A 65,296-nucleotide genomic window follows, 5' to 3' on the forward strand; every position below is an offset into this window, starting at 1 on the left:
CAAAACAAAAATTTCATGCGTTAATTACTAATTTTCATGTGCCTTGTGACTGTGGAGGTTCAATGCACATGCATGCGCGACTGTTACACCGGCCAGAGCGAAAATCCTTCGATTCAATACTTTTCTGGCCCATAGTTCTTTATAGTCTACTTGCCAAAAAGAGTACCTGGAAATGTCTGTTCCTGTGAACTTTTATGACGGAAATGTAATCTATAGGGTATGTAGAGTCAAATTAGCTTGGTTGCCTAAAGTTACACTTTGGGAAATTCTCAGAATCCAAGATGGCCGCCCAACGGTCATCTTGAAGATGGTCAATATATAACTTTTGATCCAGATGGGCTAAAGAGTCGTGTAATACCTCAATATAGGTTTTTTTGATGTCAGCGAGTTCATTTCTGAGGTTGGTTTGTCAATCCTGTCAACAGAATCCAAAATGGCCGCCAAGATGGCCGTCAAAATATATAAAAACACATTTCTCGCCATATCTGGGTTTCTAAAGCAGCTAGATTCATGATCTTAGTGCTGATCATGTTTCCAAAGGCTGGGAAGCCGTTCTGATATCACCCAGATGCAAGATGGCTGCCAAGATGGCAGGTAAACGTCATTCACGCTCAAATCAATGTCACACAAAAATAAGGAAAACGCCATATTGTTTGTCTTTTGTCTGAAAGAACATGTTAGCATCCAGTTAAAGAGGCAACTTTCAGGACCTCAATCAAGTCCATGTGGGAAAGTCCATGTCCAAAAGCAGCTTAGCTGGCACGCCACGACCGAAATAGAACTCTACTGCTCTTGCTTTACAGCAAACAAACGATTCAAACTTTGAAACCATATCTCCTTCTTCAATGTCAGCTTCTTTCTCGTCTTACTGGTCGTCTTCAACAAACTCCTCCTCTTCTTCTTCCTTCTCCTCCTCCTCCTCCTCTTCCTCCTCTTCTTCCTCCTCCTCTTCCTCCTCCTCCACCACAGGCTCATGCTTCGTGTAAGCGCTGCAGCAGCCATCTCCTCCCTCGCAATAACAGTATTCAGTGCACGTAAGTCTCCCACTGTGGCAACTGCACTTCTTCTCGCTGCACGCTTTCCCCTCGGCGCTGCAACTACAGCTCACGACATCTGAGAGCTGCTGCGGTGCTATCGGCGCATTAGACAGCGATTGTGTCACAGCACCAGATTCATCGATATCCCATCCGAAGCAGCGGATATCATGAGCCTCGGCTGGTGGATCTTTATGGTCTGCTGCTTTCCACAACATCATCTGCAGATGTGCTCGGAGAGCATGCAGCCTCAGGTTGCAATCGGTTGGTGGTAGCCTCTTCAAAGGTGGTGGTTTCTTCCTGCCCAGATACAGTCTGGATCTTGCACCATTGCGGGACTTGGCCTTCTTCTGACTGTACAGCGCGAGGAAGAATGAGTCGGCAGTGGCCTTAAGTTGGTCATGACTGACGTCTGGCTCCCCAAGGACATCTTGCAGGCCTAGGATGTCGCTGTTTCCAAGCACCTTGAGCGCCGACTTCTTGCCCTTGTAACAGGGGTACGACACGGTGTCGCAGCCCGATAAGGCGTGCATGCCGAGTAGCTGACCACACTTGTCCCCCAATTTGTCCACTGTTGCGCGAATGTCAAGCACCGTGCCGTCCCATTTCTCCATCTGGATGCTCTTCTGTATCCTCTTCCTCCATGCCAAGTACACGAGAAGGACGAACACATCAGTGTCATCACACAGCACCCTGATCGTCTCCGCCCCGCCTGCTGCAGCCTTCAGCATGTAGCTGCACAGCGTGATATCCGCCTCCTCATGGGTGACAAGACAATCGAAACTGCTGACAAGCTCCACGTTGTTCTGCAGAGGATGTCCACAGAGGATGTTGCTGAGGAGGCGTTTGTTGTTGGCATTCTTCATGATAGCTTCTCTGTGTGGGAGGGGGGTTGTGGGTGTCAGACGGAAGTCCTTTGATCCTTCCCCTGCCCTCCTCATCCTCTCGTGGTCCTTCGCAGTTGGCTGATTCTCATGGTACCTGTCAAACAACACCAGTTTCTGTGCTGCTGGAGGATAGCGGCTCAGTCGAGCGCCGAAACTCGCGACAAAATCTCCTGCTGTCCCCGCAACTGGCCACACAACATGGTACAGGAGTCGACCAGCACCACGTCTGGTGCAGGTGCGTTGTTGACCGGCACACCATGACACTTGACGAGCACAGCCTTGTCTCCTTTCCTCAAACTCCCGAACTCGTCGATGAGAGATGGAGGTACGGGACTGAGTTCGTACTTGAAGATGTCTGTCGCCTTCACACCACGTTGTTGCCTAATGATCTGAAGCCGTACGAATAATGTTTCAATGTCAAAGATGGCCTTGTCTTTCACAACCACTACCTTTTTCATCTCCTGCATGGTCTTCACTTTCCTCTCGATCGGGCCATGGAATGTGCTGTGAAGCGAAGCGGCGAACTGTTCACTTTGAGTGCTGCCGATCTTGAGTGCATCTTGGACATTTAGGCCTACTTTTGCTGGCGCGATCTGCCCGTTGACGATGTTGTACAGGTCAGTGGCAGACCTGTTTACCCTTACGATTTTGGCGTAATTTATTACGATTTTCTGCAAAAAATACGCCATTCCGCTATCCGTGTCAAGACTACAATTTTCATAAATAAAAAAAATATTAATTTTTTTTTATCTTTTTTTTTTTTTATCAATTCACATGTTTGGCATTGTTTTTTTCAATGGCAAAATGGGGTGAAAAAGCACAGGACTGACCAGAGATCATGTCTGTCTGATGAGACGCTGGAGAGCCTTATTCTAGTGGTGAAGTCTCGCCCTCACTCATTCGGCAAGCGCAAGTACAGTAGAGAAGCGCTTGACACACTGAAAAAGGCCTACTACGAGCAAAAGAAAAAGAATCAGTGATGCATGTGCTTTTGATGTGATCTTCTTTGAAATTATGATGACTACAAAAACTGACTGATGTGTTTTGTTTGTGAATGATGGATATATGTGCATGATTGCGTTTCGCAGACACAGTTGTCATGTGCGTTGTAATTAGCGACGAATGCTGGATGATTACTATTTTTGTGCCAGGATTACTATTTTTGGGGCTGAGCATTACTCCAAAACACTTATGGGGGTAAACAGGTCTGCAGTGGACTCAACAATGAGAGGGTGCGAGTACTTCTGCAGTTCCTCTGCAATCTTCGTCCGGTCTGCTGCGTCGATCGCTCGCCTTCTTTCACCTTCCTCTTTGTGCTTGCTCTCCTTCTGTCCATCCCCACCATCGAGACCCATCGGCTTTTCTGAAAGTTGCCTCTTTAACTGGATGCTAACATGTTCTTTCAGACAAAAGACAAACAATATGGCGTTTTCCTTATTTTTGTGTGACATTGATTTGAGCGTGAATGACGTTTACCTGCCATCTTGGCAGCCATCTTGCATCTGGGTGATATCAGAACGGCTTCCCAGCCTTTGGAAACATGGTCAGCACTAAGATCATGAATCTAGCTGCTTTAGAAACCCAGATATGGCGAGAAATGTGTTTTTATATATTTTGACGGCCATCTTGGCGGCCATCTTGGATTCTGTTGACAGGATTGACAAACCAACCTCAGAAATGAACTCGCCGACATCAAAAAACCCTATATTGAGGTATTACACGACTCTTTAGCCCATCTGGATCAAAAGTTACATATTGACCATCTTCAAGATGACCGTTGGGCGGCCATCTTGGATTCTGAGAATTTCCCAAAGTGCAACTTTAGGCAACCAAGCTAATTTGACTCTCCGTACCCTATAGATTACATTTCCGTCATAAAAATTTACAGGAACAGGGTCATTTCCAGGTTTCATACATGACATAGAAGGCTGGCTGGTAGACTATTAATCCGATGCAAATTAACAATAAGAGCTGAACGCATGTGTTACAGTGTAGATAACAGTGACATACAACTGTGTGTCCGACAACTTGTTGAATAACGAATTCTATCGAAAGACATTTGTGAAAGTGTGTTAGCCTAGACCGAACAGATCAGTCTGCTAGTGGTCGGACCTTTAGCACACGTCCGGCCACACGCCATTTTTCCTCTCTCGATTCGAACATTTTTGGATCAATTGTCTTTCACTAATAGTAATACACTACAAAGCAGATGTATGAGTGTTGTAGTGTAAATGAATATGAGGCACAGCTGTCTGCCTGACAACTTGTCGAATAAGGAATTATATTGAAAGATATATGTGAAAGTGTGTGAGCACAGCTGATCAAAAGTCCGTCTGCTAAAAGCAGCTTCGATTCAAAAGTTTTTGGGCTCGATTATTCTTTTTTAAGTTACCCAAAACAACGTTAAGGAAAGTGCTATTGCAGAAAACTGACATGCATCTTCCCGTCGGATAACTTGCTCGATAAAGCCTTCTATTAAAAGATATTTCAGAAATATTGTGAGAGTGATGTTTGACGGACGTTGTAGCCTCTCAGTGCGGACTCTTAAAGTCCGACTACTGTGACCAAAAACGAGGCAAAATTGAAAATAAGTAATTAACACTGTTATTTACTAATTTTCACGTGAAAATGGTAACCTTAGGTTCTGGCACTAGTAAGCCGTCATACAAAAGCGTTTTGGTGTTTATATCTTTTTGGTTTGTTTGTTTGTTTGCCGACCACGAAGGGCCATATCAGGGTGGTGCTGCTTTGACATATAACGTGCGCCACACACAAGACAGAAATCGCAGCACAGGCTTCATGTCTCACTCAGTCTCATTATTCTGACACCGGACCAACCAGTCCTAGCACTAACCCCATAATGCCAGACGCCAGGCGGAGCAGCCACTAGATTGCCAATTTTAAAGTCTTAGGTATGACCCGGCCGGGGTTCGAACCCACGACCTCCCAATCACGGGGCGGACACCTTACCACTAGGCCAACCGTGCCGGTATATATTTTTGGTACCTGGTTCATGATCTGTTCAATTTCAAACTAAGCATGCACAAGTTTTAATTTACTTTCATTCTGTATGCAGGTACCAAAAGCCCGACATCACCGGAGGAAAATACAAGCAAAGGTATGCACGCATGTCTTCAGTGACTGAGAATGTTTATGGGATGAATGAGAGTTGCCTAAACTTCTACTGCAATATGTTTAAGGCATTCATCCCCATTTCATTTCATTCAATCCTATTAGGCCAGTAAAGGCACCCCACTTGACTCTGTGGTACTTTTTTCCTGATCAAAAATTTCTTTCACAGTGGTCACATGACGATGCTCAAGCAAGGGTACCCCCCAAATCGACCTGACATAAAAAAAAGGAGTACCCCCCAAAAAAACCAATAGTTGGGAAAAAGAACCCATCTATCTTTCTCTCTCTCTCTCTCTCACTGTCCGTCTCTTTCTCTCTGTCTTTCTCTCTCTCTCTCTCTCTCTCTCTCTCTCTCTCTCTCTCTCTCTCTCTCTCTCTCTCTCTCTCTCTCTCTCTCTCTCTCTCTCTCTTTCTCTCTCTCTCTCTCTCACCCCCATTGGTTTGTATATGGGTCTGTGGCCTTAGTAATATAAACCATTATCTTTCTCTCTCTGTTCTATTTGTATGTCCGTGTGTATATATGATTAGAGTAGTATGAAAAAGAAAGAATTTCTGTAATGCTTATGCCACAAACCTTGTAAAATAAGATTTGATTCAATTTGGTCTTCCCCCTCTTCCATTTCAGGCAGTTTTCTTTGTTGTTGCTATAACTGCGAATAAAAGGTGTGTCATTATTTTTTATAAACAAGGAACATAGTTTTTGTTACTGTGAAAGAATTTTGGAATTGTTCTCTAATAGTTGGGGGGATGCTGTCCTGACCCTGTTGAAGGTCGGCACTTGTATATATATATAATATATTTTGTTATTATTATAAGGACCTTTAAACTAACCCCTCTTTTTCCTTTCTTTTGTGATGTAGTTTCCAACTTCATTATTCAAGTATCATGGGTTTCAGGAGTCAAAATCCAGACAGAGGGCAAGCGATACTTTTGTATCTTCTGCGAAAAGTACTTTGCTCAACACCTCAACCGGCACCTCATAAAAAGCCACAGCGAGGAGGCAGATGTTGCTGCGGCCCAGGCTCTTCCGGAGCCCCAACGCTCGCAGGCCCTCTTGATCATCCGAAACCATGGCAGAGACGGAATTAATTGGTATGTGTCCTGCAAGGAGCTAAACCAGATCACAAGTGGTCATGGAAAGCACTTGTGCACCATTGTGCCAGTACTGATTTTTAGACTACAATAGCTAGTTTTCTTATATACTGATTGCAAAAGATAGTACAGGGGTACCTGCAATGACTTGCCAGAAGTGTCCTTAAATTGAAGGTGGCCTGTCATGTTGACGGGTAATTTTGGTAGGGATAATAGACAAATGGACAACAGAAAGCGTCAGCACACTCTGGTTTACGTAAACTATCAGTTTCTGAACAGACATTGCCAGGTTTTTTACGCACAGTACAAACACCCTTTCATTTAAACACTCACCGCTTGCGAACATCCTAAGTACCCTCCGTAAAGAGCTAGCATTTTTTTAAGATTTTATTTTTGCATGGCCTGCAGGATTGTCTAGTACCAAAATCAGACGCTTTTTGGCGCTAGTACTAAAATCTAAATAATAAATTGACGACTTGTAACACAAGCATTCATTAATCCTAAAAGATTTGTTTTTCATCAAAAAAAGATCAGTACAACTCGAAGTTTTGAAAAATGGACAAAAAGGGAGTCCGGAAGCTTGTCACGCAAAGAAGTGTTTCCCGAAGCAGACACATTTTTTGCATTGAACTTGCTTCTTTGAAGCCAAACTCCACCGTTAAGTTTGTGTGACTCGCAGTCGTTGTTGCATTTTAGATTCAGAGTTACACGATAATGTTCTGATGCAGATAAGGCGAGTCGCATTGAAATCAGAAACTGACGACTAGATTGTGAAAAAAAAGGAAAGTTGATCACACCCCGGGGTCCACGATGGCTATGGCGTTAGATAAACCATGCAAAAATAAATTCATTGAAAATTGCTGGCTCTTTACGTAAGGCACCTCAGATATTCTCAAGCGGTGAGTGTTCAAACAAAAGGGTGTTTGTACTGTGTGTCTTTGATGGTTTGCGGGAGGCTTACTGTGCCTTAAAAGGGATATGTGGTCTCTCATCGGAGAGGCCACACATTGCAGGTACAACTCCACACACTTTTTAACTTTGTGACTTTCATTGCCGTGCACTGATACACTGAGCACAAAAAAGTAAAGGATATTTTTTTCAATGGTATACCCCAGATAACAGCAGTTATTTGGTCAGAAATATACGTGAATTTGAAAATCAGTCTTTCTTCTGCTCAAAAATGTGTTTCTGGAATCTGAGCAATATCTGGGTATGATGTCACTGGTCCGTGACCACATCTACTCTCAAAAATTGTGTTTTTTGATGGCTTGATTCACTTTCAACCGTTGAAACAGTGACTTAAACTGAATATTTTACATTTTTTACATTCGAAAGTTTATTTGGTGTCTTACCTAATGGTTCATACAAATTTCGTTCAAATCTGTCGCGCTGTCAGGCTGATCTAGTGTGTAAAACAGAGCGACCACAAAACTGAAAAACAGCAAAAAATCAATGGTTTTAATGGTGTTTTTGCTGGGTAGCTGCAGGCTCTCCAAATTTCACAGAACTTAACTTTTTGTGCTCAGTGTACATACAGCAGACTTGCGCTCTTCAGTCTCTTTGTTTGTATGTTTGCTTAATGCCCAGTCCACCACAAAGGGTTATGTATCGATTGGACATTGGATTTCCCTTCTTTGAGCCATGTGACGTCAGAGGCATACAAAACTTCATATTTTGGCGTTTCAGGTTGACCGAAACTTCAAAGGAACTACAAAACACACGTCATGTGTTTGATTGCATGTGTGTGTGCTGTTCAATGTCAAAACAACAACAAAGTCAGTACATGACGTGTGTTTTGTAGTTCCTTTGAAGTTTCGGCCAACCTGAAACGCCCAAATATGAAGCTTATGTGTTTGATTGCAAGTGTGTGTGTGCTCGTTCAATCGTTAAAACAACAAAGTCAGTACCTGAAAGGAATGCAATCGATAAATAAATGTTATTTGCGTTTTTGACCAAAATATGACATTTTACACAGATCAAGACAGTCATTGTTCTCCGAGACTGCGCTAGCAGTCGAGGTGAACAATGACTGTCGAGATGTGTGTAAAATGTCATATTTTGGTCAAAAACGCAAATAACGTATAATATCAGGGCGGTTGCTCTTCAGTGCTCTTCAGTGTAATGCACCATAAAAGAGGAGTCACACTACACAAATTCTAACCTGTCTTTGATGCAATTCATGGTCTCATTGATTTTTGGGTTGTTCTTGTTGATTATTTTATTTTATCATATTCGTTCCATTTCCTTGTATTAATACACACCCCACAAAATAATTTTTAAATCCAACCAACATGGTGGTTTTTTTTTTTACTCACATGCGAAGCAAAAGTGAGTCTATGTACTCACCCGAGTCGTCCGGACGTCCGTCCGTCCGGAAAACTTTAACGTTGGATATTTCTTGGACACTATTCAGTCTATCAGTACCAAATTTGGCAAGATGGTGTATGATGACAAGGCCCCAAAAAACATACATAGCATCTTGACCTTGCTTCAAGGTCAAGGTCGCAGGGGCCATAAATGTTGCCTAAAAAACAGCTATTTTTTACATTTTTCCCATTTTCTCTGAAGTTTTTGAGATTGAATACCTCACCTATATATGATATATAGGGCAAAGTAAGCCCCATCTTTTGATACCAGTTTGGTTTACCTTGCTTCAAGGTCAAGGTCACAGAGCTCTTCAAAGTTGGATTGTATACATATTTTGAAGTGACCTTGACCCTGAACTATGGAAGATAACTGTTTCAAACTTAAAAATTATGTGGGGCACATGTTATGCTTTCTTCATGAGACACATTTGGTCACATATGATCAAGGTCAAGGTCACTTTGACCCTTATGAAATGTGACCAAAATAAGGTAGTGAACCACTAAAAGTGACCATATCTCATGGTAGAAAGAGCCAATAAGCACCATTGTACTTCCTATGTCTTGAATTAACAGCTTTGTGTTGCATGACCTTGGATGACCTTGACCTTGGGTCAAGGTCACATGTATTTTGGTAGGAAAAATGTGTAAAGCATGTGAGTCGTATGGGCTTTGCCCTTCTTGTTTTACCTTTCTATGCCCTCCAGCAAGAAATAGTGGACAGCGAGCTTTGCTTGCTTCCAAATTTATATTAATGAGCTAATTATAACATTTAATCATCATCAAAAACCTTGTCAATGCTTTCAATGTGTGTGTGATTCAGAAGTCGTTAGGTAATCTGGCAGTCATTAAAACAAGGTAGGGGTCAAATTAAAAGTTTTAAAGTTGCCACAGCGCTCCAAAAACTCAATAATGTTTGTTGCGGTTTTACAAAATGTGATCCAGATTCACTGAAGGGGGCCGGGGACTCAAAATAACCATTTTTTCATGTTGGGAGTCGTTTAGCTATGTTTTAGATATGGTTAGCTCTGTTCAATCAATCAATGAGTCTTATATCGCGCATATTCCGTGGGTACAGTTCTAGGCGCTCTGCAGTGATGCCGTGTGAGATGAAATTTTATACGGCCAGTAGATTGCAGCCATTTCGGCGCATATTTACCTTTCACGGCCTATTATTCCAAGTCACACGGGTATAGGTAGACAATTATTAACTGTGCCTAAGCAATTTTGCCAGGAAAGACCCTTTTGTCAATCGTGGGATCTTTAACGTGCACACCCAATGTAGTGTACACGGGGGGAGGTTCGGACACCGAAGAGAGTCTGCACACAAAGTTGACTCTGTGAAATAAATTTCCGCCGAACCTGGGATCGAACTCACGCTGACAGCGGCCAACTGAATACAAATCCAGCGCGCTACCAACTGAGCTATATCCCCGCCCGTTAGCTGTATCATTCTGTTTTTTTTCTTTTCCTCTCACTTTGAAGGCCTGGGAATTATGTATTTTTGTCAGTATTGTTTTTTATTTTGTATTTTGTACGTTATTGTCTCCATGGAAGGTGTGATTTTTTGGGTGCTCATTTTTTGTAGTCTTTAGCATGTACAACAAAGGCATTTTGAGGAACAGCTGTCAATTTCTGTTTCAGGGAACTACAGCAAGTTCTCGAGAGAAGAAGAGAAGGCCGTGAGGAAGCTTTTTCAAGCTTCCATTTTGGGAGGAAAGCTTCCAGGAAAGAAACAAATTTTGTTGGGCATTGCAGGCAGCCAAACACTGGAAGGGAGATCCTGGACCCAAATTAAAGATAAAGTGGCAAATGAAAAGAACACATGAAGCACATGTACTAAATTTAACTGTTACTTCCTACTGTAATATTAATTCCATTTCCCGCAGTTTCCTGTCACTTTGAGGGAAAACTGCACTTTGGTTTGTGCAGTGCAGTTCTTTTGTCAGTTGTTCTCCTCTTTATTTGTTCTATCGTCTTTCTTCTTCTTTTTTGTGTGTGTACTTTTGTGTTTTTGTGCCTGAAGAAGACCCTTAGGTCGAAACGTCCCTGTTATTTGTTCCGTGTTCGTCATTTTAACGTGAGTACATTGCTTTTTGGTCTCTTTATTGTTCCCTCTCACGTGCAGTCGCCATTGTTTAATACTTTGAGGGAAGTTAAAAGAAATATTTTTGTCGACAAGCAAAGTGGTTACAAGCCCCCCGGTCATACACTTTTTTTTTTCGTAAAGCACAGATTTTTTGCTCCCACCCATGCAGTTGGAAAACCTTTTCAAATCTCTTGTGTTGTTTTAAACTTTTGCTCTAAACATTTGGTATGACACAAATTTTGAAGTGAAAATTGATTCGGATTACAGTATCACTTGATTATGTTTCATGATTTTTGAGTCACTTGAGAAAAAGTGACTCTATGTAATCGGTCAGTGTTAGTCTGTCCGGCCGGCCGTCTGGCCGGCCGTCCGTAGACACCACCTTAACGTTGGACTTTTCTTGGAAACTATCAAAGCGATCGGGCTCATATTTTGTTTAGTCGTGACCTCCAATGACCTCTACACTTTAACGATGGTTTCGTTGACCTTTGACCTTTTTCAAGGTCACAGGTCAGCGTCAAAGGAAAAATTAGACATTTTATATCTTTTCTCGGAAACTATCAAAGCGATCGGGCTCATATTTTGTTTAGTCGTGACCTCCAATGATCTCTACACTTTAACGATGGTTTCGTTGACCTTTGACCTTTTTCAAGGTCACAGGTCAGCGTCAAAGGAAAAATTAGACATTTTATATCTTTGACAAAGTTCATCGGATGTGATTGAAACTTTGTAGGATTATTCTTTACATCAAAGTATTTACATCTGTAGCCTTTTACGAACGTTATCAGAAAAACAAGGGAGATAACTAGCCTTTTCTGTTCGGCAACACACAACTTAACGTTGGGCTTTTCTCGGAAACTATAAAAGTGACCGGGCTCAAATTTTATGTGAACGTGACTCATTGTGTTGTGAATAGCAATTTCTTCCTGTCCATCTGATGCCTCATATAATATTCAGAACTGCGAAAGTGACTCGATCGAGCGTTTGCTCTTCTTGTTTTCTGGTTTACCTTGTTTCTTTTTGGTGTAAATATGTGGACGTCTGCACTGACAGATGTCATGACAGCTGTCCTTTGTATGAGATTGTCTGGGTTGTGGATAACTCCCATTGATCATGACTTTTGTATGGACCCGCAGCATTGTTACGTGTATTTGCTCTGTCCAGTAGGAAAACATTTTTAAGTCTTCTTGTGTTGTTTTAAACTTTTGCTCTAAAAATGTGGTTCCCATTGAACCTCAGTACAGATTATGGTTTGCAAAATATATGTTGCTTACTTGATTCTTGAGAATTGTGTTTGTTTTCGCTACCCCCGCGGGTTAGGGGGAGTCCCATATTGGTTGGGACGAGAAAGAATTTACCCGATGCTCCCCAGCATGTGGTAAGAGGCGACTAACGGATTCTGTTTCTCCTTTTACCCTTGTTAAGTGTTTCTTGTATAGAATATAGTCAATTTTTGTAAAGATTTTAGTCAAGCAGTATGTAAGAAATGTTAAGTCCTTTTTACTGGAAACTTGCATTCTCCCAGTAAGGTAATATATTGTACTACGTTGCAAGCCCCTGGAGCAAATTTTTGATTAGTGCTTTTGTGAACAAGAAACAATTGACAAGTGGCTCTATCCCATCTCCCCCCCTTTCCCCGTCGCGATATAACCTTCGTGGTTGAAAACGACGTTAAACACCAAATAAAGAAAGAAAGTCTGTTTTCGCCAAGTGAGGGTGTGTGACTGTGGCTGTGAGTGTGTTTGTGACAGTAAATTCAACACTATGAGTGACAAAGAACTGAAGACTGTGTGTGGCAGGGAACAGGACACGTTGTGTCATTCGCCTGTAAGTGTAATCATTATATTTTGTAACCATCAAAAACAATTTCCCTTGAAATCAAAACACAATTTCCCTTGAAATCAAAACATTAACAAGTAAGAACAAGTCGCGTAAGGCGAAAATACAATATTTAGTCAAGTAGCTGTCGAACTCACAGAATGAAACTGAACGCAGCAAGACCGTATACTCGTAGCATCGTCACTCCACCGCCCGTGGCAAAGGCAGTGCCCGTGGAATTGACAAGAAGAGCGGGGTATTCGTTGCGCTAAGAAGGATAGCACGCTTTTCTGTACCTCTCTTCGTTTTAACTTTCTGAGCGTGTTTTTAATCCAAACATATCATATCTATATATTTTTGGAATCAGGAACCGACAAGGAATACGATGAAAGTGTTTTTAAATTGATTTCGAAAAAAAAAATTTGATAATAATTTTTATATATTTAATTTTCAGAGCTTGTTTTTAATCCAAATATAACATATTGATATGTTTTTGGAATCAGCAAATGATGGAGAATAAGATAAACGTAAATTTGGATCGTTTTATAAATTTTTAATTTTTTTTACAATTTTCAGATTTTTAATGACCAAAGTCATTAATTAATTTTTAAGCCACCAAGCTGAAATGCAATACCGAACCCCGGGCTTCGTCGAAGAGTACTTGACCAAAATTTCAACCAATTTGGTTGAAAAATGAGGGCGTGACAGTGCCGCCTCAACTTTCACGAAAAGCCGGATATGACGTCATCAAAGACATTTATCAAAAAAATGAAAAAAACGTTCGGGGATTTCATACCCAGGAACTCTCATGTCAAATTTCATAAAGATCGGTCCAGTAGTTTAGTCTGAATCGCTCTACACACACACACACACAGACACACACACGCACACACGCACATACACCACGACCCTCGTTTCGATTCCCCCTCGATGTTAAAATATTTAGTCAAAACTTGACTAAATATAATGACACCTGAAAATGGCATTCAATGGTTACTCATGCTCTCTCTCTCTCTCTCTCTCTCTCTCTCTCTCTCTCTCTCTCTCTCTCTCTCTCTCTCTCTCTCTCTCTCGCTCTCTCTCTCTCTCTCTCTCTCTCTCTCTCTCTCCTGAAAACAAACAAACATCAAACAAACATTGAGGAACCAAAGCTAAATAGCGTTTTAAAGTATAAGCTCAAGAGGATACTTCCCACTGTGATATTAATTACTAGTGTGTTTTTGTGAGGGTGCTTTAACGTTTCAGTTATAGGGAGTAGCACACGTTTGTGATATGATCCGTGCATGTCTTAAACAAGTAATGGCAGTGCATATTAGCAGATCTGCATTTTCAACCATCAAGTTATTCACGAATGGTAGTCGTCCGATGTTGGAATATAGCGTGTTCGTGTTTTTAGTCTCTCGTGTTCTTAGTTATATGATTCAAGTCTTATATCGCGCGCGTATCTCCAGACTCTGACTCGAGGCGCAGGGATCTATTTATGCCGTGTGAGATAGAATTTTTTACACAATACATCACGCATTCACATCGACCAGCAGATCGCAGCCATTTCGGCGCATATCCTACTTTTTACGGCCTATTATTCCAAGTCACACGGGTATTTTGGTGGACAATTTTGTTATCTATGCCTATGCAATTTTGCCAGGAAAGACCCTTTTGACAATCGTGGGATCTTTAACGTGCACACCCCAATGTAGTGTACACGAAGGGACCTCGGTTTTTCGTCTCATCCGAAAGACTAGCACTTGAACCCACCACCTAGGTTAGGAAAGGGGGGAGAAAATTGCTAACGCCCTGACCCAGGGTCGAACTCGCAACCTCTTGCTTCCGAGCGCAAGTGCGTTACCACTCGGCCACCCAGTCCGTTTAGTGTGATCAAGCAAACGCAAACAATCCTTGAATCTTTTAAAGCACGATAAAAAGATCAAGTATCGATCCTCATATCAAACAGACAATGAAGTAAGGCGTCCGCCCCGTGATCGGGAGGTCGTGGGTTCGAACCCCGGCCGGGTCATACCTAAGACTTTAAAATTGGCAATCTAGTGGCTGCTCCGCCTGGCGTCTGGCATTATGGGGTTAGTGCTAGGACTGGTTGGTACGGTGTCAGAATAATGTGACTGGGTGAGACATGAAGCCTGTGCTGCGACTTCTGTCTTGTGTGTGGCGCACGTTATATGTCAAAGCAGCACCGCCCTGATATGGCCCTTCGTGGTCGGCTGGGCGTTAAGCAAACAAACAAACAAAAATTCAAAATCAAAGAATACAATCTCTAGCTGCGCACGCTAGCTTTGCGAAATAAAGTGTTGGTTTGGTTACCAACACCCCATCCCGCCATTTAATTTTAACACACACAAATTTAAAAGATTGAAAATTATTCCGAATATAATTTTCTAAATAAAATTTTTTGTCTTGGTTGAAAAATTGCGACACGACCTTAATTCATGCTAACAAACATTCTTATTAGGTTAAATTTTTTTAATTTTTTTTTATTTAAAAAAAAATTATTTTTTTTTATTTAAATTTTTTTTTTTTTTTTTTTTTAAACTAAGCTTTGGTTTTGTAACGAAAATCCGGCCTAAAGTCTTTTCATGCGCAAAAAAAAAAAAAAAAAAAGATTGAAAATTATTCCGAATATAATTTTCTAAATAAAAATTTTTGTCTTGGTTGAAAAATTGCGACACGACCTTAATTCATGCTAACAAACATTCTTATTAGGTTAAATTTTTATTTTTTTTTATTTAAAAATTTTTTTTTTATTATTTAAAATTTTTTTTTTTTTTTTTTTAAACTAAGCTTTGGTTTTGTAACGAAAATCCGGCCTAAAGTCTTTTCATGCGCAAAAAAAAAAAAAAAAAAAAAAAAAAAAATACCCCCCCTTCCCCCCCCCCCCCCCCCCCCCCGGTTTTGTAACGAGAATATGGCCTTAAGTCTTTTCATGCGCAAAAAAAAAAAAAAAAAAAAAAAATTACCACCCCCCCCCCCCCCCCCCCCCTCCTATTTTTTTTTTTAATAATTCTGGATTACTGGTAGCTTTTTTGTACTACCACGCATATGTAACGCTATTTTGATAAAGTTGATAGTATTTACAGCTTTCCGGTCATAATTATGTCCGGCTATCATTCACTTTTAGGTGGCGGATGTCCAGATATAACACGTGTTTCAGAATCTCTATTTTTGGGTGTGTAACTTTCAATAATGAGTGTTTTAAAAAAAAAAATTCTCAAAAAGTATTCTTAAAGTCCGACACATGTTTATACTCGCACTCCGTTTCTGTAGCTTTAGCAATAAACAAGTCCAGATATAACACATTTTTCTTTGCGGCTAATGTCCAGAGATCCCCCCCTCAGACACGTATGTGTGTGTGTGTGTGTGTGTGTGTGTGTGTGTGTGTGTGTGTGTGTGTGTGTGTGTGTGTGTGTGTGTGTGTGTGACCGTGCTGAGAGAGAAACTAGAGAGAGAGAGAGAGAGGGAGCCGATAATCGTCTGATTCTGCAGGTTCGGCACCAGGCTGATGAAAACGCAGAATAATCCATCAAAACAACACTCTAACATCAAGTTTTAGAAACCAGAAAAACTTATCGTAACTCCATAGGTTTCGTGGTGTTTTGCGCACAGCTGAAACGCGTTTAACACGACGTGAATCGCCGTGCGTTAATGTAGCGAAAACGTCCAAAACGCAGACACCAAAACTCGATGTTTTACTGTGTTTTGCACCCCTCTAAAATCCCAGGTATTTTATTGCGTTACGGCAGTTTTTCTAACTTGATGTGAATCGCACAGGTATAATGCCACAAAATTCAGTTGATTAACTTCATGTTTCATGTTATATGCCACGTTATAGTGCCAAAACGTGACTTTTCGCCCAGTGCAAACACTTGGAAAGGCCATTCAATTTCCTGTTCAGAATATTTTGTTTTGTGCACTCTACTTCTCTAGTCTTTATGTAGCCAATGGTAGTCAGAAGTGTTTGGTTTGTGCATATTTTTTTTGTGCAGATTTTAAAATACGGGGCTAAGGTTTTTGTCAGATCGATTTTTGGGTTGACCTTGTCACGGGATGCTTATACAAAGTTCCATCAACAAAAGAAACAAAACGTCACAAACATTTCATTGAAGGTCGTGGCCAAATTTGAAGAGTGTAACGGGGTATTGCATAATTCTATAGCATTTGCATCTACTACATTCTAATTTCTCATCAAAGGGGCTAATTTTCACATTCAGTAAAAATGTATCAAAGTAAAATATCACACGATAATCACAGGAGTCCCTAAAGCTAGTGCTGACTGGGTGTAAACTGCAAAGACTTGGCTTACCAGTTTACGGGTTGGTGGTTGTGGTCCACTTGCAGCATAGCCAGGTTTGCCTGCCAGAATCCTGTCATTATCACACAAACAGAATCAATGGTGTACCATACGTATGCAGCGAAGTAAACACAGACCAGTATCAACTTGAGGTTTGGCTACCTTGTCATCAGGCATGGACAGAATATAACGTAATGTTATTATGACACTTATTTCATGCTAACTGTGATCACACCCCTTTGATTGGATATCATCGAATGGAATATCCCCAATAAACCAAAGCCAGCGTTAACACTATACCCCGACCTACTTAGTTTCAATCCAATAAGTGAATTTGAGTAATGTACCCGCTACCTGTACTGATTTCAGACTTTAATCTCAACACTGCTAAACAAATGTAATGGGGAGCATACACATCCATGAAAGTGTACACAATTATCAGAAGAGGTTGCATGGTTTTGTCAGTCTGAATATGTTGTTAAATGGCAAATTGCCATGCCTGTCCCCCCTGTCCGTTTATTCTGTCATTGGTTCACGAGCAAACAGCGAGTAGTGCAGTCTGTGCACTGCTTACCAGTCTACTGCCTCCTGTGTGGACATTTTCCCATACCGCATTGCATCCTGGGCATCCTCAAGCTCAAAGCCCATGGACGTCACTGCCGCAATCATATCATCAACCGTCTGCAACAGACACGGAGTGGGTCGATCAATCACAACACTGACCTACTAGTCCATACTTTAACTTGATAAATACGTGATAGAAATGATGGGCACTGTCAAACTGTTATCTTCCCTGCCCATAGAAACGAACCACAATTTTACATTCACTTTGTGTTAAAGTATTTGATTTTGAATATTCTAACTTGAAAATAATGATGCGATTGAAATGAAGTGACACTGTCAAACTGCTATCTTCCCTGCCTGCAAATGTTTCTACTATCAAGTTGCCTGCAAGAGTTTCTACTATTAAGTTGCCTGCAACAGTTTCTACTATTAAGTTGCCTGCAACAGTTTCTACTATTAAGTTGCCTGCAACAGTTTCTACTATTAAGTTGCATGCAACAGTTTCTACTATTAAGTTGCCTGCAACAGTTTCTACTATTAAGTTGCCTGCAACAGTTTCTACTATTAAGTTGCCTGCAACAGTTACCGGCCCCCGTAGCGCAGTGGTTAGTGCATCGGGCTGTGGGCCGGGAGGTCGTGGGTTCGAATCCCATCAGGGTCATGTGGGTTTTTCGGGCTACGGTCGGCTCCTACCCAGAGTGGAAGTGCTATGGTTCCTATGGGAAGGCTGGAATCACACAGCCGAGTGTCATTCACTTAACGAATGCGACTTTGAGGGTGCTCAGGTTCTGTATACCTGACCAACCAGGATATATTATGACAGTCAGCGTAGAGTGCTGCCCTGTCACGTAGTCTCAAACCAAATTGGAAATCCATAGCATCATCATTATAATCATCCTCATCTCATTAATCATCCAAAATTATAAATTGTCCTTGCTCTTGTGGCCCTTCATGCCCGGAGCTCTCATGGTGACCTTGGTCTCAGTGTTCCTGTTCCATCCTTTCCTGAATAGTACTTCTGTTGTCAGTCTTCAACGTGTGACGTTCTGGGGGGTCGACGGAGGGACGTGGTGGCGGTCTGCTCTCTGGAGGGGACCCTCACTCAGTCTGGCTCCGCGACTTAGCAGTCAATGTCGTTAGTAGGGGGCATAGTAGGTAGTGGGCTGCGTCCGTTAGCTCGGGACAGACCCACTACTGAACACCGTCGAAGTGACTCAGCAGAAGTGCAGTGTCATCTTCCGAGGGTAGCCTACCGCAACGACCCGACATCCCTCCCTGGAGCGTCTGTAAAATCGACAAGTCTGGCAGCGGAACGAAATTCAGATGTGGATGGAGCAGTGAGTGCAGGGACGAGGCGGCGTGAGAGCACATCGGGACAAGGAACAAGTGTAAGGGGAAAAAAAAAAAAAAATGTTTCTACTATCAAGTTGCCTGCTTCTGATTACAATCTACAATCACTTGGTCTATATCCCGCTATCCAAAATGTTTATGCATTTTCGTGTTCAATAAAATTGTAAACACAATTGATTGTTTTAATTAGAGTTCATTTCAAAACAATCAAAGAAGAAGTGTAAACCAATAAGCCTGTATCTTTGTTTGGTGGTCAGGTTAAAAAAAACTACCCACTTGATCACACTGTGCCAAAAATGGGACCCTAACATTTCATGCTCAAAATCAAAATGTACTAAATAAATGCGATGTCAAAATAAATGCCAGATAGGTCCATAAGACACAATAATCAATAGTGTGGCACATCATTTGTGAAACAATAAAATGTGTCAGAATCTATACCTCGTGAGAAATAGCGATATTTTATCCCTTTGTATGAGAATGATAGTAGGATTTTTTTTTTACATGCAAAAGAAATGTTAAAAAAATGATGATAAAATCATGTACCTATGAACCATGTACCCGTTGCACCCGTTGTGTCAAACAACTTTGCCTTTGCTCACTCGGCGCCTCGTTTCCTTTTGCCACCAGCTATTTGTGCACGTTTTCGCACGAGGACTGTTCACGTATTTTCACGTGTCTTTTAAGCTGGTCTGCGTGTCTCATCAGGTGTGCCACGCCTGCCCTAGTTTGTGCACGTATTGAAAGACCACAGGCCAAACGACAAAATGTAATGCGGTCTGCATTTTACCCTTTGTCTTGCATGTGAACATTAAATGTTGTTCAAGAGAGCAAGTGGCAGTACTTTCTCTTCTATTATCTCTGGTTGTTTTAGTTATTTTTTAGTTATTTTTGAAATAGTTACCTTTGATTGATACCTTAGTTTACCCTATATTTTACATTAACACGCGAGACTGCGTGTCTAAATATTTTGTTTTCGATTGTTTTTGATCGTTGACTTTAACTGTCGACGTTGTTGATTGTGTGTTTGTTTGCTTGTTGTTGTTTGTTTGCTTGTTGTTGTTTGTTGTTGTCCACAATGACTTCATGCCTGATGCAAAAGGATGGGGCGCACGTGTCGGGGAGATTGTCTCACACCCTTGGCTCTGCCTTGTTTGATTTTTTGCAACGAGCTGTGACCTAGATGGGTGGGTGTAGTCTGTCTCAATACAGAGCCAGTGTGGGAAGTTATCTCCCTGTTGCGTCAGCGCTATCTGTGTATAAACTATCTTTTCTTAACAAGGGAAATATCCAGTCGCTTATGATTATTCTCGTTCGTGGTAGTGCTGGCTTGTCTCTTGCGTTGTTTTTGTTTTTATTTCCTGCCCAGAAGCTTACTCGTAACGACCCAATATGTTGTTACGACATTGCTGTGAACTTTGCTGGTTCGATGTGGAAATATGCCACCTCACTCATTTTTTGTGCTGATTCTGTGAATTTTACATCTCAAACCATATCTATTGCAATTTGCTTATTGTTGTTTATGTGTGGTGATATCCATCCTAATCCTGGACCAAGCACAACCCGAGGGGATGGGATCTCTATTGTTCATGTAAACACTCGCAGTCTTCAATATAAGACACCGTTCCTTGAGGCCGAATTGGGGAAGTTTGATATAATAACTGTATCTGAGACCTGGCTGTCGGACAAAGTTGACCAAGACTGCATCTGCTTAAAAGGTTACCACCCTCCAGTTAGACGTGATAGGCCCGGGGATTCCCACGGCGGCGTAGCCGTTTATGTAAATAGTAATCTGATTTGCAAACCGAGGATCGACTTGTGTATACCTGATTTGGAAGCGATCTGGATTGAGACTAAGTTGGGTCAAGATACTCTTCTCGTTGGTGTGTTTTATAGACCACCGAGTGCAACCGTCGACCATTGGCTTCTTATCAACGATTCCGTTCAACTTGCCATGAATACCCCACATAAGTTTATTATCTTTGGTGATCTCAACGCTGATTGTACTGTTAACCCCCCGTTTCATCTGCGGGAATTAATGAACACAAACAGTTTATCTCAGTTGATATCAGAACCCACTCGAATAACCGATACCTCGTCAACTATAATCGATCTGGTATTAACTCCGTGTCCTAACTTGGTAAAAAGAGTTGGTGTTCTACCACCTGTATGCAGTGACCACTCGTGTCCTTTTGTATATTTGAATTATGACTTACCGTCGGGTGGTTCATTCAAACGAACACTATATAATTATTCCAAAATCGATGTTGACAAGTTGTTGCAAGATATGGAAAGTGTAGATTGGAATAATATAGTCGATTTAGAATCCATTGATGACGCCGCTGAAATGTTTTCCGATAAGTTGATGATGATAGCTAAAGAATGTATGCCTGTAAAGGTAGTGACAATGAACGGACACGATGCTGTATGGATCACCGAGGAAATCAAAAAGTTGATTAGGAAAAAGCAATATATTCACGCATTAGCCAAACGTCTGGATACTGTATGGTGCTGGTCCCTTTTCCGACGGTTGAGAAATAATTTGACTGATGTTATAAGAAAAAGGAAAGAAGAGCACATTAGGGAACTAGAAAATAGAATATTGTCACCTCATAATTTTGGCAATAAAGACTGGTGGAAGGTAGTCAACTCTTTTTTGAAAAAGAAAGGAATGAGTACAAATGAGATTCCGCCCATTGAAAGCAATGGAATTGTGTATTACTCTGCAGAGGACAAAGCCGAGGTTTTTAATGAAGCATTTCTACGACAGTCGCATATACAAGGTCATGATGATGACGTTCCACCAGTTGAAGAAGAGCCCATTTCCATTAGTCCTCTCGTGATAACTACCGAAATGGTGTACGCTGTTCTAAACAACCTCGATGTTAGGAAAGCAGTAGGTCCTGATTTGGTTCACAATAAACTTCTTAAACTTGCTGCTTGTATTATTTCAAATCCGCTTGCAACCCTTTTCCAGAGATCGTTGGCTGAGGGAAAGTTTCCGAAAATTTGGAAAGTAGCTCATGTGAATCCCATTTATAAGAAAGGTGAAAAAGAACACTGCAGTAACTATCGTCCGATTTCATTACTCAGTTGCATTGGAAAAGTATTGGAAAAATGTGTTCAAGCCCATGTTTTTCGATATCTCACAGAGAATGATTTATTAACGGTTTCTCAGTCAGGGTTTATTCCTGGTGATTCAACTAGTTTCCAGTTGTTGAGTATGTATGACGATTTTTGTCAATCCTTAGATAAGCAGTTGACGACTCAGGCTGTTTTCTGTGATATATCAAAAGCATTCGACAGAGTGTGGCACAAGGGTTTGTTGCATAAATTATATGCTATAGGCATAAGAGGTGTTTTATTAAAATGGTTTGAAGATTATTTGACAGGCAGGTTACAAGCCGTTGTTATCCAAGGCAGGAAATCGACATACGGACGTGTTTGTTCAGGTGTTCCCCAAGGTTCTGTTCTGGGGCCCTTGTTGTTCCTTGTGTACATTAACGATATTGTCATAAATATCGAATCTGTCATTAAACTTTTTGCTGATGATACCAGTTTGTATTTATCTCTAAATGATGCAAACACGCGGACACAGATCTTAAATGCAGACTTAGCCAAAATTGCACACTGGGCGGAAAAATGGAAAGTTAATTTCAATAATTTAAAAACAGATTTGATGACCTTTTCTGGAAATAGAATGCCTGAAACCCTTCCTCTTGTATTTGATGGAACAATTCTGAGAGAAAACCACGTTCACAAACATCTTGGTGTACTGATTCAGAGCGACTGCAAATGGGAATCACATGTTCAGTCAATTATATCTAAAGTACGTGTTCTTCTCTCATGTTTTCGGTCCTATAAGTATCGCCTTAGCCGAAAGGCACTTGAACTTATGTATAAATCTTTTATTATTCCCCATTTTGATTTTTCTGACGTCATTTGGGATAACTGTTCTGACAGATTAGCTACTTTATTAGAAAACTTGCATCTTGATGCCATAAGAACCATTATAGGTGCAGTTCGTGGCACGAGTCACCAAAAATTGTACGATGAATCAGGATTTACAACACTGAAGGAGAGGCGAAAAAGACACAAATTGATTTTGTATTTCAAATTAGTTAATGCACGCGTGCCACCATACTTACTAGAACGTCTGCCTCCTCTCGTTGCTTCTGTGAACCCTTACCATAGACGAAGACCACTTGACAGACAGACTCCCCACTCTCGAACTGAATTGTATAAAAAGTCATTTTTTCTGTCTTCGACTTCCCTGTGGAATGAGCTTCCAGATACTGTAAAACAACTTGATTCTATTGGGTTATTTAAAAAACGTATTGGTTCTGATGATTCTGTTGTTCCCTCGTATAGATACACATCTGATCGAAAATCAGAAATTATCCATTGCAGACTGAGATTGAGGATCAGCAATCTAAATAGTGATCTATTTGACAGACATTTAATTCCCGACCCGTCATGCACTTGTGGTTATCGTGTTGAAAATGCGGAGCACTATATTTTTCATTGCCCCTTATCTCTTCAAATACGTGAAGTCACCTTGTCAACACTGCCCAACTATGATTTGCTAACCGCTGATGATTTTCTGTATGGCAATAGAGACAAGTCAGACAGCGAAAATGCATTTATATTTGACCAGTTATTCATGTTTATCTTATTAAGTAAACGTTTTGAATAATGAATGCATTTATCTCATCCATGTTCGAAACGACCATGTGCAGTACTGTTTACATTTTCTTGTTCTGGTAGTATTCTATTTTTTACCATGTGGAAGTCATTGTATGCGTGTGTGTGCGAGTGAGTGTGCTAGCGTGTGTGAGTAATGTTGTTAGTTTAGCATTGGTTTATTTTTCTTTTGTTTTTTTTTCCTTTTATTGTTACATGTTTGTCTACCATAATTTACCATTATTATTTTGACATTATTTCAAATTTGTTATATTAAAATCGTCCGCCAAATTTCATTTGCTTTTAAGAGTACGCTTATAAGCCTAGCTTGTTGTGCTCCATGTTCCTTATTTCATGTATGCGGTAATAGTACCAATGGAATTTATTGAATAAACTTGTTTAAACCAAAAGAAATGTTAAACCCCCTATGTCCCTTTCTCTATGACACAGACCCGTTAGTGTGTGTGTGCAAGTGCCTCGCCAGAATGAAACATGGAAACTAACCACAAATGTACAATCACTTTGTGTTACAGGTTTTGGTAACACAAAACCTGCTCCGCATATCCGGCGTTACGAGCAGGATCGCGTGCGTCTGAACAAAAACCAGAACCTTGCACACACCGAAATATCATAACTGTAGTCAGTTCATTTGTCCTGATCAAAGTCATCTCGCAAAATCGTGAAGGGGGTGGGGATGTACGACACGTGTAAAACACAGCGTATTCAAAACACAGTCCGTTCACTTGATCTCTTTAAGTCCCCCAAGGTCGACCTCTTAAACCTTAGATGAGTCTCTCAAATCGTCGTCCACTTTTGGCATGGCTATCCAGAGACTGCATTAGTAAACGTAAGAACTCAACGGGTGACTGCATGCAGCATGTTATCATTGTCCACTCGATTGATATTTCTGTATTTTGTGACGAGGCGTATATCAACAAGAACCTGTTTGTTGACACCTTTAGAATGGGGTATGGGCGTTTACAAGGTACTATACTCTATACACAGTTTTTGACCCAAATTAGGGGGTGAGCGTTTGCTCGATACTGGGCGCTCACAAGGTAGTTTACTGTATATGTTGCTTGGAGAAGTAGAAATGTATCATTTTTTTCGTATTTGCAAAATACTAAGAAATTACCTGCTATACCAGGATGGGTTTTTTTTGGAAACCGTATGTGATGTGTGATTGGCACGATATTACGGGCCCAGTGGCGTGGTGGTAAAACGTCGGCCTCCTAATCAGGAGGTCGTGAGTTCGAATCCCGGTCGCTGCCGCCTGGTGGGTTAAGCGTGGAGATTTTTCCGATCTCCCAGGTAGGTCAACTTATGTGCAGACCTGCTAGTGACTTAACCCCCTTCGTGTGTACACGCAAGCACAAGACCAAGTGCGCACGGAAAAGATCCTGCAATCCATGTCAGAGTTCGGTGGGTTATGGAAACACGAAAATACCCAGCATGCCTACTCAACGAAAGCGGAGTGAGCTGACTATGCTCTCAGAGTATAGTGTGGGGAACCCAAATGGGCAAACGAGCTCACACGTAACCATAACAATTCTGGAACGCTGAAGAAGAAGAAGAAGGCACGATATTACCGTCACTTCTGTCATAGCGCTGTTTAAATGTGTGACTAGTAAACTAATTTAGCATCCCCAGATTGTAGATTTGTGTCCCTTAAAGACAAGGTCAGATGCTGCCATGTAAAGTGTAATTATGTAATCCATCGCTAATGAATTGTTGACCGATTTTCAGGCATTCATAGGATAGTCAATACCATGTCAAGTGACTGCAGTCCTACCGTAGGGCAGTCAATACCATGTCAAATGACTGCAGTCCTACTGTAGGATAGTCAATACCGTGTCAAATGACTACAGTCCTACCGTAGGGCAGTCAATACCATGTCAAGTGACTGCAGTCCTACTGTAGGATAGCCAATACCATGTCAAATGACTACAGTCCTACTGTAGGATAGTCAATACCGTGTCAAATGACTGCAGTCCTACCGTAGGATAGTCAATACCATGTCAAATGACTACAGTCCTACTGTAGGATAGTCAATACCATGTCAAATGACTACAGTCCTACCGTAGGATAGTCAATATATACCGTGTCAAATGACTACAGTCCTACCGTAGGATAGTCAATACCACGTCAAATGACTACAGTCCTACCGTAGGAGCATGGGGTGCCTGATCAAAGAAACCCGTAACGCCTCTGTCCGCTTTGACAAGTCACAAGTGTCAAGTACTGTCCAGCTGGACACACATCTGAGCAGCAAACTGACTCAGGTCTGTAGGTCACACACAGCTGAGCAGCAAACTGACTCAGGTCTGTAGGTCACACACAGCTGAGCAGCAAACTGACTCGGGTCTGTAGGTCACACACAGCTGAGCAACAAACTGACTCAGGTCTGTAGGTAACACACAGTTGAGCAGCAAACTGACTCGGGTCTGTAGGTCACACACAGCTGAGCAACAAACTGACTCAGGTCTGTAGTTAACACACAGCTGAGCAACAAACTGACTCGGGTCTGTAGGTCACACACAGCTGAGCAGCAAACTGACTCCGGTCTGTAGGTCACACACAGCTGAGCAACAAACTGACTCAGGTCTGTAGGTCACACACAGCTGAGCAGCAAACTGACTCGGGTCTGTAGGTCACACACAGCTGAGCAGCAAACTGACTCAGGTCTGTAGGTCACACATAGCTGAGCAGCAAACTGACTCAGGTCTGTAGGTCACACATAGCTGAGCAGCAAACTGACTCCGGTCTGTAGGTCACACACAGCTGAGCAGCAAACTGACTCAGGTCTGTAGGTCACACACAGCTGAGCAGCAAACTGACTCAGGTCTGTAGGTCACACACAGCTGAGCAGCAAACTGACTCAGGTCTGTAGGTCACACACTTCTGAGCAGCAAACTGACTCAGGTCTGTAGGTCACACACAGCTGAGCAGCAAACTGACTCAGGTCTGTAGGTCACACACAGCTGAGCAGCACACTGACTCGGGTCTGTAGGTCACACACTGCTGAGCAGCACACTGACTCGGGTCTGTAGGTCACACACAGCTGAGCAGCACACTGACTCGGGTCTGTAGGTCACACACTGCTGCTCGAATACTATTTCAACATTCACAGCATGCTCTATTCGCAAGACACACAACTATATCACACAGATTATATTAACAAGTCGGTGTAAGACAGAATCGTAGTCAAATTTGCAGAGTGTGACGGTGTTTAGCATATTGTTACTATATCATCTGCATCTACTCCATTCTCCTCATTAAAAGGCTCAGTTCCACATTCAGCAAAAATCTATCAAAGTAAAATGTGTGATAATCACAGGAGTCCCTAACGCTAGTGCTGACTGGGTGTAAACTGCAAAGACTCAGCTTACCAGTGTACGGGTTGGTGGTTGTGCTCCACTAGCAGCATAGCCAGGTTTGCCTGCCACAATCCTGTCATTATCACACAAACACAATCCTGTCATTATCACACACACACAATCCTGTCATTATCACACAAACACAATCCTGTCATTATCACACAAACACAATCCTGTCATTATCACACAAACACAATCCTGTCATTATCACACAAACACAATCCTGTCATTATCACACAAACACAATCCTGTCATTATCACACACACACAATCCTGTCATTATCACACAAACACAATCCTGTCATTATCACACACACACAATCCTGTCATTATCACACACACACAATCCTGTCATTATCACACACACACAATCCTGTCATTATCACACAAACACAATCCTGTCATTATCACACACACACAATCCTGTCATTATCACACACACACAATCCTGTCATTATCACACAAACACAATCCTGTCATTATCACACACACACACAATCCTGTCATTATCACACAAACACAATCCTGTCATTATCACACAAACACAATCCTGTCATTATCACACAAACACAATCCTGTCATTATCACACAAACACAATCCTGTCATTATCACACAAACAAAATCAATTTTGTACCGAGCAAATAATGCAGTATCAATTTGAGGTTTTGCTAGCTTGTATTCAAACATGTAAAGAACAAAACAATAATGTTATTATGCAACCTCGATTTTGCCAAATATGAGAAAACCCCTTGATTGGATATCATAGAATCGAATATATCCACTATAAACTGAAGCAAGCGTTAAGACTACCCCAAACTTCTTAGCTTCAATCCATGAAGTCATTTTTGTGTAATGTACCTCACTCAGTTCCTGTACAAGTTTCAGACTTTAAGTGAAAAACTGATGAACAAAGATCATTGGGAGCATTAACAACCATGACAGTGTAAACAATTATCAGAAGAGGTTACATGGTTTTGTCAGTCTGAATATGTTGTTAAATGCCAAATTGTCATGCCTATCCCACTCTCCGTTCATTCTGTCAGTGGTTCACGAGCAAACAGCGAGTAGTGCAGTCTGTGCACTGCTTACCAGTCTACTGCCTCCTGTGTGGACATTTTCCCATACTGCAATGCATCATGGATATCCTCAAGCTCAAAGCCCATGGACATCATTTCCACAATCATATCAGCAACAGTCTGCAATGAAACACGTAGTGGGTCTATCAATCATAACACTTAACGGGTCAATATTTAAAGACATTCGACACTGATCGATTGACCCCCCGAAATAGATTTCGATGATATTTTGCCTGTGATCTTTTCAGAATGTTTTGAAACAAGTGTGAAATAAAAACAGAGAAATCAACCAGACAGCGTCTATGATACACAATGTTGAATATGATGACATGACAATGATCATATAAACTAGGGCTGGGTAGTTGAAAGGGGTATCAGTTACAATTACAGGGCCTATTTTGATAGTGGAGTACATCGCTGGGTTAAGTTTGATGAAATAATGTGAGTCTATTTCAATCATTGTAACGCGTCTTTCAGATATGGCTGAAAATAGCGTAATGACATGACGTTTTCTTTGGCTAAAATTAAATTAGTTTCTCAATTGGAATGAACATATTTCCCAGAGCGTGTGAGCGATGTTTAACCCAAAAAGGACACAATGCAGTGCAGAGTGCACACAATCACATATCTTTTTTTCTTGTCTTTTTTTAAAGACAATAACATTTTTGCATAGTCCTGCAAAATATACCATTATCTCAATGTTGAAAATTGACATCAAAAGAGGTTGAAAATGTTCCTGTACCTTCAAAAATAATGCGTGTTGAGTGATAATTATGTAAGCACTGTTTCAAGGTGTTCACAGCCTGCCATGTAAAACAACTCTCCGCTGGGTCCAGTGCTTGGTTAACAAGACACTTACAGTCACGTGGAAGTGTCCGTGCTCAAATACCCGAATAATGAAACATAGCTCGGGAAAGAGTGACTCAGTGAGCTAATCTAGGAGTCTTAACAACACTTCATGCATGGTTTGTCTCTCACAAAACACCTACACATCTGACTGCTACGATCAACTGTTTACAGAGGGGTAAAGACTGAACTGACTGCTACGATCAACAGTTTACAGTAGGGTTAAGACTGAACTGACTGCTACGATCAACTGTTTACAGAGGGGTAAAGACTGAACTGACTGCTACGATCAACAGTTTACAGTAGGGTAAAGGCTGAACTGACTGCTACGATCAACAGTTTACAGTAGGGTAAAGGCTGAACTGACTGCTACGATCAACAGTTCACAGTAGGGTAAAGACTGAACTGACTGCTACGATCAACAGTTTACAGTAGGGTAAAGGCTAAACTGATTGCTGCGATCAACTGTTTACAGAGGGGTAAAGGCTGAACTGACTGTTACGATCAACGGTTTACAGTAGGGTAAATGCTAAACTGACTGCTACGATCAACAGTTTACAGTAGGGTAAAGGCTAAACTGATTGCTACGATCAACTGTTTACAGAGGGGTAAAGGCTGAACTGACTGCTACGATCAACGGTTTACAGTAGGGTAAATGCTAAACTGACTGCTACGATCAACAGTTTACAGTAGGGTAAAGGCTAAACTGATCGCTACGATCAACTCTTTACAGTAGGATAAAGGTTGAACTGACTGCTACGATCAACTGTTTACAGTAGGGTAAAGGCTGAACTGACTGCTACGATCAACTGTTTACAGTAGGATAAAGGCTGAACTGACTGCTACGATCAACAGTTTACAGAAGGGTAAAGGCTAAACTGATTGCTACGATCAACGGTTTACAGTAGGGTAAATGCTAAACTGATTGCTACGATCAACGGTTTACAGTAGGCTAAATGCTAAACTGACTGCTACGATCAACAGTTTACAGTAGGGTAAAGGCTAAACTGATTGCTACGATCAACGGTTTACAGTAGGCTAAATGCTAAACTGACTGCTACGATCAACAGTTTACAGTAGGCTAAATGCTAAACTGACTGCTACGATCAACAGTTCACAGTAGGGTAAAGGCTGAAGTGACTGCTACGATCAACAGTTTACAGTAGGGTAAAGGCTGAACTGACTGCTACGATCAACTGTTTACAGAGGGGTAAATGCTGAACTAACTGCTACGATCAACTGTTTACAGTAGGGTAAAGACTGAACTGACTGCTACGATCAACTGTTTACAGAGGGGTAAAGGCTGAACTGACTGCTACGATCAACAGTACACAGTAGGGTAAAGACTGAACTGACTGCTACGATCAACAGTTTACAGTAGGGTAAAGGCTAAACTGATTGCTACGATCAACTGTTTACAGAGGAGTAAAGGCTGAACTGACTGCTACGATCAACAGTTTACAGTAGGGTAAAGGCTAAACTGATTGCTACGATCAACTGTTTACAGAGGGGTAAAGGCTGAACTGACTGCTACGATCAACAGTTTACAGTAGGGTAAAGGCTAAACTGATTGCTACGATCAACTGTTTACAGAGGGGTAAAGGCTGAACTGACTGCTACGATCAACGGTTTACAGTAGGGCAAATGCTAAACTGATTGCTAGGATCAACGGTTTACAGTAGGCTAAATGCTAAACTGACTGCTACGATCAACAGTTTACAGTAGGGTAAAGGCTAAACTGATTGCTACGATCAACGGTTTACAGTAGGCTAAATGCTAAACTGACTGCTACGATCAACAGTTTACAGTAGGCTAAATGCTAAACTGACTGCTACGATCAACAGTTCACAGTAGGGTAAAGGCTGAAGTGACTGCTACGATCAACAGTTTACAGTAGGGTAAAGGCTGAACTGACTGCTACGATCAACTGTTTACAGAGGGGTAAATGCTGAACTGACTGCTACGATCAACTGTTTACAGAGGGGTACAGACTGAACTGACTGCTACGATCAACAGTTTACAGTAGGGTAAAGGCTGAACTGACTGCTACGATCAACAGTTTACAGTAGGGTAAAGGCTGAACTGACTGCTACGATCAACAGTTTACAGAGGGGTAAAGACTGAACTGACTGCTACGATCAACAGTTTACAGTAGGGTAAAGGCTGAACTGACTGCTACGATCAACAGTTTACAGTAGGGTAAAGGCTGAACTGACTGCTACGATCAACAGTTTACAGTAGGGTAAAGGCTGAACTGACTGCTACGATCAACAGTTTACAGAGGGGTAAAGACTGAACTGACTGCTACGATCAACAGTTTACAGAGGGGTAAAGACTGAACTGACTGCTACGATCAACTGTTTACAGAGGGGTAAAGGCTGAACTGACTGCTACGATCAACAGTTTACAGTAGGGTAAAGGCTGAACTGACTGCTACCATCAACAGTTTACAGTAGGGTAAAGGCTGAACTAACAGCTACGATCAACAGTTTACATTAGGGTAAATGCTAAACTGACTGCTACGATCAACAGTTTACAGTAGGGTAAAGGCTGAACTGACTGCTACGATCAACAGTTTACAGAGGGGTAAAGACTGAACTGACTGCTACGATCAACAGTTTACAGTAGGGTAAAGACTGAACTGACTGCTACGATCAACAGTTTACAGAAGGGTAAAGACTGAACTGACTGCTACGATCAACTGTTTACAGTAGGGTAAAGGCTGAACTGACTGCAACGATCAACAGTTTACAGAGGGGTTAAGGCTGAACTGACTGCTACGATCAACTGTTTACAGTAGGGTAAAGGCTGAACTGACTGCTACGATCAACAGTTTACAGAGGGGTTAAGGCTGAACTGACTGCTACGATCAACTGTTTACAGTTGGGTAAAGGCTGAACTGACTGCTACGATCAACAGTTTACAGTAGGGTAAAGGCTGAACTGACTGCTACGATCAACAGTTTACAGTAGGGTAAAGACTGAACTGACTGCTACGATCAACAGTTTACAGAAGGGTAAAGACTGAACTGACTGCTACGATCAACTGTTTACAGAGGGGTAAAGGCTGAACTGACTGCTGCGATCAACAGTCAACTTTGAAGACAGTGAAAATACAGACACCAAATATGGACTTATGTCTGGTTGGTGGTTCACACAATATTTGCCTAGAACACGGCAGATAATTGTTTAACAAAAGTTGCTCTATGATGTAAATTCAAAATGAAAAACAAAAATAAGGAAAACAACGACAACAACGACAACAACAACAACAACAACAACAACAACAACACCAGCAACAACAACAACAACAACAACAACAACAACAACACCAGCAACAACAACAACGATGTTAAAATATTTAGTCAAAACTTGACTAAATATAAACAAGTCGCGTAAGGCGAAAATACAATATTTAGTCCAGTAGCTGTCGAACTCACAGAATGAAACTGAACGCAACGCAACGCAGCAAGACCGTATACTCGTAGCATCGTCACTCCACCGCCCGTGGCAAAGGCAGTACCCGTGGAATTGACAAGAAGAGCGGGGTATTCGTTGCGCTGAGAAGGATAGCACGCTTTTCTGTACCTCTCTTCGTTTTAACTTTCTGAGCGTGTTTTTAATCCAAACATATCATATCTATATATTTTTTGGAATCAGGAACCGACAAGGAATAAGATGAAAGTGTTTTTAAATTGATTTCGAAAAAAAAAAATTGATAATAATTTTTATATATTTAATTTTCAGAGCTTGTTTTTAATCCGAATATAACATATTTATATGTTTTTGGAATCTGCAAATAATGGAGAATAAGATAAACGTAAATTTGGATCGTTTTATAAATTTTTACGTTTTTTTTTACAATTTTCAGATTTTTAATGACCAAAGTCATTAATTAATTTTTAAGCCACCAAGCTGAAATGCAATACCGAAGTTCGGGCTTCGTCGAAGATTACTTGACCAAAATTTCAACCAATTTGGTTGAAAAATGAGGGCGTGACAGTGCCGCCTCAACTTTCACGAAAAGCCGGATATGACGTCATCAAAGACATTTATCAAAAAAATGAAAAAAACGTTCGGGGATTTCCTACCCAGGAACTCTCATGTCAAATTTCATAAAGATCGGTCCAGTAGTTTCGTCTGAATCGCTCTACACACACACACACACACACGCACACACGTACACACGCACACACGCACATACACCACGACCCTCGTTTCGATTCCCCCTCGAAAAATTTAGTCAAAACTTGACTAAATATAAAAAGAGTAAAACTAATGATAATGCACCTTATTCATTTGAAACATAACTTCAAGTCTTAAAATATGAGGTTTCGGTGGGTGGTTTTTTTTCTGAGATGAATTTACCTTATGGTCTGACAACATTAACACTTGGTCCTCTGATTCCTGTGATCTTGCCATCAAGGGCGGGGCAGGAGAGGCAGCCTGGTTCCCCGGTGACCCAGAGGTACTGCACGGCTGAGCACATTCCACAGCCGGCCCCTGTGTGATGTGCATGATATAACCGTCACTTCTGTCATAGCACTGTTCATATATGTAATGATCATGATATTACTGTCATTTCTGTCCTAGCACTGTTCATATTATGTACTATGCATGATATTACCGTCATTTCTGTCATAGCGATGTTTATATGTGTGGTTTGCATGATATTAGTCCCCGGCCGGATCATACCTAAGAAATGGCGTCTGGCATTATGGAGTTAGTGCTAGGACTGGTTGGTCCGGTGTCAGAATAATGTGACTGGGTGAGACATGAAGCCTGTGCTGCGACTTCTGTCTTGTGTGTGGCGCACGTTATATGTCAAAGCAGCACCGCCCTGATATGGCCCTTCGTGGGCGTTAAGCAAAGAAACAAAATGATATTAGTCACTTCTGTCACAGCGCTGTTCATAATTATGAGTTGTGTGCATGATATGACCGTCACTTCTGTCATAGCGATGTTTATATGTGTGGTTTGCATGATATGACCGTCACTTCTGCCATAGCGCTGTTCATAATTATGAGTTTTGTGCATGATATGACCGTCGCTTCTGTCATAGCGCTGTTCATAATTATGAGTTTTGTGCATGATATGACCGTCACTTCTGTCATAGCGTTGTTTTAGATAGTGTGACTCACCTTATTGTCATGCAATAGTATGTGAACGTCTTTCCTCACATGGTTACATCGGTAGTCAGAAAAAAATGTTCAAACATTATTTTATTTTCCTGTGCGTTTGTGGGCTGAAACGCCCACGTACACTCGTGGTTTTGCACGAAGAGGATTGTATGTGCTTGACCCTATGTTGCGTCGGCCATATAATTATACTCTGTTTCATGTGATGCATGCTTTTTTTTTGATTTTTTTTATATATATTTCAGGATCTTTACCGTTTTTACTTGGTTTTGTGCCACAAAAAAGGGGGGGGAGGCAAGCAGGTATGCTAATAAAGTGGCCCGGGAGATCGGAACATCTCTTCTCTTTATCAAGCAGGTGGCGGGGTTTGAAACACAATGGCTGTTGCAATTGTCATCAATGAGAGAGAGAGAGAGAGAGAGAGAGAGAGAGAGAGAGAGAGAGAGAGAGAGAGAGAGAGAGAGAGAGAGAGAGAGAGAGAGAGAGAGAGAGAGAGAGAGAGAGAGAGAGAGAGGGAGAAGGAGAGAGAGAGAGAGAGACAGAGAGACAGAGAGAGAGACAGAGAGAGAGAGAGAGAGAGAGAGAGTACACAGCTACCCAAGACGTACCAGATCAACGGCTCGATTCGAACAGCGTTTAGCAGCACAGTTGGTACAGGGGGTGCAGTTCGCACGGCAGTCACACACCACTTGGCTGATGCACCGGGATCGTTTGTGGCACTGGCAGCACGCCTGGAGAATACAATGGGAGTGTCCTCTTCTGTTGTGAGAATGTACGTGCTCTATGTCTACACTGTTCAGAGCACTCAGACAGCAAACTGACAGGCCTCATAATCGTTTCTACAACTGAGCGACCATGAAAGAAGAGATCTCTCCAGAAAAAGAAAACAAAAATATTGTGCACACACATGCAGTTTCTGTTTTGTTGCATTTTTTGTTGGTCCTTGAGGAGCATAAATATCGCCTTTTGTTACATTACACTACTCACAAAAAGTTAAGAATCACTATGAGAAAACAGGTGCTCAATAAAATCAGTTCGCTACTGTTATTTATTTCTCAGTCAAACCAAATTGTTATGAATTCTTATTCAGCTGTAAATGGGCGATGTTGTGTTAGTGGGAAAATTGCACGGGATTCTCTACTACTGAGCTTGGTAGCAAAAGAAAAAGCGGAAACTTGCGAAAAAGGACCTTGTATTGGACCGTTCAGCCCGAACACATTGCACAAGCCACATGGAAAAACCATTATGCACGTGCAAGCACTGCTGTTTATGTGTTAGATGCTGTCACTTGCTTGGCTTTCTGAGAAGACATACCACCAGTATTAGGCATTGTCTGACAATGCCTCCACGACGAAAATTGAACGAGTTTTAGAGGGGACGAGCTGTTGCATGGTTCCAAGATAGTGTCCCCAAGCGAGAAGTGGCCAGGCGACTTTACGTGTCCATCTCGGTCATTGTCAGACTGATTCAACGTTTCACAGCCACTGGGAGGGTCCAGGAAAGACGCAGACCTGGGCGACCAAAGAAGACAACTCCACGCGAAGATCGTCTCATTGAACGACTAGCCTTGCAAACAAGAACAGCCTCTTCCAGCATTATTCGAAGGCAGCTGAGGGTGGCTACTAACACCAACATCAGCCAGCAGACCATACGGAATCGCTTTCATGGGTTTAACCTCCGTTCTCGTCGCCCAGCTGCACGGCCACGCTTAACTCCATCCCACAGGGCAGCACGCCGCGCCTTCTGCAGACGTCACGTGAGGTGGACACGTCAGCAATGGTCCCAGGTTCTGTTCAGTGATGAATCACGTTTCACCCTGAACCACAACGACGACTGACTGAGGGTCTGGAGGCGCCAAGGGGAACGCTACATTGACCCCACTGTCCATGAAAAGGTGGCCTTTGGTGGAGGTTCTGTAATGGTCTGGGGGGGGGGGGGGGCCTTCAGCCTTCACCACAGAACACCCTTGTTTCATGTACAGGGTAACCTGACTGGCCTCCAATACCGGGATGAGATCCTTCGACCGCTGTTTGTGCCTACACTGCAGCAAATGGGACCGCAGGCTGTCTACCAGGATGACAACGCTCGCCCCCACAGGGCAAGGGTGGTCAACGACTTCCTGCAGCAGTCTGGAGTCAACAGAATGGAGTGGCCAGCATGCAGTCCCGATCTCAACCCGATTGAGAACCTCTGGGATGAGTTGGATCGCAAAGTGAGGAGCAACCTCCCCCCTCCCAGGGATGTCCGGCACCTCTACCAGATGCTGCAGGCTGAGTGGCAGGCGCTTCCACAGAGGATCTTCACCACCCTGGTCAACTCTATGAAGACTCGCTGCGTCGAGTGCCATAACAGCCAGGGCGGTTACACGCATTACTGAACTTTTGGGAGCATCTGAATGCCATGTCTTGTGATTTCAACGACTTTGTGAAATTAAATTTCGATACGTACACACTTTGATAAAATGTACAGACCAAACGATTGCTTGAAATTGAAGGAAATGTTGCATCGTTATTGCTAAAGCATTGAATTAAACGTTTGCCAAATACCAACGCATTGGCTTTCTTATTTGGAAAGTTATGAATTTGTGTGCAAGTGATCCTTAACTTTTTGTGAGTAGCTTATTATCAACCGCAGCCTTACATTTTTATCAACCGCAGCCTTACATTATTATCAACCGCAGCCTTACATTTTTATCAACTGCAGCGTTACATTTTTATCAACTGCAGCCTTACATTATTATCAACCGCAGCCTTACATTTTTATCAACTGCAGCGTTACATTTTTATCAGCTGCAGCCTTACATTATTATCAACCGCAGCCTTACATTTTTATCAACCACAGCATTATATTTTTATCAACCGCAGCCGTCGGCCCTAGATCAAGATAAAACAAAAGACGATATGGTCCCCTCGGACCAACACAAAAGCTGGTCTGCCAACACGCCACCAAACATGGACAACACAATGTTATGGACAATACAATGCTATGGACAACACAATGTTATGGACAATACAAATGACAGTTATGGACAATACAATGCTATGGACAACACAATGTTATGGACAATACAAATGACAGTTATGGACAATACAATGCTATGGACAACACAATGCTATTTATAATACACTAATATGGGCAATACAATGCAATAGACAACACAATACAATGGACAATAACAAAAATGGACAATACAATATAATTTGGACAGTACAATAACATTTGGACAGTACAATATCATTTGGACATTACAATATCATTTGGAAAGCACAATATAATTTGGACAGTACAATATAATTTGGACACTACAATATAATTTGGACACTACAATACAATGGTATGCTCAACAAATCAGTATGCAAAAGACACCGTGATCGACAAAACAAAACAAATCAATGGGAAACACTTTGGACCCATGGCGACTCCGCTGATCTGCTCAAACACCTGTCCGTCAAACTCAAAAGTGTTCAAAGTGAGAACAAGCTCAGCCAGGCGAACAAGTGTTGTGGTTGGTGGGTAGGCAGAATCAGTGGGACGACGATCCAGAAAGAATGTAAGTGCTTTGAGTCCGTCAGTGTGGGGTATGGATGTGTACAGGGACACAACATCCAACGTGAACGACACTTGGGGCTGAAAACTGGGATGGCTGTTGAGGTGTTCAAGAAGGTTGAGGGTATGTGTTGTGTCTTTGACGTACGTTGGCAGTGACTGTACAATGGGTTGAAGGAGGAAGTCCAAGTATTCCGAAATGAACTCTGTTGGACAGCTGCAGGCAGAAACGATGGGTCTGCCTGGGGTGTTGGGTTTGTGTATTTTCGGGAGGAGGTAGAAAGTGGGCTGTTTAGCGTCAGACTTCAACAGAAGTTTGGCAGTGGCGGGAAGATTGTTGTGTTTGATCTGTTCTTTAATTGTATCTGCGATCTGTTTTTGGTCGAGGGGGAGGGAGGCCTGAGGGAGTGGTTTGTATGACGCTGCGTCATTGAGTTGGCGATGGGCTTCGCGAAGGTACAGTTCTCGGTCACAGACGACCACAGCACCGCCCTTGTCAGCAGGTTTGATGACGATGTCCTGGCGCGATTTAAGCGAGACATGGGTTTGCTGTTCGTCTCGTGTCAGGTTGGAGTTACGAGCAGGTTTGGATTTAAGTTTGCTGATTTCTCTATGGCATTTGGCTATGTACAGTTCAACGTCAACGGACTTGTCTTGTTGAGGTTCTCTGTAGGCAGGAGTTTTGAAAAAGTGAGTGAAAACATCAGCTTGGCCAGAGAGAGGTGGTGGGCGGGGAACAGTGCCGAGAATGGCCATCCAGCGAAGTTTACGAAAAAAAGCGTTGGCAGTCGAGATGGGTATTGTATTTGCTGGCAGTAGGTTGGATTGGGATGAATTTGAGTCCTTTGGAAAGTACAGAGCGCTCGCTCTCTGACAAAGTGACTGTGTCGGGGACACATCGAACTAAAGCAGATGGGGGAGAAAGGGTGTCTGAGTTAGAGGTAGGTGGCTGATGTGCTGGGTTTTGTTCCAATAGTGTTTGTAGTTTGTTCTCTTTGAGTGTGGTGCAATGAACATGAATGAGTTGGTTATGTACATGCAGGACCTGCTTGAGTCGGAATGCAACTGGAGTTGGAAGAATGGAGGTGGGTTGAGCTCGAAGGTGGTGCAGGAGCTTAGCATTGGCATCACGTGACCGATCAAGTGACTTGACATGAGCACCAATTAGTTTGCGGCTTGCTTGTGCTAAAATGTTGTTTGTGCTAGCTACAAGCGGAGTGTTGTGTAGATCAGACGCAGAATGGTGGAGTTGAAAGCCATTTGGTATGACGCGGAGGCGGAGGCAGTGTTTGAGAAAAGTAATATGACTTGCGAGTTTGGTGGAGTTGAACATAGCTTTAGCGTAACCAAGTGCCAGTGGTTGAAAAAACGGCGGAAGAAAAAGATTCAAACTCGTTAGGAGGCTAGCGTGTGTTCTGGAGAATTAAACTATGGCAAGGCATAGAAACAGTTGCTGTTATTGGATAACTGTAGTGTATAAAGACTGTTCCGGTAAAACTTCTTAGCAAAGAAAATGGGAAATCAAAATAAAATCAAAATAGATCTAAAGACTTTTAAGAAAGAAAGGGATGGTGAAGAAATGTATAAAATAAAAGAATACAACACGAATAGAAGATCTTAAAAGGAAAGAAGTGCACACTTACTAACACGATGGATACGAAACAACAAAGGGGTACAGTCAAGGTGATATGACGAAAGTATTAAACAATGGCGACTGCACGTGAGAGGGAACAATAAAGAGACCAAAAAGCAATGTACTCACGTTAAAATGACGAACACGGAACGAATAACAGCGACGTTTCGACCTACGGGTCTTCTTCAGGCACAAAAACACAAAAGTACACACACAAAAAAGAAGAAGAAAGACGATAGAACAGATAAAGAGGAGAATAACTGACAAAACAACTGCACTGCACAAACCAACAAATGACAAAGACAGAGAAGCAAGGGAAGCTACTCGAGGGGGAGCCAACAATAACACAGGCAAGAAAAAGTTAGAGTTGAAAAGCGGCAGCTTTGAGGTCCGTAGACCAAACAAAATGTGGGGGGGGGGTGAATGGGAACGAAAGAGGAAACTCACGTACCCGTGCGGACACACACACACACACGCACACACACACACACACACACACACACACACACACACACACACACACACACACACACACACACACACACACACACACACACACACACACATACACACAAGGTGGAACAGCGGGGGGAAGGTTGAGATGAATGAATTAACGGCGGATGTTAATTCCATCGGGGCAGGTAGTGCCGAGGGATGATATGATGTGGGACTCCCTGAGTTTGCGCTCGAAGGAGTCGCCACGTACTTGCCACAGAGCCATGACTCTGACATGATCAAGTGAGTGATTAACGGCGATGAAATGAAGGGATACTGGCCTATTGCGGGAATGACGGATGTCGGCCAGATGCTCGGAGAAACGCACCTCGAGGATGTGCGCGGTTTCTCCGATATAAATCTGGCGACAAGAGAGGCAGACGATCGCATAGACAACGTTGTGACTTTGACAGTCAAACGTTCTCTTGACCGTGAAGGAGCCACGAGGGCCTTGGAGGCAGGTGTCAGAGTGGAGGAAGGGACAAGATTTGCAATTTCGTTTAGAACAAGGAAATGTCCCAGGGGCTGTGGGGTTGGTGGGACTGCGAAGACGGGATCTCACCAAGAGGTCGCGGGCGCTGCGGTCTTTTCTGAAAGCACAGAGTGGTTTTTGAGCAAAGATCGAACCAACAGAGTCACTTCATTGAAGGATGTGCCAGTTTGATTTCAGGATTCTGCTTACTGGCATGTTGTGGGGATGAAACAGTAGGGAAACGACGGGTCTGTCACTGTGCCCAGATGGTGTAGGACTGAGGGCGGACTCTCGACAGACCTGGGTAACACGCAGAAGGGCGTCACGGACGAGTGCATCAGGGTAGTTGCGGGCCAAACAGAAAGACGTCATCAAGACAGACTGTTGGTGGAAGTCGTCGTCTTCAGAGCAGAGCCTCCGAAGACGAAGGAATTGAGAGAAAGGAATGCTGCTTTTGTTGGCAGGATGATGAGAAGAGTTGAAATCAAGGTATGAATGAGCGTCAGTTTCTTTGTATAAGACAGAGGTGGTGAAGCGACCATGCAAGATGGAGATGGAGATGTCAAGAAAGACCACAGATGAGGAAGAGATGTTGAATGTGAATTTGATGCTGGGATGGAATGCTTGGATGAAGTGAATGAAATCAAGAAGGAGGGGTTCAAACAGAGAAGTGGCACCCAAACCATCGTCGATGAACCTCTTGTACAGTTCTGGAACTGGGCCAGAATAAGACTTTAGAATGAGGTGCTCAAGATGACTCATGAAAATAGTGTGATAATAGTTTTACTGTGAGCTTTATAATAGTTTTACTGTGTTCCATTTTCTCATCCTTGAAGCTTTTGAATTCCTTTTGGGTGACTTTCCTGATATAGTTTATTGAAATTGGTTTAATTTGAATATGTGTAATGTTAAACTTGTGGGGTCCTGATTTGGCCTATATGGTCCGCTGGACCCAAAAAGCAACAGCTATCAAATCAAATCAAATCAGAGAGAGAAAGAAGCGGGTGCCTTGTTGTGGTAAGAACTGGAGCCTTATTGAAATGAGCTGAAGGAAATTATGCACTAATGACACTAGAACCGATACAATAAAACTGATCAGCCCGGACTATGTAAACCACAACACATACGTCCAAATTGCATTGCATTCAGTATCATTTGCATTTTAGTGTTGGTCCTCGTGGAGCATAATGATCGCCTTTTGTTGCATTATGATCAACTCCGGACATTATAAGTTGTCATCATTTTCACGAGTTTTCATTCACAAGCACCTGGGAAATAAATCTCATGTTCCCCGGGGAATAAATCCCCGGTTACCATAGTTGCAGGAAGCCCTATTACATGGATAATCAAAAGCAAACCCAATAGAAACGCTCGAGGATTCTTCGGCTCTTTTCATTGGCGTTTCCCCAGACCTAAACAGACGACACTGCTTCGCCAAGTTCCAAATACGAACTGGCAAACTGGCAAATGTAAACAAAAAACAAAACTACCTCATCAAAGGTCATACATTTATGCTTTATCGCAAAAAAATGAAACCTATCGATATTGTTTTATCTTCTCACAAAGTCATGGAGTGCGTGTATCTCTGTTTGGAGAAACACGAACGTCAAGTTTAAGTCAAACCAATTGACCCCTGACACACACATTTTGACCCGTGCACAAGACGTTGTATCGATAAACTAAGCGCAAATAAAAAAATAATAATAAAAAAGCAAAGAACATAGCAACAAGAAATGAAGACATCTGACAAAGCCGAGCAAGCAGAATGACAAGTCTAATGAAAAACAGAGAGGCAATGAGAAACAAGATCGCGATTATCTTTCCTTCGCGGCACGACGCAAATCGTTTGTGTCCTTTGACCCAATTCGTGCAGTGCTGCACGATGCAAATCTTCTGTGACCTTTGACTCAACGTAGCTTCAATATTCGATTGCTAATATTTACCACTGAAAACCGAGGGGTGGAATACCGAGAGGGGCAGGGTGGTAGGGCGATGGTGAAATGTAATGAAGAGACACGTGTAGCAATAAGAGAAAACCGATTCTGCAATAACACAAACAAGAACAAAAAACCCAACACTGACCTATATGAATATTTAATCAATAATATGATCGTCTGCGTTGCAGGTGTGCAAGTGAAGGGTTGGGGGGGGGGGTAACTTGATCATTAATTAGTGTGTGTCAGTGTTTGTGTTCATGGACTGATTGTGAGGGAGGGGGAGGGTGGGGTGGGGTGTGTTTCAGGTTTTGGTGTGGGTATGAAACGAGAAAAACATTACCCACACCACAAAATCTTGGAGGCAAAAAACACTCGCCGTCGCATCATTTTGTCCGCACAATATTATATGCACCAACAACCGGAAAGAAAGGTGACAATGGAAAAAGACTCATCTTTGCTTCCTGCGATTCCTTGCCCCCGACTCGAACGTCGCACGATAATCCACATAACATCTGTTGTGAGATGGTCAACGCTGACTGTGCAAGCAAATCACCTCGTTTGAAATACGACAATCCCATCGCTCGAATGCAACGTGTGGGCACTATCGTCTCAAAGGCGCTTACTGTTGGTTTCACACACCACTCTTTAGTCGGAACCTACAGAACTTCGCATCCTCAAACCTGACATACTTGTCTCAACATTATAAACTCAAATCACACACAGTAAGTTGCTTTCGCACGCCAGCTTTGAACAACGTGCTGGGGCCCCGAACATGCATTATGATAACAGAACTCGCGTTTCAAACCATGGCTCCCTGTGTTGATTTTTCACTTAATGTTGAACCACCAAAATGATGACAAAAACGATGTTTGATGGTTTGTTGCCAGACCAGCTTTTTTGTCGGTCCTCGGGGGGCATATCGACAAAAAAGCTGGTCTGTCAACAACCCATCAAACATCTTATATTATTCATTTGAAACACAACTTCAAGTTTTAAAATAATGTTTCGGTGGGTGGTGTTTTTCTGAGATGAATTTACCTCATGGTCTGACAACCTTAACACTTGGTCCTCTGATTCCTGTGATCTTGCCATCAAGGGCGGGGCAGGATAGGCAGCCTGGTTCCCCGGTGACCCAGAGGTACTGCACGGCGGAGCACATTCCACAGTCGGTCCCTGTGTGATGTGCATGATATAACCGTCACTTCTGTCATAGCACTGTTCTTATATGTAATGATCAGGATATTACCGTCATTTCTGTCATAGCACTGTTCAAATACAGTAAGTACTATGCATGATATTACCGTCACTTCTGTCATAGCGCTGTTCATATGTGTGGTTTCCATGCTATTACAGTCACTTCTGTCATAGCGATGTTCATATGTGTGGTTTGCATGATATTAAAGTCACTTCTGTCATAGCGATGTTCATATGTGTGGTCTGCATGATATTAGTCACTTCTGTCATAGCGATGTTTATATGTGTGGTGTGCATGATATTAAAGTCACTTCTGTCATAGCGATGTTTATATGTGTGGTGTGCATGATATTACAGTCACTTCTGTCATAGCGCTGTTCATAATTATGAGTGGTGTGCATGATATTACAGTCACTTCTGTCATAGCGTTGTTTTAGATAGTGTGACTCACCTTATTGTCATGCAATAGTATGTGAACGTGTTTCCTCACATGGTACTCAGAAAAAATGTTCAAACATTATTTTATTTTCCTGTGCGTGTGTGGGCCAAAACGCCCATGTACACCCATGGTTTAGCACGAAGAGGATAGCATGTGCTTGACCCTATGTTGCGTCGGCCATATAATTATACTCTACTCTGTGTCGTGGGATGCATGCTGGGTATTTTCATGTTTCTATAATTCACCGACATGGATTTCAGGATCTTTACCATTTTTACCTGGTTTTGTGCCACACAATGGGGGGGGGGGGGGGGGAGAGATCGGAACATCTCTTCTCTTTAGCAAGCAGGTGGCGGGGTCCCAAACACTCAACCATCAACTTGGCTGTCGTCATCAATGAGGAATGTTCAGTCTATTTGCATGTATCGACACTGACACGGACAATGCTTGTGTGCGACCCCCAACACATTGACAGATTAGATCGGCCGTGTAGGAGCTGAGGGGGGGGGGGATGTGGGGAGGAGGGGGGAGGTGGGCAGGAGAGACAGAGATAGACAGAGATAGACATACAGAGATAGACAGACAGATAGACAGACAGAGACAAAGACAGACAGAGACATACAGAGATAGACAGACAGACACATACAGAGATAGTCAGATAGACAGACAGACACATACAGAGATAGTCAGATAGACAGACAGACACATACAGAGATAGTCAGATAGACAGACAGACATACAGAGATAGTCAGATAGACAGACAGAGATAGACAGAGATAGACAGACAAAGACAGACAGATAGACAGACAGAGATAGACAGACAGATAGACAGACAGACAGACACAGATAGACAGACACAGATAGACATACAGAGATAGACAGACAGAGATAGACAGACAGAGATAGACAGACAGATAGACAGACAGAGATAGACAGACAGAGATGGCTTGGTTGGCTGGTTAATGTTTGTTTATTTAATGTGCCTGTGGCAATCACTGTGAAATTGTGGACGATTTTAAAAACCGCATGTCTTGTAACGCTTCTTTAGTCAAATCTTGTTACAAATCTTAATATCATTTAAACTATTAGAGAGAGAGAGAGAGAGAGAGAGAGAGAGAGAGAGAGAGAGAGAGAGAGAGAGAGAGAGAGAGAGAGAGAGAGAGAGAGAGAGGGGGGGAGAGAGAGAGGAGGACAGAGAGAGTGTGTGTGCGTGAGTTTAAAGCGAAGAGAGACAGAGAGAAAGAGAGAGACAGAGAGACAGAGACAGAGACAGAGAGAGACAGAGACAGAGAGACACAGAGAGAGAATGCACAGCTAGCTACCCAAGACGTACCAGATCAACGGCGTGTACCAGGCTTGCGCTACCCCCGCATTGTGGCGTTGGCAGCTGTGCTGCTGGCCCTTGTAGTGGCGCTGCTGTTGACTGCAGCGTTGATGTCGTTGCCGGTGCTGTTGGTTCTGCCGTTCCCTGCTGCCCCGCGATGTGTTGGACTTGTGCAGCCAGCGCTCGATTATCCTGCCGCAGCTGTTCCTGTCCTTCAGATAGCCTCCGGAGTTCTGCCAGGACAGCTTCAATCGGTGACGCCTGTGTTACAGTGTTGTCGGCCGCCTGGTGTTGGGAACACAATGCTATGATCAACACAATGCTATGATCAACACAATGCTATGATCAACACAATGCTATGATCAACACAATGCAATGGAAAACACAACACTTTTGAAAACACAATGCAATGGAAAACACAACACTTTTGACAGTACAATACCATGAACAACACTATGGACAATACAATGCTATGAACAACACAATACTATGGATAATACAATACTATGGACAACACAATAATATGGACAATACAATGCTATGCACAGTACAATGCTATGGACAATACAATACAATGGACAGTACAATGCTATGGACAATACAATACAATGGACAATACAATGCTATGAACAACACAATGCTATGGACAGTACAAAGCTATGGACACTACAAAGCTATGGACACTACAATACTATGGACAATACAATGCTATGGACAATACAATGCTATGGACAACACAATGCTATGGACAACACAATGCTATGGACAGTACAATACTATGGACAACACAATGCTATGGACAATACAATGCTATGGACAACACAATGCTATGGACAGTACAATACTATGGACAATACAATGCTATGGACAGTACAATACTATGGACAATACAATGCTATGGACAATACAATGCTATGGACAGTACAATACTATGGACAATACAATGCTATGGACAATACAATGCTATGGACAATACAATGCTATGGACAATACAATGCTATGGACAGTACAATGCTATGGACAATACAATGCTATGGACAATACAATGCTTTGGAAAACACAATGCTATGGACAATACAATGCTATGGACAATACAATGCTATGGACAGTACAATGCTATGGACAGTACAATACTATGGACAATACAATGCTATGGACAATACAATGCTATGGACAATACAATGCTATGGACAATACAATGTTATGGACAATACAATGCTATGGACAATACAATGCTATGGACAGTACAATGCTATGGACAACACAATGCTATGGACAGTACAATGCTCTGGAAAACACAATGATATGGACAGTACAATGCTATGGACAACACAATGCTATGGACAACACAATGCTATGGACAACACAATGCTATGGACAATACAATGCTATGGACAGTATAAAGCTATGGACAGTACAATACTATGGACAATACAATGTTATGGACAGTACAATGCTATGGACAATAACTTGCTATGAACAATACAATATAATGGACGATATAACCCGATGAATAATACAATGTAATGCAAACCATAATGCTTTACAAAATACATTGTAAATCCTTCTTTGTCAATTCGACATTTTGATTGGTCAATGCAATCACTCAGCGGTCAGGCAATCAACGTGTCTTACCTCCAAATGGATCTGCCTCAATGTACACTTCCTGGCAAGCGTCTCAATACAAGTCATGTGTTTCACGTGTCGCCAGCATGGATACAGCCTCAACTAGTCTCGGTTAGCTTTGAGGGTCATTTTACAAGTAGGAAATATGAAGTACCAACGAAATACCGAGACCATAAGGTATGCGAAGTGATGACGTCGGATACGTGACGTAAGTTGATGCATGAATTCTTTCGGACTACGTCAGTCAATTCCAAAGATCGCTTTTGTGATGAAAAGAATTTGTTTTGAGTTTGCTGTCCAGAAACCCGTCAAAAAAGAAGGGAAAATGTATGTGAAAGAAAACAAAACAGGAGGAGAGTGATACGATAGGAATACAGAGACATATTTTTTGGGACTTGACCCTTGTAGGTAGGTGGACTGAAAGTAGTGTGTGAACAGAACAGAACCAATTCTGTCTGTTTACCATCGCATGAAAGCAGGAAAGAGATCGTCGTCAGATCCTTTGAATGGATAGATTTACAATTACAATATTGACCTACTGCTTTCAACATGTCGGGCTGTGCCTAAATTGTCTCACCTGTGATTTGTAAATGGAATCCCTCAGGCCTACGGCCTTCGGGATTCCATTTACAAATCACAGGTGAGACAATATGGGCACCGCCCTCCATGTTGAAAGCAATCGGTGAATATTGTTCAGTGTCCTCTGTCTGTTGTCGTGAGAATGTACATGCTGTAGGTCTACACTGTTCAGTGTCCCCTGTTGTGGTGAGAATGTACGTGCTGTATGTCTACACTGTTCAGTGTCCTCTGTTGTCGTGAGAATGTACGTGCTGTATGTCTACACTGTTCAGTGACCTCTGTTGTCGTGAGAATGTACGTGCTGTATGTCTACACTGTTCAGTGTCCCCTGTTGTCGTGAGAATGTACGTGATGTATGTCTACACTGTTCAGTGTCCCCTGTTGTCGTGAGAATGTACGTGCTGTATGTCTACACTGTTCAGTGTCCCCTGTTGTCGTGAGAATGTACGTGCTGTATGTCTACACTGTTCAGTGTCCCCTGTTGTCGTGAGAATGTACGCGCTGTATGTCTACACTGTTCAGTGTCCCCTGTTGTCGTGAGAATGTACGTGCTGTATGTCTACACTGTTCAGTGTCCTCTGTTGTCGTGAGAATGTACGTGCTGTATGTCTACACTGTTCAGTGTCCTCTGTTGTCGTGAGAATGTACGTGCTGTATGTCTACACTGTTCAGTGTCCTCTGTTGTCGTGAGAATGTACGTGCTGTATGTCTACACTGTTCAGTGTCCCCTGTTGTCGTGAGAATGTACGTGCTGTATGTCTACACTGTTCAGTGTCCCCTGTTGTCGTGAGAATGTACGTGCTGTATGTCTACACTGTTCAAGAGTCATTGTCCTCTGTTGTCGTGAGAATGCACGTGCTGTATGTCTACACTGTTCAGTGTCCTCTATTGTCGTGAGAATGTACGTGCTGTATGTCTACACTGTTCAGTGTCCCCTGTTGTCGTGAGAATGTACGTGCTGTATGTCTACACTGTTTAGTGTCCTCTGTTGTAGTGAGAATGTACGTGCTTTATGTCTACACTGTTCAGTGTCCCCTGTTGTCGTGAGAATGTACGTGCTGTATGTCTACACTGTTTAGTGTCCCCTGTTGTCGTGAGAATGTACGTGCTGTATGTCTACACTGTTCAGTGTCCCCTGTTGTCGTGAGAATGTACGTGCTGTATGTCTATGTTAGGCGCGTTTGATCGATCTGCGCGATCGCGCGATCGCGCTGCGCGTTTGGTGGATCGATCAAACGCGCACACATCGATCGATGTGTGCGCATTCGATCGATGCAAAGAATAGGCTACAAAGAATACAAGAATCGTTAAAACGCGCAGCTCTTATACTTGCGCATTTGGACGATCTGTCACAAAGTAAGTCCCTACCACACACACACATCGCACGCCGGAAGTGAAAAGTTTCAAATACAGGAATGTTCCGAAATATACCCCAACAACGTTTTTGATTTGTTTGTTGTCAGGCCTCTCAATCTTTCAAACAGTCTCTCTCTCTCTCTCTCTCTCTCTCTCTCTCTCTCTCTCTCTCTCTCTCTCTCTCTCTCTCTCTCTCTCTCTCATCTCTATCTCTCTCTCTCTCTCTCTTATGATCTTATTCTTATATTACTATTATTGCGTGTGTCTGCGTTTCATCATAAAAGTTTGTTCCAATGTATTCCCATTTCGATTATAACCATTTTGCTTAGATCAGGACTAGCTGGAAGAAAGGTCCTACGGACCTAATGCTATCTTTCCTGTAATAAAGTTCTATGTTTCAATGTTTCTTTCTCTCTCTCTCTTAGTCTCTCATCACTCTCTCTCTCTCTCTCTCTCTCTCTCTCTCTCTCTCTCTCTCTCTCAGTCTCTCAGTCTCTCTCTTCTCTCTCTGTCTCTGTCTTAGTCTCTCTCTATCTCTCTCTGTCTCTCTGTTTATCTCTCTGTCTGTCTCTCAGTCTCTCTCTTCTCTCTCTCTGTCTCTCTCTTAGTCTCTCTCTCTCTCTCTCTGTCTCTCTCTCTTAGTCTCTCTCTCTCTCTCTTAGTCGCTCAATCTCTCAAGATCTCTCTCTCTCTCTCTCTGTCTCTCTCTCTCTCTCTCTCTCTCTCTCTCTCTCTCTCTCTCTGTAAGAAAGGTCCTACGGACCTAATGCTATCTTTCCTGTAATAAATTTCAAAGTTCAAAAGTTCAAAGTTCTCTCTCTCTCTCTCTCTCTCTCTCAGTCTCAGTCTCTCTCTCTCTCTCTCTCTCTCTCTCTCTTCTCTGTCTCTCTCCTCTCTGTCTCTTCTCTCTCTCTCTCTCTCTCTCTCTCTCTCTCTCTCACACACACACACTTTCTCTCTCTCTCTCAGTCTCTCTCTTAGTCTCTCAGTCTCTCCCCCCAATCCATCCTTCCTCATCTCTGTCCATCCCTCTGACATCTCATGAAAACAGCTGAACTTTTAAATCATTTGCTATTACACGACAATTAAACACTCGATGAGCTAATACATGTGAAATGGATGATCAGGTGCAACCTCGACGCATATATACCTGTGATGTGATGTCTTTGAGGTAGTCTAAGTGTCACTTTGGTACAATATAATCCCATTTTTTCTTCTTTTTTAAAATGTCTTACAGATTGTTGTTTAGACACTTATAGCTAGGCCTACTTCCGGTCATAACTTCCGGTCATTGCCAGCAGACGTGTGTGTGCGTAGTATGGTGATTTGTGAGACGGATCGTCCAAATGCGCAAGTATATAAGAGCTGCGCGTTTTAACGATTCTTGTATTCTTTGTATTGATCAAACGCGCACACATCGATCGATGTGTGCGCGTTTGATTGATCCACCAAACGCGCAGCGCGATCGCGCGATCGCGCAGATCGATCAAACGCGCCTAACATCTACACTGTTCGGTGTCCCCTGTTGTCGTGAGAATGTACGTGCTGTATGTCTACACTGTTCAGTGTCCCCTGTTGTCGTGAGAATGTACGTGCTGTATGTCTACACTGTTCAGTGTCCTCTGTTGTCGTGAGAATGTACGTGCTGTATGTCTACACTGTTCAGTGTCCCCTGTTGTCGTGAGAATGTACGTGCTGTATGTCTACACTGTTCAGTGTCCTCTGTTGTCGTGAGAATGTACGTGCTGTATGTCTACACTGTTCAGTGTCCTCTGTTGTCGTGAGAATGTACGTGCTGTATGTCTACACTGTTCAGTGTCCCCTGTTGTCGTGAGGATGTACGTGCTGTATGTCTACACTGTTCAGTGTCCCCTGTTGTCGTGAGAATGTACGTTCTCTATGTCTACACTGTTCAGTGTCCTCTGTTGTCGTGAGAATGTACATGCTGTATGTCTACACTGTTCAGTGTCCCCTGTTGCGGTGAAAATGTACGTGCTAGTGTCTACACTGTTCAGTGTCCCCTGTTGTCGTGAGAATGTACGTGCTGTATGTCTGCACTGTTCAGTGTCCCCTGTTGTAGTGAGAAGGTACGTGATGTATGTCTGCACTGTTCAGTGTCCCCTGTCGTCGTGAGAATGTACGTGCTGTATGTCTACACTGTTCAGTGTCCCCTGTCGTCGTGAGAATGTACGTGCTGTATGTCTACACTGTTCAGTGTCCCCTGCCGTCGTGAGAATGTACGTGCTGTATGTCTACACTGTTCAGTGTCCGCTGTTGTCGTGAGAATGTACGTGCTGTATGTCTACACGCCCCCTTGCCTCATGCACCGGCAGTCACGCCCCCCTTGCCTGATGCACCGACAGCACGCCTGGAGAGTACATTGCGAGTGCCCTCTGTTGTTGTGAGAATGTACGTGCTGTATGTCTACACTGTTCAGTGTCCTCTGTTGTCGTGAGAATGTACGTGCTGTATGTCTACACTGTTCAGTGTCCTCTGTTGTCGTGAGAATGTACGTGCTGTATGTCTACACTGTTCAGTGTCCCCTGTTGTCGTGAGAATGTACGTGCTGTATGTCTACACTGTTCAGTGTCCCCTGTTGTCGTGAGAATGTACGTGCTGTATGTCTACACTGTTCAGTGTCCTCTGTTGTCGTGAGAATGCACGTGATGTATGTCTACACTGTTCAGTGTCCTCTGTTGTCGTGAGAATGTACGTGCTGTATGTCTACACTGTTCAGTGTCCCCTGTTGTCGTGAGAATGTACGTGCTGTATGTCTACACTGTTCAGTGTCCTCTGTTGTCGTGAGAATGTACGTGCTGTATGTCTACACTGTTCAGTGTCCTCTGTTATCGTGAGAATGTACGTGCTGTATGTCTACACTGTTTAGTGTCCCCTGTTGTCGTGAGAATGTACGCGCTGTATGTCTACACTGTTCAGTGTCCCCTGTTGTCGTGAGGATGTACGTGCTGTATGTCTACACTGTTCAGTGTCCTCTGTTGTCGTGAGAATGTACGTGCTGTATGTCTACACTGTTCAGTGTCCTCTGTTGTCGTGAGAATGTACGTGCTGTATGTCTACACTGTTCAGTGTCCTCTGTTGTCGTGAGAATGTACGTGCTGTATGTCTACACTGTTCAGTGTCCCCTGTTGTCGTGAGAATGTACGTGCTGTATGTCTACACTGTTCAGTGTCCTCTGTTGTCGTGAGAATGTACGTGCTGTATGTCTACACTGTTCAGTGTCCTCTGTTGTCGTGAGAATGTACGTGCTGTATGTCTACACTGTTCAGTGTCCTCTGTTGTCGTGAGAATGTACGTGCTGTATGTCTACACTGTTCATTGTCCTCTGTTGTCGTGAGAATGTACGTGCTCTATGTCTACACTGTTCAGTGTCCTCTGTTGTCGTGAGAATGTATATGCTGTATGTCTACACTGTTCAGTGTTCTCTGTTGTGGTGAGAATGTACGTGCTAGTGTCTACACTGTTCAGTGTCCCCTGTTGTCGTGAGAATGTACGTGCTGTATGTCTGCACTGTTCAGTGTCCCCTGTTGTAGTGAGAAGGTACGTGATGTATGTCTGCACTGTTCAGTGTCCCCTGTCGTCGTGAGAATGTACGTGCTGTATGTCTACACTGTTCAGTGTCCCCTGTCGTCGTGAGAATGTACGTGCTGTATGTCTACACTGTTCAGTGTCCCCTGTCGTCGTGAGAATGTACGTGCTGTATGTCTACACTGTTCAGTGTCCCCTGTTGTCGTGAGAATGTACGTGCTGTATATCTACACGCCCCCCTTGCCTTATGCACCTGCAGCACGCCCCCCTTGCCTGATGCACCGGCAGCACGCCTGGAAAGTACATTGCGAAGTGCCCTCTGTTGTTGTGAGAATGTACGTGCTGTATGTCTTTAGTGCTCACAGCACTCAGACAGCAAACTGACAGGCCTTATAATTATTAAATTGTCTACACTTCACAGACCACGAGAGAAGAGACGTCTTCAAAAAAATATAACATGCAAACACCATGTAGTTTCTGCTTTGCAAGAAACCTTAAAAGAGGGGACAGAAGGAAACGAATGCATTTACGGTAAGACACTGGAGCCTTATTACAATGAGCGGTAAGAAATGATGAAATAATGACACTGAAACCTAAAGAATAAACTGAACAGCCGGTGACATGTAAACCAATGAAGCGTAAGCCCCTATTGTGTTGCATTAGTACGAGGGGGACTGATTATAATTTGCAACCTGGGCAAACTAATGAAGTCACTACTTTGCTTTTTTCATTTCATCAAAGACCAGTTTTGGGAAGACTTGTGTCAACACAAATTACTTGATTCCGTGCAACCGTCTTCGTTCAATGCTATAAAAATGTCCAGTAAGGGTGATGGGTCTCCTGACAGCAGTATTGACTTTTCGCGAAGAGATTTTCGAGCTGTGATGTATTGTGGCTACTGCCAGGAAAACTCTTTTTAATAGTGCTTTTTAAATGTAAAATAATGTTTTAGAAATCAATCTCCATCGAAAGCCACTGTTTTTAGGTGGTTCAAACAGTTCATTACTGGCGCGTGGACGTTAGAAAACGTTGACCGTTGTGGTCGAATGGCAACAATCGTTACCCCAGAAAACGTTTCCATGGTAGATTCCCTGATTGAGATGGACCCAAAAATGATATACGCTGAAATACATTATATAAAATGAAGAGTTATATAATCGTGAAGTCTCACTCGTAGTTTTCACAGCTGCTGTGGCCCAAAGTAACGTTGTAACCGTTGGGTGCCCCATAACCTTAGTGAAGAGCAAAAGCGGGCTGGGGTTGACTGGTGCACCCATATGCTATCAACATTTGACGGAAGAAGGTTTCCTCGCGTTTGGGACATCGGAACAGAAGACCAAACATGGGAAAACTTATAGCACCCAAAGATGAAGCAACAGTTGGCGGTGTGGGTCTCCCTAGATGAGAACCCACCTGTAACATTTTAAACAAACAGAAGGGCTTCCTAACAAAATGATAGTGTATTTCTTTGCAACATCTGGCCACGTTGCTACCATATCACTTGAGGACAGACAACCGATAACTGCTGACTGGTATGTCAGCCACTTCTTGCCTAATTTATTTCTGGTATGTTGCACACGACGTCCCCGACCGGGTGTGCGTGGTCTACTGCTCCATCACGACAAACCCAGCACGCACACATCAGCTGTAACTCTTGACTTTCTAGCCGCCAATGATGTTCAGCTTGTCACCTACCTACAGTATTCACACGCCTTAGACCCCCATGACTGGTTTCTGTTCCCTTCCGTCAATTAAGGGGCAGTTGAAGGGAAAGCAGTTCCAGAACACCGAAGATGCCCGAGCATTCCCGAGGGCGCTAATTTTGACATACCCCAGTCAACGTGTTGGGGTGTCATGGACAGCTGGTTTAGGAGGATGGTACAATGTGTACAAGCTGAGGAGGGATTCTTCCAAAATCTGGAGTAGACAGATTGGCTGTATGTGTTGTAGAAAACCTAGGTTGCAAAACATAATGAGTGTCCCTCGTATGCAGTATCCCAGTCACGACAGCTTGTGTAGTGTTTGATGTTCACGTGTTTGCCTCTGTTAGGCCAACACAGTCCAGGAAATGTTGCACATGCGGAATCACCACAACAACCAATGACAATCGACAACACAATGCTATGGACAATGCAATGCCATGGACAACACAATGCTATGGACAATACAATGCCATGGACAACACAATGCTATAGACAAAAAACAATGATATGGACAACACAATGCTATGGACAATACAATGCTATGGACAACACAATGCTATGGACAGTACAATGCTCTGGAAAACACAATGATATGGACAGTACAATGCTATGGAAAACACAATGCTATGGACAATACAATGCTATGGAAAACACAATGATATGGACAATACAATGCTATGGAAAACACAATGCTATGGACAATACAATGCTATGGACAACACAATGCTATGGACAATACAATGCCATGGACAACACAATGCTATGGACAATACAATGCCATGGACAACACAATGCTATGGACAATACAATGCCATGGACAACACAATGCTATAGACAAAAAAAAATGATATGGACAACACAATGCTATGGACAATACAATGCCATGGACAACACAATGCTATAGACAAAAAACAATGATATGGACAACACAATGCTATGGACAATACAATGCCATGGACAACACAATGCTATAGACAAAAACATAATATGGATAACACAATGCTATGGATAATACAAAAACAGGAAAATACAATAATATGGATAATACGAGTACAATGTGATGCACACCACTTCACAATGCAAAATACATCACGACTGACAAAACAAAACATTGGACAGCACTACAGACAAGACAAGACGGCGACGGGCGCTTACCTGACATGGTGTCCATGGAATGGGCAAGATACGCTGTAGCCAGTTTCCCATTGTGCTGTCTCTCTCACCTGAAACATCAACACCACGTTGTAATGAGTGAGGATGTCTGCCAGTATCGTCCATTAGGAAACAGTTCGTGCAATTATTTATCTTAAAGGGGCCGGTACTACACTTATAAATCCCTTTCGTTTCACCCTAATGAGAATACATCTGCGATGAATTACATGAACGATAATTAATAACTCAATAACAAGTGTGAATAGTGACTTTAGCAAAATTAAATATTGCGACAAATGATATATCCCAACTTAAACATTCATACCCGTGTCATTTCATTCAAACACGTTATACCGTTAAAGGCCTTTCCCTTGGCTATCCAGTGCACTTTTCTGATCAACACTTTATTTCACAAGAAAAACGTGACCGCCGCTAAAATAGGGGTACATGTACCTCCAAAATCGACCTGACAAACGTTGGGTGCCAGTCAGAAACAACAACAACAACAACACCAATCAAAGACGACGAAAATTGAGGCAGAGAAAGGAACACACTGGGGAAAAATGTTTTAGTTGGAGTACAAAAAGCGTTTAAGTGTGTGTGTGTGTGTGTGTGTGTGTGTGTGTGTATGTGTGTGTGTGTGTGTGTGTGTATGTGTGTGTGTGTGTGTGTGTGTGTGTGTGTGTGTGTGTGTGAACGTCTGTGTGAACGTGTGTATGTGTTAGGGGGAGGGTGTTTATGTATGCATGTGTGTCAGTCTGGAGTGCGTCGGATGTTTCACTTGGTACCTTGGGCTAGGTAAAGGTAGTCCACTGCTACACTACAATATCATTGTGCTGGGTAAAAATAGTCAACTGCAACGCTACGATATATTTGTGCTGGGTAAAGATAGTCCACTGCTACGCTACAATATAATTGTGCTAGGTAAAAATAGTCCACTGCTACGCTACAATATCATAGGGCTGGGTAAAGATAGTCCACTTCTACGCTACAATATATTTGGGCTGGGTAAAGATAGGCCACTGCTACGCTTAAATATCATAGGGCTGGGTACAGATAGTCCACTGCTACGCTAAAATATCATAGGGCTGGGTACAGATAGTCCACTGATACACTACAATATCATTGTGCTGGGTAAAGATAGTCCACTGCTACGCTATGATATATTTGTGCTGGGTAACGATGTAGAGGTTACATGCCGAGTCTCAGTGATTATTAGAAATAATGGTCGAAGTTGGCGGATCATGAAAAATGTGAGCTTCAGCGAGCTTTTTCATGACCGCGAACTGAGACCATTATTTTTTTATAATCACTGAGACGAGGTGTGTAACCTCTTTATTCCTCCTTTCTTCAGTTATTCAAAGAAAACAGGAGTTTTTGTGCGAAAGTTTGATCGAATCCGAATCACTCAACCAGTCAACCTGCGCAGGCGATCGATTAATGCGCGGTTGTATAGTTCCGTGCAAATCATTCCATTCTGTTAACACTTCTTGTCAGTTTCCCTGTTTTGGACTAAAATCAAGTACACGGATATGAGATTCGGTTGGCGACAGTCGTGGCGTGCGGTCACGTTTTTCTCGTCGCTCCGGTACACGGCAGTTGTCACAGTGAGCACTCATCGCTCTTCCCGCTGTCTACTCTTCGCGACCTATTGCGTCGTATGATCACCGAATGTGTTAGCTTTTTATTTTCTCATTTCTTCTCTTCTCTCTTTTGAAATATCATGGCCTCGGGTGTTAACCCTGTTTTTCTGAAAAGAAGAGACATTCCCCTGTCCGACAGTGACAGTGTTTCTGTGCTTGAAGTGTGTTTGGCTGCCGAAAGAGTTTCTGGACGAGAGAGTGTTCTCGGAGCTCAAGAGATTCGGGGGCTGTGGAGGATTTACGCAGCTACCAGAGAAGCTCGCAACACTCTGCTTGTTCAAGGTTTGAGTTTGAGGAACGTCGCCTTAAAGGTATGTGGTGAAAACCCTTTTTCGTTGCGTGACAATCTCGGCATTGAAAAGCCCTCTACTAAAGTTTTCATTGACAATCTCCCTCTCTCGGTAGCCGACTCTGAGATCGAAAACTCACTTGTCAGTCTCGGTTGCGAGCTCCGTTCAGGAGTTAAGCAACAGAGAGCTAGAGACAAAGATGGAAAATTGACTCGTTTTCTGACCGGGGGTCGTTTTGTCTTCATTACTGTGCCCCCTGTCCCTCTCGAGAAAACCATGACTGTAAGCATTTTCACCGCTGCTGTTTATCATAGGGAACAGAAGTCCGTGCCGAGGAAGGTAGTGTGCAGCAAATGTGTGTTGGATGGGCACCATGTGTCAGTGTGCGAGAATGAAGTAGTTTGCAGAGACTGCAGATGACCAGGTCACAGACGTGGCAGTCCTGACTGCCAGACAGCCACCGAGAAAAACTCTCAAACCCAAACTGCGACAAGTCACGAGCCGGCGCAAACCGAAAAGTCTTTTGAAGCTGAAACTACAACAGACGAGCCGGTGCAAACCAGTGACAGGGCTCCGTCCTCCACCACCAACCTCGTCACCGCCCCCGACTTTTTCGCGAATTTTCGACCGTCTGTTCGTACACCGAGGAGTGCTACGCTGTCGGCGGGATCGCGAAGCCGCTCGGGATCTGTGAAGAGACACCGATCACAGGACCGCAACCGTGATTTTTTCTCTCAGCCTCAGAAACAGCAGAAGTGCGCTGATGTTAACAAATCACCGGCCAACGTCGACAATGTCAACAAAGAACAAAACGCCAAAGAAAGCGAGACGGGATGATTATGTCCCTTATTGAGATTTCTTCCCCCTTACGACTACTGCATGTTTAATGGACTGTGATTTCTGGTCATTGCGATTTGGATGCGAGTTGGAACTACTACTAAAACATATTAATATTTTAGTATGGAAAATTTACAAATATTGTCCTTAAATGTTCGAGGATTGAGAAATGTTACTAAAAGGAAAAAACTATTTAGTCGACTGAGAGAAGGAAGATATGACGTAATTTGTATTCAGGAGTCTTATATTACACAGGCAGACGTAGCAACGTGGAAAAAAGAATGGGGAGGTGAATTAATCTCGACTGAAGGAACAAAACACTCGAAGGGTCAACTTATTCTTTTAAGAAAGCAGTTTTCCTTCGATTGGTCCATCGAGTGTCAGCATGAACGAATTGTATCCATAAACCTGTCTATTAATGGAAAAGAAACAACTATTTTTAATGTGTATGCTCCAAGCACTTTCAGAGAAATGAAAATATTTTTTGCTGTTCTTACTGAAGAGATCAACAGAAGTAATTCGATGATTAAAATAGTTTGCGGTGATTTTAACAGTGTTAGAGATAACAACCTCGATATCATTAGTGGAGAAAAACACCCTGCCGCACATGTCAAACTTTTCAACTCTTTTGTCGAACAGTGTGGTCTAAATGACGTCTGGCGTATTTTGAATCCCGAGACTAGGGAATATACATGGTCCAAAATAAATATTAACAAGTTTATAGCCAGACGGTTAGACTATATTTTTACAACAGAAGAGGGAATGGACACTGTGATCGAGACTAATTTAATGTCTGTCCCAACATCCGACCACAGAGGTGTACGTATTACACTAAAACTCTCTAACGGCAAGAAAGGACCGGGTTATTACAAATGTAATAATCTACTCTTGAAAGATAAGCAATATGTGCACAAAATTAATAGTGTAATTGACACTTACCTTGATGAAAATAAGCAGGAGAACCCTGAACAAAAATGGGAATTATTAAAAATAAAAATAAACGAGGAAACGATCCGATTCAGTAAGCAACGTGCAGTTTTCAATAAAAATAAGCAGATTGACACGTACAACAAACTTGAATCTTGTGAATCCGATCTTGCTAGGGAACCTGATAACGTCACTTTACTAAGAAAACGCGAAGAACTTAAAATTCACCTTGAAATTCATGAACAAGAGCGATTGAAGAGCGCACAAACGAGATCTCGAATTAAATGGATTGAGGAGGGGGAAAAGAACACCAAGTTTTTCCTCAATCTAGAAAAAGTACGGGCAAATGCAAAACTTTTTCCGAATATTGAATTGGAGAATGGAGACAAGATACATGACCAATTTGAAATTTTAAAAACACAAAAAGAATACTATGCAAACCTCTATAGCCGTGAAATAAACATACCTGATTTGGTTGTATCTAACAGTGTTGACAACTTCCTTGGCGATTGCGAAGTTCCTAAATTAAGTGAAAACGAAATGCAACAATGTGAAGGTATAATTACCATTGAAGAAGCCTCCAATGCTCTTAGGATGATGAAAAACGGGTCTTCGCCCGGTCTGGATGGTCTGACTACTGAATTTGTTAAAATATTTTGGTGTAAACTGAAGGATGTAATTGTGCAATCCTTTAATTACTCTTTTGATCATGGTTCTTTGTCATACACCCAAAGGGCAGCAGTATTAACCTTACTGCATAAGGGAAAAGATCTGCCAAAAAACAAACTTACAAACTGGCGACCCATCTCACTGACAAACACTGATTACAAAATTTTAGCCAAGTCTCTTGCAAATCGACTGAGCAAAGTAATAAACAAAGTGGTCAATGAGGACCAGGTCGGTTATATGAAAGGAAGGCATGTCTCATCCACTATAAGAACTATAGACGATGTGATTGAATATTGCAGAATTAATAGGAAACCTGGGATTTTATTAGCCTTGGATTTTCAAAAGGCATTCGACAGTATATCCAAAAAATATATGATTTGTGCATTTCGTAAATTTGGCTTTGGAAAAGATTTTATACAGTGGGTAAATGTGTTGTTTAATGAAACCAGAAGTTTTATTGTGTACAATGGGTGGCTGTCGGAAAACTTTGATGTAAAATGTGGCATTAGACAAGGATGTCCGTTCTCACCGATGGCATTTATTATTGGTCTGGAATTTCTGGCTATACGATTTAGGCAGAGCAACGAAGTAAAAGGCCTTAATGTAACTTGTAGAAATATTTTTAAAATTCTACTATATGCCGATGATATCACTTTGTTTTTGAGAGACGCGGATGATGTTACAATGGTTCTACAAATTATAGACGTATTTTCTGAGGTGTCAGGCTTATGCTTGAATAAGCTAAAGTCTGAAGCAGTGGGAATTGGATCAAGTAAAAATATCAATTTTAATTTTGAGGTAAAATGTGTTCGGCAGATTAAAATATTAGGAGTAAACTTTAACAGCGAGAAAAGCGCATCCGAAATTGAACTAAACTGGTCAAGTAAAATTGATAAAATTAAGCAAAGCATCTTCACTTGGGAAAAAAGGAACCTGGGCATTCCTGGAAAAATTTGCATTATCAAAACTTTTCTGCTCTCGCAGTTAGTTTATTTGATGCAATCTATTTGTATCCCTGACAAAGTGCTGCAGGAAATAAACACAATATTATATCGTTTTTTGTGGAGGAAAAAAGATTGTAATAAAAAAGCATTTGAAAAAGTAAAAAGAGTTGTTTTAAATAGCAGTACCGAAAAGGGTGGTATTGATATGATAGACGTCAAAACAATGCAAAACTCCTTCTTATGTCAATGGTTAAGCAAACTCTCATCTAGCAACCTTTCATGCAAATGGACATGGATCCCAAACAAATATTTTGAAGGGTTCGGTTGTGGCTTTGCCTGCTTTACTACAGCTATTCGACCGTCTAAGTTTAAGGGAATTGGAAGAATAAAATCGATATTTTGGACAGCTGTTGCTCGAACATGGTTAGAACATAATACAACTCCTCAGAACGATTGCGTGCAAGACAACTGCTTTTGGAACAATCCAAGTATAAGTTATCAAAATAACGTTCTGTATTATGAGAACTGGGCCCGATCAGGCATTACGTATGTAGGAGACATGTTAGGTAATCACGGTATCAAGTCCTATCCCGCTATCCAAGCAAGTGTTGACGCTTCACCTGGCCTCTACTTGGAATATATTGTAGTTCGATCAGCAGTATCTGAATATATTAAGAAAAGCAATTATGATCCTAACCAACCTGTATTGAATAGACAAAACAATCTTCTTTTCAATAAAACGAGTATTAAAAGTGCCAGGCAATTCCGTGAATATATTGTTGAAGAAAAGTACACTACCCCGAGATCTATCAACTTCTGGCGTGATATGTTTGGCATTAATGTCGACCAGTCACATTGGAACCTGGCCAAAAATGTAACCCAAGAATCCAGATTAAGAGAGCTGCACTGGAAAATATTACACACGATTTATCCAACAAATGTTCTTCTGTATAAAATTGGAATACGAGATAGTGAGAGATGCCCCTTCTGTCCAACCGAAATAGATTACGTTGAACATTTTTTTGTTAATTGTAAGAAAATAAAAGTGCTATGGAGATACGTTGAACAAATTATTTATGAGAAATATAAAATAAGAATAGTCTTTGGAATAGAACATATTTTGTGTGGTTATATTAATGGTGCTGACTCAATAAAATGCAAATATATAAATCACTTGATTTTGATAGGAAAGATGTGCATAAGCAAATATAGATACGGAACTCCCACTGATATTAAAATAATGTTTGACAAAGAGAAACAAATACGAAACGTAGAATAGTGTATCATATATACTTCTTTTCTGGCTTCCCTCACCGCCCCCTCTTTCTTTCGTTTCGCTAAAAGGAGAACGGTACCGGGGTAAAGGCGGAACTTACATTGTTACACTTAACACCACTTGTATGAAAAGAGAACTGTTACTAAGAAAACTTTAGCACGCTTACAATTTGCTTTTCTTCTTACTTATTGTGATTGTTACTATGTTAACTCCATCATGACACCGTCACAAACAACACTTAAGTCAACCCAAACACAGACATATGTAAGACAATAACCAACATTAAAGATGCAAGATTTTGTCCATTGTAGAAAACCACATACAATTGATAAATTTATAAAACGCCAATGAAGAAGGACGCTCAGCTGTAGAGAGAAAGAAAGGAAGAGAGAAGAAGAAAGAAAAAAAAAAGAAAAAAAAAAGAGAAAAAAAAAGAGAGAAAAAAAAACCCAAAAAAACATAGGGTTTCATTCTTTTCATTTATTGTTCAGCTTGAAGCGGACTGCATGCAACTGAGGCAAAAAAAAAAAAAAGAAAAAAAAAAAAAAAAAAAAAAAAAAAAAAGTACACGGATATGCTGTTATTCTGCTGTGGCGGTAAAGGCAGATATTGTGTGTTCTGTTTATGTTTTAGTATCGCTTAGGATAATGTTCTTTCGTCAAATGGGACTAGCAGACGAACTTTTGCACCCGTGTTCCAACGTTAATTACTGTATGAAGTTCAGTTTTCTGGGAAAAATAGTGTATGAAACAGCTTTATGTTGTTTAAATTGATGAGATGTGTGCATTTGGTTGCGTGTGATCTGTTTATACAAGTGAACAGCTCAGATCATGGGTCAATGAAGTGTTGCACAGACGTCAAAAACAAAGTACAAGATATTGCACTTTATCCCCCCCTCTGCTTCTTTCTCTCTGTAAACTTGTAGAGCTAGTTATTTTTCGATAATGACCCAGCAACCAAACAAATAACGAGCCAGCAACAGCCTGAATCCTCGATAGTGCAATGGGTTGAAAAGCTGTTCTGTTTTGGTACTACTTTTGCGACTGAAAAGTTCCGAACGCTCTATACGTACGAAATATACATCTCTGGAGCAAACAATACAAACATACCGCATTTAAATTAACAACTACAGGCCTGAACACATGAATCTCCATATAAAATCCATGAGTTAGGTTGTTTTCTGAATCTAGATCTGCCGTGCACACACCGTTCATCACAAGCAAATTCCCAAGGCAAGTAACTCATACTCTTGCCGACAAGAGTAGTTCCCCTTCTTTTAACGCAGTTTCTTCGACAACACTGACTGCAATCCGACGGTCAGTTTTCAACAATATTTCATTTTATAAACAGATCACACGCAACCAAATGCACACATCTAATCAATTTAAACAACATAAAGCGGTTTCATACACTATTTTCCCCAGAAAACTGAACTTCATACAGTAATTAACGTTGGAACACGGGTGCAAAAGTTCGTCTGCTAGTCCCATTTGACGAAAGAACATTTACTAAGCGATACTAAAACATAAACAGAACACACAATATCTGCCTTTACCGCCACAGCAGAATAACAGCATATCTGTGTACTTGATTTTAGTCCAAAACAGGGAAACTGAAAAGAAGTGTTAACAGAATGGAATGATTTGCACGGAACTATACAACCGCGCATTAATCGATCGCCTGCGCAGGTTGACTGGTTGAGTGATTCGGATTCGATCAAACTTTCGCACAAAAACTCCTGTTTTTTTGGAATAACTGAAGAAAGGAGGAATAAAGAGGTTACACACCTCGTCTCAGTGATTATTAAAAATAATGGTCTCAGTTCGCGGTCATGAAAAAGCTCGCTGAAGCTCGCATTTTTCATGATCCGCTAACTTCGACCATTATTTTTAATAATCACTGAGACTCGGCATGTAACCTCTACGTAAGTGGTACAGCACTGTTGCTTAGTGTCTGTATGAAGCTACAAGGTGAAAATAGAAAAAGAAAAACACGATTCTTGACTTTGATGGGCTTTTTCTGCTCGTAAACACACATTCTTCTACTCATCACATCATGCCCCATTATTGAGTTTAAAACACCAATTAAATTTGTTTTGAATAAAACTCACAATTCTACAATAAGAATTTAGAGACCTGAATCAATTAGGTATATCATACTTAGTTTGACTTTTGCGAAACTAAGTAATTACACATTTAATTGAATCAGTCAGACAGACGGAGACATAGAGAAACAGACAGAGGGCAAACACAAATCTGAGAAAGAAACCCCTTTAAAAATGTTACCATGTTTGAAATGAAACATCGCAAGGTGAAGCCATAATTCATCACCTTTCAGTATGACGTCATGAGCGTGTTCCACACTTGAAATGACGTGCTTTTGGAGCGATCCGAGTTTGTTACGTTTGAGGTTATTTTCAACGTCAAACACCATGAAACTATATATATTTGGAATCAGAAATGATAAGGAATAGATAGAAGTTGTTTTTAAGTGTCTTTTTTTCATAACTAAAGATAGTGGTTATTTATCGGTTTTCTTCATTTTTAAGCATAATTATCAATACAAAACAACAAAACTATATAGTTTTAGATACAGGACGCAATAGGGAATACACCAATATAAATTTTCTGTTTCAAATATTAGTTTTTAAAAATTTGAAAAAATGACATATTTCGAACAAACATTTCAATAACAAAACTTTAAGTGACCAAGCTGAAATGCAATCCCATAATCCGGCCTAGATCTGAGATTGTGTGATAAGAAATTCGATCAAATTGATGAAAAACTGTAACTGTGAAAGTGCTGCCTCGACCTTTTGGCAAACGGTAAAATATGACGTCATCAAACTGTCCTATCAATAAACGGAAAAACCTTCTATGAGAAAATCCAGTCAAAAATATCCATATCAAATTTCATAAAGATCCACTCAGTAGTTTTTGAGATATGATCTGCAGTGTGAAAAAAAACAATCTCACGCCCATAACGCAAACTCATTTGGTCGTGTTCTGCCGATACTATAATGTTTTTCTTTCCTAAAACACACTATAATAGTAGCCCTTCCCAATGTCTATGCTAAAACTGACTTGTCTGTGTTGTCAATGATTTTGCTACAGTGTGAGAACAAAAAGTCTAACAAATCTCACGCCCATAACGCTGTGACACGAAAACTCATTTGGTCGTGTTCTGCCGATACTATAATGTTTTTCTTTCTTAAAACACACTATAATAGTAGCCCTTCCCAAATGCAATGCTAAAAATGACTGGTCTGTGTTGTCAATGATTTTCTGCGAGAATGCGATCTATCTGTTTGTCGCAAAGACCATGTGACACGAAAGTTATGAGCGGAAGACAAATCTGCTGAGTGCAATTACGTTTCAGAAGAGAGTTGGTTAAAACAGTTTATCACTCAGACACACACAGGAACACTATAACTTTATTATTCAGGCCTCATTTGCCTTCCTTTGTCATGTATGAAAGTACTAGCCTTGGTTTCAAAAGTGACCTGTCGCTGTGCAACACATTTGTCGCCATTTTCGGCCGTGTTTTGTGAATAAAATGTGTCAACTGCCCACACACACAACACGATGCTGTTGGTTCTTTTTATTTTCTTATTGTTTATTTCATGCTTAGCAGTTTAGTATGCTTTGTTTTCTTCTCAATTCCATGGATGGCTGTAGAATAAGCCTTGAAATGTGAAGGTGTTAACATTACCCGTGATCTGAGCCGTTCACAAAAGGAAATATTGTTGAAAACTGACCGTCGGATTGCAGTCAGTGCTGTCAAAGAAACTGAGTGAAAAGAAGGGGAACTACTCTTGTCGCTAGATAAAGTACGAGTTACTTGCCTTGGGAATTTGCTTGTGATGAACGTTTGTGCACGGCAGATCTAGATTCAGAAAACAACCGAACTCATGCATTTTATATCAAGATTCATGTGTTCAGTCCTGTAGTTGTTAATTT

At 41.9% G+C, this 65,296-nt stretch overlaps 1 protein-coding gene across 1 annotated transcript; it reads right to left on the reverse strand.

The window, feature by feature from the left end:
* Nucleotides 1–16,515: 16,515 nt before the first annotated feature.
* Nucleotides 16,516–47,083, reverse strand: LOC138983137 (UV excision repair protein RAD23 homolog B-like). Its single transcript, XM_070356544.1, has 7 exons — nucleotides 46,993–47,083; nucleotides 44,799–45,094; nucleotides 42,871–43,005; nucleotides 27,780–27,886; nucleotides 26,702–26,762; nucleotides 17,290–17,396; nucleotides 16,516–16,788 (listed from the first exon to the last, which is right to left on the reverse strand). The coding sequence occupies exons 1-7, from the start codon at nucleotides 47,081–47,083 to the stop codon at nucleotides 16,659–16,661; spliced, it is 927 nt and encodes a 308-aa protein (XP_070212645.1). The 3' UTR covers nucleotides 16,516–16,658.
* Nucleotides 47,084–65,296: the final 18,213 nt, after the last annotated feature.

Source organism: Littorina saxatilis, linkage group LG12 (genome assembly GCF_037325665.1).
Source record: "Littorina saxatilis isolate snail1 linkage group LG12, US_GU_Lsax_2.0, whole genome shotgun sequence".
NCBI classification, from domain to species: domain Eukaryota; kingdom Metazoa; phylum Mollusca; class Gastropoda; order Littorinimorpha; family Littorinidae; genus Littorina; species Littorina saxatilis.

Excerpts from the sequence above, each read along its gene's own strand:
- LOC138983137 (XM_070356544.1), bottom strand. The coding sequence starts at position 47,083 with ATGGAGGGCGGTGCCCATATTGTCTCACCTGTGATTTGTAAATGGAAT. Across the intron at positions 27,887-42,870 it reads TAAGGTTGTCAGACCATGAG|ACTGTTGCTGATATGATTGT; the intron begins GTAAATTCATCT and ends GTTTCATTGCAG. Across the intron at positions 16,789-17,289 it reads ACACAGGAGGCAGTAGACTG|GATTCTGGCAGGCAAACCTG; the intron begins GTAAGCAGTGCA and ends TGATAATGACAG.